The 72,089-nt window shown below is 42.9% G+C and overlaps 1 protein-coding gene across 2 annotated transcripts; it reads right to left on the bottom strand.

The window, feature by feature from the left end:
* Positions 1-14,382: 14,382 nt before the first annotated feature.
* Positions 14,383-68,415, bottom strand: GUCY1B1 (guanylate cyclase 1 soluble subunit beta 1). Of its 2 annotated transcripts, XM_056855010.1 has the most exons (13): positions 68,334-68,409; positions 43,098-43,198; positions 40,329-40,447; positions 35,497-35,694; positions 27,901-28,131; positions 25,353-25,469; positions 24,708-24,841; positions 23,870-24,067; positions 20,545-20,782; positions 19,380-19,520; positions 17,692-17,846; positions 16,481-16,607; positions 14,383-14,466 (listed from the first exon to the last, which is right to left on the bottom strand). In XM_056855010.1, exons 3-13 carry the CDS (start codon positions 40,419-40,421, stop codon positions 14,443-14,445), a joined length of 1,656 nt encoding a protein of 551 aa, XP_056710988.1. In that variant the 5' UTR covers positions 40,422-40,447; positions 43,098-43,198; positions 68,334-68,409; the 3' UTR covers positions 14,383-14,442. The 2 variants fall into 2 exon arrangements, with proteins under 2 accessions (XP_056710988.1, XP_056710987.1); XM_056855009.1 differs by lacking the exon at positions 40,329-40,447 and having other exon boundaries at positions 68,334-68,415.
* Positions 68,416-72,089: the final 3,674 nt, after the last annotated feature.

Raw genomic sequence — 72,089 nt, 5'->3', positions numbered from 1 at the left:
AATATGAAATTAAACACATTAAGAAACGAGTAATGAATTCTCCTAATCATCTTATTCTTAACATAACAAAGCACTGGATGCCAGCAGGATTCCCAGCATCCAACCACTTGAAAAGGATTGTCGAACTCAATTGTTTTAAGGGCCGAATATGACATCAATGTCACTTGGTCAGGCTGGGTCATGCCTTGACAGCCCAGATTGAGAGTGTGGGGTGGTTGCTTCAGCTGGCTCGTAGATCGGATAAGAGCTCTCAAAGGGCCCACAGGCCTTATTTTTGACAGCCCTGCACTAGAATGTTTCAAAACTAGGGTTGCAACCTCCAGGTACTAGTTGGAGATCTCCTGGTATTACATCTGATCTCCAGCCAATAGAGATCAGTTCACCTTGAGAAAAATGGCAGCTTTGGCAATATGGATTTGAAGCCCCTCCCCTCCCCAAACTCCGCCCTCCTCAGGCTTTGCCCCAAAAATCTCCCGCTGGTGGCAAAGTGGGACCTGGCAACCCTATTCAACACAGTTATGCTCACCATTTAATCAAATCCCATACTCTTATGGAATGTATCAAGATTTCATATGACATGTATTCTTGCTGTTTTTGAATAGGGTTCAAGACAGTCGGGTTCAAGGCAGTAGGATCATAGAGGAGAGAACCCATTAACATCCACCTATGGATCAGGGTACATTTATCCCATATTTTTATCCCATCCTTCCTCTGTGTTGTTCAGGGTGATGTACCGATCTTCACCCCCATCCATTTTGTCCTCAAGACAACCTTGTGAGGTAATTTAGGCTGTGAGATAACAACGGGCCCAAAATCATACTGGTGAGCTTCAGGGCTGAATAGGGATTTGAACCTGTGTCTTCCAAGCAGAAAAGGTGTCAGCAGTTGGCAAGGTGGGGCAGATGTCAAATTCTGAGAGCTTCCCAAGGACTCACTCATAGGCATAAGCCTGATGCCCCTGCTGTGAAATAACTATTTCTTTTATAAACCCAAAGTCCAAGGGCATCTTAAAGACTAAGAATTGCCATTTGCCATTGCATATTCACCAGTAATTCCCGGCTGCAGTAAAGGGCAGAGGTTCAGGTTTCAGACCAAGGGCCATAAAAGCAAGAAGCAAAAGAACCATTAAACTCAAAAGCAAGAATTAATACCAAGCCTTGACTCCTTCCCACTCCTTCCACATAAGGATTTTCTTTCACATATCTATAGGGATGAAAGGCTCTGCTGTCAGTACAACTGGGAACAGTAATAGAAAGACTGATGAGTTAGAATGGCAGAAATGTTTACAATGAAAATTAATGGCCAACTTTATCTTAAAGAGTGGTGGAATTATTTCTCAGTTGTAAATGTCTAATGAATCCCCATTGTGAAGCAGAATGGGATATTTTAAAGATACCGCATTTGAGAAGCTCTGGGATCCACTTGATTTAGGAACCATGAGCTATTTTTCCATGTTAACTGGTCAGTGTATAATATACCAAATTAATTTTTCAATGAAAGCCGAGCTCTTCCACTATGGCTGCACCCACAAGGTAATGATTTTATATTATTTCTCTTTACCAGAGTAAGCAAATTGAAATGGGAAAGAGTGTGGTTAATTTAAAAAATGGTAGAGCCAAAGGGGAAGGGCCAAATTGAAGGGGGTGGTTAGATAAGAAAGGGACTGTACCAAATGGGAAACAAGGCCAAGTTTTACTCTGTCACCTTGGGCCCATGCAACCTGGAGTTGGCCTTGCTTCCAAGTTCTGGTCCAGTACTGTAACCACTACTCAATTCAAGCATGTGCTCTAGTGGGAGAAAAGTATGTTAACAAATAGAATTAATGGGCTCTTAAACATTTCAAATCCATTCATTTCAAAGGGAGAGGCTTACAGAAATATAGGCTTAACTTTCCCACTGATATAAATGAGGCTTTAGGGTTTGGTTAGGGTTGCCAGATGCAGGTTGGGAAACTCCTGGAAATTTGGGGATGGAGCCTGGGGAGGACAGGGTCCTCAGTGGGGTACAATGCCATAGAGTGCACCCTCCGAAGCATCCATTTTTTACAGAGGAACTGATCTCTGTAGTCAGTCTGGAGATGAGCTGTAATTCAAGGGGATCCCCAGGTCCTACCTGGAGGCTGGCATCTCTAGGCTGGATCCAGCCAGATTTTTCACTCAGTTCCTTCCTTATTACAGCCCACATGCCTGTGGTCCCATAATCCCCAGCATAACCTTTTTGGTGGTCAATGGAAAAGCTGGTTGGCTCATCTAATTTTATCTACATAACTGCTTGTTTCTCTGAAACTTTCACGGGAAAATAGAAGAGATGTTACTACTACTGATTTTCTATGGCCTGAAAACATAAACTAGATCTTTTTTTGCACAAAACCTGAAAGTTAATAGCACTGTTGCAGACTATTTTTCACCCATCTCATGATGATGTAGTCCATTGGTTAAGTGATAAACAATTTCATTGTGCTTTAGTAACTGTGACATTAATTGTTCTCACAATATTATCTCTAATGATATACTGCAGAGTTTATTTAAACCAATTAAGTATAATCAACTTTTTAAAAATAACTGGTTTACAGTCCTCAGTGCTATTTCATTTCTTCTTCTACTTCTAATGATTGCATTAATTGTGCTTTGATTCTCATTAAAATGCTCACTTTTTGAGACCATCTTGAGTCTGACTACAGTTTTGATCAATGCTGTGAAATATCATTTAGATGCTGTTTGGAATACAAATGACAAACTTTGTTTAACTTGAAATAAACCAGACACACATGAAGAGATTCAGTGTACCCAGTTAACATCCACCCATAAAGTACAACGCTGCCTTTATTAAAACATAGGTCAAAAACCCAAACAATTCACTTTTGGAGGAAGTTTTCAGTATTTGCATGTCATTGATAAGACGACTGCTAATAACATGTCACCAATAAGACACAGAAATATACATGTGAAACAAGTAAATTAGATTGCTTTTCACACTTCCTTTAGAAATAAGTATCCATACCAAGTATTTAAAGTAATGATTTGGTCTTAAGCATGTTTACATAGCAGTCAGTTTGATTGGCTCCAATGGAACCTACGCCTTAATAATTGTGCTTAAGGTAGTATTAGTAAGGGTGGGATCGGGGACAGAGAGTGGCATTCGGAGGGAGAGTTTCAACACGACACCATAGTTCTTAAAACCACTCCAAATGCCCCAAAAGATGAGTGGAGGAACACAGCTGGCAAATGTTGCCTTGTCTGTCCAGGGATGGTGCTGCTGCCCTGCAGGGGATCTCTCGGATTTTTAAAAATCACTTTATCCTTATTATAAATTATCAAGATTCCTTTTTCCTGATTTCCTGTTTCCTCATTTTGGAAAGCTTCATGATATTTTTGAAAAATTCATCTCAGAAGATATGTCTAAAAGGCAAGTGAAGTCTCATTCCCACAAAACCCAGGTGCACATCTATCCACATGGCAGGTCATAGCAGTCTACCTATGGTTTGCACTCCCTCACCCATTGCTTGGATAAACAGTAATGAGAATGGGAACAGGCAACTATGCACTTACACAAGTAAGTTATTGTTCTCCTTGTCAGTTATATGTGTATAGAGGGCAAGGTCACAAGCCAAAATATTCTTCCATGTCTGTGAAGATAACCTACCGTATATACTCGCGTATAAGCCGAGTTTTTCAGCCCAAAAAAAGGGCTGAAAAAGCCGAACTTGGCTTATACGTGGGTCAATACGGTAGGGGAGGGGAGGGGGGAGGAGGGAGGAGGGAGGAGGGAACTTACCGCCATCACGCTGCGCCCGGGAGCTTTCCTCTGGCCGGCAGGAACCTGGAGGGGCCAGCAGGAGGCCCCTGCCGGCCGCGCCGCCGGCTCTCAGGCGCTCGGGCGTCTTCTTCCTGCCGGCAGGGGCCTTCCTAGGCTGGCAGGAGGCCCCTACCGGCCGCGCCGCCGCCACCGACGCGCCCAGGCGCCTTCCTCCGGCCGGCAGGAGCCTGGAGGGCCTCCTGCTGGCCCAGGAAGGCCGCGCCGCCGCCGATTAGCTGCGTCTCCCGGTAAGTAGGGGGTTCAGGGGCTCTTCCCCCTCCCCCCCTTGGATGGCACTGGGGTCGGGGTGGGTTGGGGTGGGTCGGGAGGGCCCGGGAGGCTGGCGGGAGGGCGACCAGGGGCAGGGGCCCTGCGCTCTAAAATAGCGGCCGCCATTTTAGAGCGCAGCATTGCCAGTAAAGGGAATTTCTTATTGACCCTCGGCTTATACGCGGGTCAATAAGAAATTCCCTTTTCTGGCCTCAAATTTGGGGGGTCGGCTTATACTCGGGTCGGCTTATACCCGAGTATATACGGTACATTTCTGGGCTGTGGTTCTATTTGCACATCAGTTATTATGGGGTAATGTACATGAACCTGCCAAATATTGATTCGGACCCGCGGTCCGTTTACCTGGGGTCAGCTACTCTGACTTGCAGCAGTTCACCATGATCTCAGTAGGCTCAGGATTTTACACATCTCCTGATACGTTAACTGAGATGCCAAAGATTAAAACTGGAACCCTCTGCATTTGAAGCGGGTGCTCGACCAGCAAGCTATGCCTTCTTATAATAACTCTTAACCAGTTAACTAGACATTTGAAATGAAAATTACTGAGGAAAGAGTTGACATCTTTGGCAGAATCTGAAACACTTGTTTTACATTTTTGCACTGAGTGTGAAGGTGGGGGGGGGGGGGGAAGGCCAAACGACCAGGGAACGACCAAAATGTTAAAGATGTGTATGTAAGGATTGGCAAGTGCCACAGAGCACTAGCAGAGAGGTGTGAACTGGGACAGGAACTGCCTGCTGACATCTGCATGACCCCACCTTCTCTCCTCTGCTGCTGCCTAGTAGCACTACTGATATGTACTCATCTGGTTCCCCTCTCTGTTGCCACGCAGATTATTGTGAGCCAGTGGCTGCTGAACTCTCAGCTTACATCCCAAGAAAATCGATCATGTAAGCAACAGCAAGATTGTTAATTCTGGTGGGTACTTTTTCTACAAAGAAACATCTGTGAATGACTCTATGTTGTCATCAAGTTTGTGTTGACAAAACAGCCTGAATGTCCTTGTTTGTGTAGATAGAGCTCATTTGCTCAGAACAACCCTCATAACTCTGCAACACAAGTGTACAAACAGCCCTTTGTTAGTAGAACCTGCTGCTGGAACCCACTTGACAGATGGAATGATGACTTTGTATATAAAATCCAGGGTTAAAACTGTCTGAGGTTCATGAGATTCTCTTAAGGGTGGTTGGATTTTTCTTAAGATTTGATTTCCAGCACCTTGTCCTGTCATTATAACATATTCTTTTGGCATCATAATATTTTTTAAGTTCAGGTCCAGGACAGGTCAGACATTCAGAATATTCAGGATGTATCCATATATTTTGTGCCACTACCTGAAGGGACTCCTCTAACAGATCAATGTGTGACTGCCAAGCAAATGATTTGTGGAGAACGGTGCTGCATTTATGGACAATCCAGTCAACAGTCTTCTTGGTCTGAAAAAAATACACCACTGGGACTGCTGCGATGCAGGAACTAGAGGGACAAAATTGGGAGGGGGGTCATCCTGAAGGCCAGAGGAACCGGGCAAGTCCTGTGGTTTCATTTCATATGGTGTTTTGATGGGATCTGGGTGGTGTGAGGGAGGGGAAAGAGAATCCTTCTCTGGGAACCTGTGGAAGCTCTTGACAACCCTGGCATGAGGTGAAGATGTCAACTAGTCCTCACCGTTTTATTATGTATGTCTTGTTGCTGCTGCTATTGTTGAAACTATTATTGAGATGGAGTGGACATTTTATTTTGAATGCCCTTATGAGTCAAGCTTGAGCTTTTCGCATCCTCTGAGATTGTTCAAAAGTATCACAAAACTTTCCAAAATGAGGAAACAGGAAATCAGGAAAAAGGAATCTTGATAATTTAAAAGGATTAGAATTAAAGTGATTTTTGAAAATTTGAGATCCCCTGCAGGGCAGCAGCACCATCCCTGGACAGACAAGACAACTTTTGCCAGCTGTGTTCCTCCACCCACTTTTTGGGGCATTTGGAGTGGTTTTAAGTACTAGAGCCTTGAAGAGGAGCCCCCACTAGTGACGTCCATTGCTGAGGTTGCTTAGCAACTCTTTCTGGGGGGAAGATTATGTCCGCCCAATGCACTGCCTCCCTAGAGAATCTATCAGGAGCAGCACAGCAGGATCATCTGGGGATTGGTGTCAGGACTTTGGCTAGTTTTGTCCCACCCAGATCTTTCACCAGTGCTGCAAAGAGTCAGAGGAGCAGCTCTGGCTTATTAAAAACAAACAAACAAAAACCCAGGGTTTTTGTTGGTTAGTTAGTTGGTTTTAAACATTGTGTAGCATGGTATGCCACCTTGCATGCTAACACTGATAGAAAGGCAGCATATAAATGTTCCACATAAAACTGAGAGCAGTACTGTTGTGACTGAAGATAGGTTTTCCAGCTGAAAGAACTTACTCCCGCTATTGTCCTTTTAGTGATTTCAAATCTTGGAAGTGTGTAATCCTTTTCAGGATTGAACCTCCTGGCCAAAGACTAGGATCCTCATTTGTTCTTGGATGCAGATCACTGATGCATGTACACAATATTTAATGTTCATTAGTAGTACTTTAACAGTACATAAAAGTGCCTGACTAATGCTAAATACTAATATTTTAAAATAATATTTATTGATAATTATTGGTTACTATATGAATGTTTTGCAAGTTCTGGTGGGTGTGCTGGAGCCTGATCCTTCCAAATTAGGTATCAAGAGAAAGTACACGGTCCCTGAATGAACTGAACTAAATTTAAATGGAACCATATATCAATGGTATGTTGTCCTTTCTTCCCAGGTGTGGTCTTAATATATTTTGCACCTGAGGCACAAGGGTGGCTTCACCCCAGACACAATTGGAGGATAAATACTCTCCAGACCCACAGAAATGGACAGGAGGTAGAACAATGGCATCCCTTCTAGAAGTCTGCCTGATATGAAACTCTTTGTGCTTTGAGTTTAAGGGATTGTTTAAAAAAATACAAATACACTGCCATTCTAAGTACCATTACACCCTTCTAAGCCCTTCAGAGGACTTGAAAGAGTATAGCTCTACTTAAAATGGCACTCTCCCCCTTTTTTTTTATTTCTATACCCATACAAGTTTCTAACCATATTCCCACATTTGGTAGGAATCGTGCTAATTGTAAACACCATTTTTCCTGTTATGATATTCATTTGAACCACATGGGTGAAAAACATTTCCATGATTCAGATTTCACTGGAAATGTTTATAAGAGCATTAGGTAACACTTATAGGAACTCATTGTTTGAGGGAGGATGACATTTTCACTGTTTTGATTTGGATCTTAAAATATTTTATGTTCAGTTTAGAATGCCAGATTATACCACTCTCCTTGCCAGGAGACACACTTACAGAGAGAGCAAGGAGGCAGGAAGAGGAGAAGGAGACAGGGAATGCAATAGAAACCACTCATACCTCTAGCAAGCAGGAAACAGATGTTTCATATCTCTCTAAAGTATATGTGGAACATGATCTGTTGAACTGATATCATGAGCATTGGCCTACTCTACTGTGGTCAATGCTGCTGGGTTTCAGTCAGAACACAGGCAGCTTCTGAAATACAGATCAGGAACACAATTGTTATATCTTTCTGCCATTCCAAGGCTATGGAGAAAGAGGAGGTGGAGGAAGAGGAGGAGAATAACAATGGCTGGATAATGCATCATAAATATTAGGAATTATAGCACTTAGAAAAGTTTATTATTCACAATCTGTGAGGGTCTCTGTGCCTCTGCTTTCCATCACCTGCTTTGTTATCAGTGAACTCGTAAAAGCAGTTCACACCTTCTGGTCCCAGGCGCCTGGCCTGATTGCCCCATGTATCTCCCCCCCCCCGCTGTTCTTCCTGCCAGTACTCCCTCAGGCCGATGCGGCCTTGGAAGTGTGATAGCTTCAGCAGACTTCCTGGGACTCGTTTGATGTTTTGTATTATGCCAAGCTTGTAACTTCCCATAACAATAAGTGTGAACCCCAGTGCCCCTGTGCCCTGGAGTCAATATATTCTGTAAACCCGATAAGCCCCTCACTTGCAACTTTCTACCTGTGCCTGTCTCATCTCCTGATGTCTTCAATAAATCTGTTGTTTCCGTATCAACGCCTGAGCAATTGATTTGGAGAAATAGACTCAGAGAGGGGGGAACTCTCACACAATCACAAGTGTGAACAATAAGATGACCCCTTTCAGGAAGCAACAACTTCTATTAATGAGGCATTTGTTACATTTGTACCTTAACCATTCGCTTTGGCACTAAGAATGTTCAAGGCTTGCTTATTTATTTATTTACATATTTATACCCCACCTTTCTCCCTGGCTCAAGGTAGCTTACAAATTCAAATGTGAAACATACAAAATAAAATATTGTCGAAGGCTTTCACGGTCAGAGTTCATTGGTTCTTGTAGGTTATCCGGGCTGTGTGACCGTGGTCTTGGTATTTTCTTTCCTGAAAATACCCGCTCCTTCCAGGCATCTCCCACCCAGGTGACAGCAAATTCTAGACAGCACTCACTTACATTTCTGTGACGCAGATGGCTTGTATGATGTGACATTTCCAACTAGTAACCTGCAGTAGGGCTGTCAATTCGGTTCGGTCCGAACTGAAAATCAACCGAATTCCCCCTGATTCGTTGCTTTTCTGTTCGGACGGATCCGAACTCAAAACTGGCGGGCAACCGGGGGGCCCGAATTCAGCGAGTTCGGGAGTTCGCGAATAAATTCGGCCAATTCGGCTGTCAGTAAGCAGCATAACCGTCAGTAAGCAGCATTCTCCTCCCCCGGCCAATCGGTGGGCAAGCTGGGTCTTCTTCTGGCCAATCAGTCAGGATTGAGTACTGGAGGAATCAGCTGATGTGCGGCCCGGCCAGGGAGAGAGAGAGAGAGAGCGAAATCCTCGTGTGTGTGTGGGGGGGTGCTTGTGCACATTCGCTCCTTTCTGTGGCTGCAGGGGGCGCATTTTTTGGGGTGCACACACAAAACTTTCACTGAAACTTCAGATGAAGCTTCTTAAGGTACCCCCCAAGTTTTGTAAACATTGGGTCAGGGGGTCCCGAGATATGGGCTCCCCCCTTTTTCTTTCCATGGCTGCAGGGGGCGCATTTTTGGGGGTACAAATCCCAAACTTTGAGCGGAGTTTCAGACCAGTGTTCTTAAGATACCCCCCAAGTTTTGTAAACATTGGGTCAGGGGGTCTCGAGATATGGGCTCTCCCCCTTTTCCCTCCCCCCCTTTTCCATTTATGTGGCTGCAGGGGGCGCTTTTTTGGGGATATAGCCCCCAAACGTTTAGCATAGCTTCAGTGAATTATTCTTAAGATACTACCCAAGTTTTGTAAAGATGGGTTCAGTGGGGGCAGAAATATCGCCTCCCCCCTTTTCTCTTTCCATGGCTGCAGGGGGCTCATTTTTGGGGGTGCAGACACAAAACTTTCACTGGAACTTTAGATTAAGCTTCTTAAGGAACCCCCCAAGTTTTGTGAACATTGGGTCAGGGGGTCCCGAGATATGGGCTTTCCCCTTTCCCCTATTGGGATGAATGGGGCAGCCGATCCGATCCTGTGTGCATCTCTCCAGAGCAAAACGTTCCGTGCCTAATTGGAATCATCTTGGATTACAGCCCGTCCTGCTGGAACAGAAGACAGCCACAGTAAGACCCCTTTGGGGGCTTTAATCTATAACTTTTCTCCTGTGTATGTGTGTGTGTGTGTGTGGGGAAAGCAGAGTCTGTGTGTGTGTGGGGAGGGAGCAGTTTCTGTGGGTGGGGGGGAAGCCAAAGGGGGCTTTCGTCGGTTCTGCCTGGGGTGTGTGTTCCCCCTCGAGTCTCTCGCTCCCTGGTTTGAGGGGGGAGGTTTCAGTTGTGTGTTGCAAAGGTGTTGTTTAACAAGGTTGTGTTTGCAGTTGTTTTGCTAATTTCTCCGCTGTTGTCGGGCTGGGAGCTTTGTGCGTGAGCGGCAAGCTCTGCTGAGAGATGCACAACATTAAGGGTGGGGGGACCCCTTTCAGGGCCCATATCTCAGCCCCCCCTGACCCAATCTTTACAAAACTTGGGGAGTCTTTCAATAAACGTCCTTTGAAGCTCTGCCAAAAGTTTGGGACCTCTAAGCCCAAAAATGCCCCCCCCCCAGAGCCGCGGAAAGGCACGGTTGTGTTTTTAATGGCTTTATTCGGCCGAATTTGTTTCCGAACTTTGAATTCCCGTCGAATTGAACGGATCCGAAGTGGGGGAGTTCGGACTTCGGCACGTACCGAACCCACAAGGGCCAAATTCGGCCGAATCCGAACTGTACCGAATTTTTTTTTTTTTTTTGACAGCCCTAACCTGCAGGCCTTGCTGTTTTCCATTTCTGGGACCTTTAAGGATTAAATGGGGAAAGGCCAGTCCATGTCATCCAGAAAGTGGCTCGCCACTTAAGACTGGGAGGGATGTATTTTTCACAGCAAGTTTTCAAGGCACTAAAACAATATAAGAAGTAGGTACGTCAACATCACGGGTAAAACTGACACTACAAACAGGCCTGCCAGACTTCAAGCTGATAAAAGCCAGCATGACTTTTCCAAAATCTGTTTGGGTTTTTAATTTTTTTTTTTGGAAAAACAGTGCCTAGCAGTATTGCCCTGACACCAAGAGCTTATTAATTATGGGAATGCACAGAAGATAACATTCTTCTTGAGAAATGGACGTTGAACTGAGGCGGAGGGTCTGGCCATACCAGTAATATGTGCAGCAATCATCTTCATTGCTCTACATCTGCCTTCACACAATCAGCTCCAACAGATGGTTCCATGTGGTTTTTCACAGAACAGTCTCAAGTGAAGGAAGGATATGACCTTTTCAGAACAAACTTGCAGGGGAAATGATATTAGCAGTTTTGGGTGTCAGGCTGCATTTTCTAAATATAGCTGCTTGGTGTCAAAATGCAAATAATTGCTGAAGGCTTGTATATCCTGAAGTAACAAAGATGCCTGCGTGCACACACACACACACACCACCATATAACTACAAAATACTATGTTTCAGTGAAGCCCTTAGGCAAGTCTTGCCATTGACTTATATGCCAGGCATTTCATGAATGATGCTAATTATATGTCAGGATGTAGATCTTGCTGAGGTAGGACACCAACATCAAGATTTTAACAGAACATAGGCTAGTTGCAGTTACTTGTTTGAGATGTAGGCAGCATGGTCTGAGAACATGGGCATGTTAGAGAAGTGAATCCCACCATAATCAATACTTGGTCTTTGCTACTTTGGGCTTCTCACAGCTAGGGAGGCTTCTTGGATGGGTCTAGAAGGTAATTAAAGCTTTCTTAAGGGATGAGGGTGGGTCTAGTACCTTGAAGAAATCAACTGTGAACCCCCCCCCCATTTGAACAAGCTCTTATTGGAGTAAACAGCTATCAGCCAGTGGCAATTATTTTCATCTTGGGCGCATCATCTATGGAATACACCCCCTCCCCCACACAGTTGTTGACACAGCAATTCATCTTTTCTTCATCTTCAGACTTTTGGGGGGCCCAAGTCTTTGGTTAATTTTCTTCCATTGCTGTGAGCTGGCTTTTATTGTTGTTAATATATATTTTATATTGCTTTACTGCATTGCGATTTTATCTGGAACCTGCCTTAGAAGTCTACAGCTAAGAAATGGGATATAAACAGATGGACAGACCGTCCATCTTTTAGACAGATGGACAGACCGTCAGCATTAAATGTTACTGTGTAGACAACTGAAAATTTGTTGAAATTGGAAAAGAGGATCCCCTACCAAACACTAGAGTGCCATATTTATGCTTCACTAGGTAACTACTTCTATTGCTCCAGTGTTTATACAACCCAAGCTATGAACATCAGTTAGATGCTTCATGTGACTAGAATAGAACAAATCAGTAATTCAGATGGTGACATGATGATCCAGTTAGCAACCCATTAAGCTAAACTACTAGGCACCAAGCTGCTTTGTTGATGTCCTGGTTTGACTCATATAAAGAAGAGAGTTCAAAATTAGGCCTCTAGCCAATCCTCTTTCAAAATAACTCCATGACTGCAGGAGCTGCGCTAAGATTGATGCCATTATATTGTCTGAAACCTTTTTGGACAATGCCTGCCTGAGCCTTTCTGCATCCTGACCCCAGTATTCCCTTTCTTCGTCATCCACAAATTTCTGTAGCTTTGATCATTTCTTGGTAATGGTGTCTGTTTCCGGCACATCCCAACGCTGCTGCACTGGTGCAGAATTTCAGACGGCAGAATTTCATGGGATGTATTGTGCTGGGTCAGCTATTACAGAAGCCCCTTCTACACATGCAACTGATTGTAGGAAAATATTGTGTTCCCTTTGTAATAAAAAGGACAATGTGTGTACGTTTACACACACACACAAACGGCAGACGTGCACCACTTGAAGTCCCATCCTTACTACTTCTATAGAACATCCAAAACACAGCTGAAACAAAATGAATATGGTATATGTTACAGATGTACTATATGAGGATCTGGTTCTCTAAGGATGCTTGGGTTATTGAACTACAGAGTCCCATTGTTGCGAGACCATCAACCAAAAAATTAGATCTGTCTTTTTCAGCAAGTGGGAAGTCTGCATACTTACACTGAATTTGAGATCAAGACATGGCTTACAAAATACATAAATAAGACAGACTGTATTCATAAGATTGGGGATAATGTATATTTATTATATCAGGTCCAATATTAACATATTTTTTCACTGAAAATTTAAAAAAAAAACCTTCCAGAGATCAGTGGGGAAAGCCCATAATTTAAAATCTTTCGTACACAATAACATAAGACATTTATACATATATTTTGTGTTGATTATATATATACTGGTTACGACTATTTATACATAACATTTATATGTACATATATATTTATACATGTGCACAGTGGTTTCTTATAAAGACAAAGGGTTACTTATAACAATAAACTAATAAGAGACATTATTCATACAATTCATCTAAAACAAACTCATCAGTCTTGACAAATCTAGAGCTCAAGACAGATAACCAGAAGTTCATAAAAATATGAACATTGTTTACATGGCAGTCATACTGACACAAGTCAACACAGAAGGACACAGGATGAATCCGAATAATCAAGGGTCTTAATATACTCAGATCCTCCCCCCCCCCCGTTTCAAGCAACAAATCAAGGATATTTTTGAAAATTAGAACAACTTAAAGTTTTTTTTGGCATGGCTCAGGCAGTTCTGTTTGAATCCTGGGAAAGTGTGAATGTAGAGGGGAAGAAGGACTGAATCCTGCCTCCCCAGTCCCCACACATTCATCCAAAGATTTGATCAAGGTGTCGCATGTAGTTCTGTATGTACAATTGAGGGAAGGGAACGACCCGTCCATGCCAGGAAACCTTTGCCATCATCTCTGTACAGTATAACATTGTCCAGAATAATGGAGAACTTGTGAGTTTTCATAGGCCACCCTGATTTGGGGATAAATCTGGTCAGTCTCAAGGTCCAAAAATTGTGTCATATTCTGGCACTTAAAACTGGGTTTACAAATGGATTTGTTTGGAACTACTCCCACACACAACCACCACAAGGGGCCCCCTCATAATATCATCATACATGATATAAAAAAGTTGTCTTGCAAAATATTATCATGAATCAGCTTTACCACTATTAAACAGTTAGGAGAAAAGGGAGAGAATGTAATCAGACTTAGAACAGAAATTTGCACACATTTCCAAGTGGTACATAACATTATACAACCTACCCTTCTTTTCTGTGTAGAAAATGCATATGTTGTATCAGCACACAGCCAACACATAGGAAAAGAGCAACTGACAGTGCATTGAAGCTAACTTCTAGAACAAACTAAAATATTTCACAACAGTAGACAGATGGATTAGTAGAGTAAGTGGAAATCAGAATGCCAAATCCCTCTCATAAAAATATCAAGGCTCTGAGTTTAGGAGTCTTTCCTCCACTTGGAATTTTTTTTTGTCCAGAAACCATTTTGAGTCACACTACCATAAAGACTGTGATGATTAGTCACTAGAAAAGGCCATGGGAAGCACATGGCAGTATACACTACATTAACGTGGCTAACCGGATCACATCTGACTGAGTTCATGTTGGATAATATGGCAAGACCAAAGGAAAGATAACCACAGCAGCAATATTACAATATCAAAAGCTGAATGAACGGAAAAAATGCAGCCAGTTTAAAAGAAAATGTCACTATTGGGAACATTTCCCATGAGCAAACATGAAAGGTACCGAAGCAAGAGCAGAAGCATCTAATTACTACCAGACAGAGTTAGTGACAAGACATGGTGTTCCACCCTGTTCGTTGTCTTCGTGGGCTTCTCTTGACTTAGTTAGCATCATGAGTTACTTCCTTGAAGGCATGCAAGAAAAGGTTTGAGAAGTGAGGGGTTGGGTTTGTGGAAATCATAGATAACAAGTTAAGTATATTCTAACATCGCTGTATTAAAAACAACTGGAGCAGTGCTCAGGGAGGCAGTGTTCGCAGAGAAATGTATCTATATGCGTTTGGAACATCTTATAGAGTCCAAGAGAAAGATCATGAAGAGGCATGTTTCGAGGAGCTCATTGCCTAAGCCTAATTAACCCCCCTCTCCTTACCAATCCAGGATAGTGTAAGCTTTTCATGAAAGTGGGAGTCCAGGCGGAAGGATTTATTAGGATGAGAGCTTCTTAATTAATCACATCACTTTTTAAGCTGGAAAGGGGGCAGAGCTCCTAACAGCATGAAATATCCTGACATGGGGTGAGAGGTAAAAACAGGATATTGGGATAGGCCTCATAGAGAGGTGAGATAAAAATGTGCCCCCTTCCCATATTATACCCTTCAGGTTTTGGGCTAGATGAACAGCTTCCCTCCCCCATGTCCCAAACCTCAGCCATGAGCTAGAGAGTAACTGGGCTGTAGAGCCAGGATGTCAGGATTCAGAGAGCAGGAAGTTCCTCATCTAGTGTCAGATTTCAGTAGTCTCACACTATTGCACTGTGGGAAGAATTCCCTAAAATATTATATGTTTTGGGATTCCTCATGGGCCAAACCAGGAGCAGTGCAGAATCAATACACAGTTCTCATTTCAGCTTACAGGGTCTGCTAAGTCTGAAACTTTCCCCACCATGGACTTGCTGCAAACATTTTTCTCATCCTCATTTGTCACAGGCGATTATAAAATATATGCTGATAATTTAATGGGACCCAGTTCTGATTACTGGTCTCCAGCAGCAGCTCCTTAAATCTTGTAGGAGAGGAACCCAGTGAAGCCTTGCCCCCCCCCCCACAACTGGCCTGATGCTGATTGGACCCTGGGCACGATTGCCTCCAACCATAAACTGCCGGGGGAGCCAGGTAAGAACCCCCACCCCTCCCTCGCTCCCAAGCCCCCTGACAACAAAAGGGTGAGTTCTGGGCTGTCATTTCTGATTACCGTCTCAGTGGGCAAGGGAGGATATAACCTGCAGAAATTTATCAAAAATCATCCATCATGCATTGAATGATGAGGAATGGCTAATCCCCACCCCGTTTGCAATGATCTTTTGATTTACTCCTCACAAGGGTTATTTTGCAGTCCTTTTAACAATAAGGTATAACTTGGCTTTGAAAAATAACTTTTCAAGGTTTACCTGCTCACCTAGTTTTGCTGTTTATAAGCTCTAGACTGAACAAAGAACATTTCTTTCTTTTTTTACCCAGAGTCCCTTTGCCCATGTAAAACATGCCTAAGTTAATCCATTATTTGCACCTTTGGTAGAACTATAACTTTAAATCTGTTTGTTGACCCAAAAGAGAAATATATTTTCCTATAATAAATTTTGTTAATTAAGAAGCCATTAGCACGGAGCCAGTTATGTGAGCTAAAGAGCTTTCAGTATTAGAGCTAGGACAAACAGTGCATTTAAATACTAAATCAAAGTGCTAATATTTTGAAAACTCTTTTTGAACAGAAAGTGTACTAAGGGAAGGCAGTGAATGATGGCCTGGGTGTGAAAGGCTGACATCATTGAACAGAAGCCAGTAATAGTGACCTATTCTATGATACAGCTAAGAACAGACAATGTATAATACCAGTACTAATCTAGAAGGAAGGCAGAAAAGTGTGGTAAATATTTAAACACTTGGCACTCTCTCAAGGACATTTTGAAACACAAAAACCAGTTTCTAACGCATGAACACCAGGGACAAATAGCAGACATTAATCTGCTGTCAAGATAGCAAATATATTAATGCAACAATGTTTTTTTTTTTTTTTTTTAATGGCTCATTTCTTCACGGGAACATTTCATTTTGCAACAAACACAGCTCTGATGGTTTCGGTCATTTGTTCATATTTATGCCTTGCATTTTTTTAAACAGACCCTTTCATTAGTCATACCTCTGTCTCTGTGCACTTTCTGGACAAAAACCAAACTTGCATTGGTTCTTTTTTACCCTTCATTGAAACAGGACCTCTGTGTTCCAGGTGGAATTGCGGGTCTGAATTTTCAGGAGTCATAAGACATCTGCAATTAAAGATAACCAAAAGGGCACAGATATTGTTAAACCTGAAAAGGATAGAAGGTGACACACAGGACCTTGAAGGACTCAAAACAAGCCTATGTCTTTATCAAGTACATGTTCCTTGGATTTGACATAGACTATAGTTGACACCAACAGCCTGACTATAATTTCTATCCCATGTCTAAGTAATCCAGCCAGTTGCAAAAATAATAAGCAAAATAAAACTGGGAAATTGCTATGAGGAAAGCAAAAATCCTTGGGTCCATATGATTCCTGGATCAAATTTCTTTCTGGTGCTGTTAACTGGTTGATACAAATAGCCTGTAAAAAGGTAAAGGTTGACTCATTCCTGACCCATGGGGTGATGTCACATCCCAACGTTTTCTAGGCAGACTTTGTTTTACAGGGTGGTTTGCCAATATCCTGCACTCATTAGTTTATACCCAAGTCAAAGAACATGGAGGGGGGGCACAACAAGGCACTGGGTGCAAAGCTCAAGATTGTGTGTGCGTAAAGTGCCGTCAAGTTGCAGCCGACTTATGGCGACCCCTTTTGGGGTTTTCATGGCAAGAGACTCAGAGGTGGTTTGCCAGTGCCTTCCTCTGCACAGCAACCCTGGTATTCCTTGGTGGTCTCCCATCCAAATACTAACCAGGGCTGACCCTGCTTAGCTTCTGAGATCTGACGAGATCAGGCTAGCCTGGGCCATCTAGGTCAGGGCAAAGCTCAAGATTAAGTCTTGTTCTTTAGGGTAGACCTAACAAAAAGAGTCTCCCCAACCAATGCCAAGCTGACTGGACAGCAGGGAAATGCTGCAAATGGCCACAAGGGTGCTGCAGGCAACAGTCAACCACTCTGCTTTCCCTCTGTTTTCCACCCACATCAGGTACAAAAGGTTAGTGGGGTGTTGGACTTTCTTGATAGACTAATTACTCATACTAATGTAGCTTGCTGGTCAACTTTCAACCAACCTCCTCAAGTGAGATGCCGGCCAACTGAATGAACCCCTTGCTCTCAAAAATAATTTAAAAGCTGTTTCACAGAATCTGGTTGCATCGATCAGTACAGGTCAGTTAACATTCTCACCGGTAGGTATACTCAGAAACATTGATCTTCCCCTTTTCTCCGGTAGTTTCTGTTCGGCTTGTTAGGTTAACGGTGTTTCCAAAAAGGCAATAACGAGGCATCCTTTGGCCAATGACACCAGTAACCACTTCTCCTGTGTGAATGCCTATTGTTATCTTTTTTTTTTTACAATGGAAAAGAAAACAATACCAAGTGGACTTAAGTGCAGTGCATACAATATAGAGCTTCATAGCTTAAGATGCTATATATCCAAATTAATAAATCCCAAATGTCCTTAACCATACAATTATCAGAACTCCTAACAAGAATTCATAGTCATTACTTAGGTTTGTCAAACAAATTGGGTCAGAACACTCATCTAGAGTAAATGTAGAAGATTCTGCTTCAGCTTTGAATGGGGAGGACTGCATAGATTATGATGGTGGATACCCTCACATACACTCATTTGAAAAGAGCTGCACTTTTTGATGATGCTAAGAAATCTGCCCAGACCAGCAGCTCATGCAGCTACCTACAACAGCAGTTTGGAGGAGGCTGTACAACAGAAAAGCTAGCTAATCAAATGGAAAATTTGGCAAGGGTGGGATGTGGTGTCCCTGCATTCTGTTGCAAAACTAGAGACTAGGGAGGCAGGTTGGCAAGCTTAAAACCACTCTTCATTACCCCAACATTTGCCCATACCCTGTCTCCATTTTGTCACCAGAGCCATCAAAAATCATTAGCACATTCGCGGATCATAATCCTCTTCAAATAGTAATAACAACTCAATACCAAGGAATGTAGGTTCTCCATCAAAAGTAGGTTGCATTACTTGCTTGGTTCCATGCCCCCCCCCCACTTATCAGGACTACTGGAATTTTGTCCCCACCCAACCCTGCAGCAGCCTTGTTTGTCTCTACAGACATCGGGACCAATTATCTAGATAACAGGTCGATCTTGAAGTTACATTTAACTATCTACCCACTTGCCTAAGTGCCTGCTGAGCAAAAGACAAACAGGATATCCTAAAAAGACAGATGGGATATCCATAAGGCGGGAGAAAAAGGTTTTGAATGAAAACCAGCGGCCATTTTTTCCCACCCCTCCATATTTTCCTAACCATTTCATCAGTTCCAAGTACCAGTCGTGAAAATGTGAAAGCAGCCACCATCAGCGTTAAGCCTAAACAGGCCATCAGGGAAAGGGAGAGCATCACTTGTAATGAAAGGAAGACTAATCCAGCAATTCTCACATGTTATAAACCTTACAACAGGTAGTATCCCTCAGCTATCCCCCTTTTTATTCTGTACTGCTGCCCAGGGCTGGTTTCACTAGCACTTTACTACCATCTGGCCCAATGCCTTTATCTGTCTGGCTATTTTTATCCTACCTTTCTTCAAATGAAATCAGAGCAGTTTACATGATTCTCCTCACACACACATATACATTTATCTACACAATAACCCTGTGAGGTAAATTAAGCTGAGAAACAGTGAACCGGCCTAAGGTTACCTAGTAAGCTTCAATGCCAAGTGGGCATTTAAAACCTGTGGCTCTAGTCCAGCGCTCTAACGTATACACTGCACTGGGTGTTACGCAACTGATTATTTTTAGTCTTACCTATCTGCCTAGGATGCATCTGGAAAATCCTGGGCTGAAAATGCATATAAACAAATTCCTTGAGAGGTAAAATATTGTCAATTACTAACCTGCACAGACTCTCCATCAACTTGAACCTGTCCAGCAATTTCCATCATATCCAATGCTAAGTGGCAGACAGAACGGGCATGATGATTGCACGGCTCTGGCAAGCCGCTTACTGTCATGTACTTGTCTCCAACTGTTTCAACCTAACAAAATATTAAAGTGACAGTTATTCTACTCAAAAGGAGAAGCAAAGTCACAGGAAATAAAAATGTAATATGGCCAACCCATTTCAAATCAATCTTCTTCAGGAGTAAAAGAATCTTGTTCCATCTTCTGAGAGAATGAGCTAAAAGAGCTTGTTCAGAGCTGTTGTAAAACACTGTTACACAAACAGCATAAAATGAGACTGGAGACAGGAAAATGGCACCCTTTCTGATGGGAGTATGTTGTCCAGGATGTTACTGGTTTTACCTGGTTTCACAATAACGTGTGTGTGTTAAGTGCCATCAAGTCGCTTCCGACTCATGGCGACCCTATGAATCAATGTCCTCCAAAATGTCCTACCTTTGACAGCCTTGCTCAGATCTTGCAAATTGAGGGCCGTGGCTTCCTTTACTGAGTCAATCCATCTCTCGTTGGGTCTTCCTCTTTTCCTGCTGCCCTCAACTTTTCCTAGCATGACTGTCTTTTCCAGTGACTCTTGTCTTCTCATAATGTGACCAAAATACGATAGCCTCAGTTTAGTCATTTTAGCTTCTAGGGTCAGTTCAGGCTTGATTTGATCTATAACCCACTGATTTGTTGTTGTTTTTTGGCTGTCCACGGTATCTGTAACACTTTCCTCCAAAACCACATTTCAAATGAATCTACTTTCTTTCTATCAGCTTTTTTCAATGTCCAGCTTTCGCACCCATACATAGTAATAGGGAATATGATGACATGAATTAACTTAATCTTGGTGGCCAGTGACACATCCTTACACTTCAGAATATTTTCTAGCTCCTTCATGGCTGCCCTTCCCAGTCCCAATCTTCTTCTGATTTCTTGGCTGCAGTCTCCCTTTTGGTTCCACAATAATGGTGGTGTTTAATTCAACATTTGTTCAGTTTTGTATTGCATTATTGCTTATGGATGGGCCAGCCAGTAAAACATGAAAACTCTATGTATGGTTCCCTTGACTGAATCACTGATTTTGGAGAAATTCAAAAATGGAAAATTTGCACTTACCTTATAAACAAAGGGATTCTTTCGTGAATCAGTCAGAATATCAAATCTAGTGTAAATATCATTTAAAAGATTGACAATTTTCATGGCTCCTTCTCCAGAGGCATGTTTGCTGCAGAAAGCATTGAATCCCACAATGCCACTAAAAAGTATGGTCACATTATCATAACGCTTCGCTGGAATGGGGCGCTTGTGTCTCAGCTCATTGGCCACAGATGGAGGAAGGACTGAATACAGCAGACTTCACAATGTGAAAAAGTAACAGCAATTGGGAGGGGGGAAGAGTGAAGAAAAAGAGAGAGGTGAATTTCTATGTCAGTACAATTATCACACACAATGTGACTTTAAACATGATTTCTTTAATTCATTTAAGCTTTTTCCCCAACAGGAACTCAAAGCAGCTTACATCATTCCCCTCGTCTCCATTTTATCCTCACAACAACTCTGTGAGGTAGGTTTGGCTGAGAGAGTGTGACTGGCTCCAGGTCACGCAGTGAGCTTCCATGGTATGAGTGGGGATTTGAACCTGGGCCTCCCAGTCTGACACTCTTAACCACTACACCCCACGGGCTCTCACTATGGGGTTACAACATTCACTTATTCAAGAAGCTAATAATCCTTAAATAGCAGGCACCTGTTTGCATCAGAAAGTTTCCAAGAGTAAAGGAAGGATTCAAGAAGTATACCTACGCTATTAAACTCTTAAGGAAAGTCTGCCTAGTAAATGTCAGGATGTGACGTCACCCCATGGGTCATGAATGACCTGGTGCTTGCACAGGGGACCATAAAATCAACATTAGCATCCAAGACTGAACCATAAAAGCTAATTAGATGAGAGAGGATGAAACAAGAAAGACCAGAAACAGAGATAATAATAAAAGTGGGAGGGGAATTCATCAAGGAATAGTCTTCCAGAATCCCTTGAGTGCATCACAACATTTTACACAGAGTGACATAATATAATTTTCTAGATTGGTGGATTATTTTTCATTAACTCATTGTTCCCTCATTTTCACAGGCCCAATTTGTAATTACATTCAAATCATGCAAGACATTAAACTGTTGTCCCTAGAGGGATGCTACTGAAAATAGTAGTCTCTAGCCTACCTATCAAGTTTAGAACCTAGAACTCTTTTAGAGCACAGAAGATTGGGGGTTACCGCATTATGCATTCCCAGCAATGTATTAAGAGTTTGAAAATGTTATAAAAAATACTGTTCACTATTTCTATGTATTCCCAGCGATGTATTAGGAGTTTGAAACTGTTATAAAAAATACTGTTCGCACTTTGTTTGGCCCCTTTAGCCGTGAAGCTTCCAACCATTTTTTAGCCGTGGCATCCCAAAAGCCTTTTAAAGCGATGTTTTTTATAACATTTTCAAACTCTTAATACATTGATGGGAATACATAATGCGGTGACTCCCATTGACTCCAACCAACTTATCTGTGTCTGAAAAGGGGGGAGGGATCACCTGGGGGCCATGGTACCTATATGGACAAAAGCCATTTGGAACAGACCCTGTCATACAAATGGGGCTGGAGGGAGACTGAGTGAAAAAGCTGTCTGAATCCAACCCATAATAGGGATTTCCTCTACCACAATGAAATTCTATGCAACTGTACGCGCCACAGAATTGTATATGCAAGATATTGGAAAGATACCAAATGTGGCTGAGTGGATTATACAATTTTTACAGTGCAATCCAAAGTGGGGGAGTGCTCAGGAAGCAATGTGACCCTGGCACTGGCATAAATGCCACTTGCACTAGCATAAGGGGCATTTATTGCAGTGCCAAGGCACTTACACCAGCACTGGGGAGTGGTGTGGCAGCACAACACAAGGGTGCCGGAGCAGCTGTGGTGGCACACTTCTGGTGCAGGGGCTTGCGCCAGCACAAAAGGGGCGTTTTTGGGGGCAGGGCTGACATTAGCCAGCCACCTGAGCCCTTTCGGGCCAGGAACACCCACTTTTTATGGTGCAAAATACGCCAGCAAAAACTGTGGCACAGCCCATAGAGCTGCATCATAGGACTGGGAAAAAGACCCCCCCCCATCGGTGCAGTCCTACCTCCATGGCCACGGTTGGCTCTAGAAGCTGACCAAGTGGCTGATCAATGGGGCAGTGGAACAAGCCAGCCCAGCCCCTGGTGGCTTTTACAGTGTTTGGCATTCCAGTACAAAAATGAAGACCTGTTAATGGCAGAACTGAAATACTAGCATTCTAACACAAAACAAACTTCCAATAACCATGGAAAATCCAAACAGGTTTTAACATGTGAGCTGTAGCATAAGACAGTGATGGCATTTAATATATTCTTGTTTATTTAACTGTAGCTTACGGATTCAATTGACATTTTTATTGCGCTGATTATGTTCCCATCATTTTCAAATTACAATAACCATAATTCAGTTCTACTTAAAGTTTAAAGGAAACTTCCAGAATTAATGCATCATCTCCCTCACAGCAATTTCTTACAGTAACGTATGAACTATTCTACTGACCTTAATACACCAAATTCTGGGTCAATGTCCATATTGTTTATACTCTGTAAATGACACTCCCCCTCAAATAGCAGGAACACTTCAAGTTTCACACCACAGACAATTCCTTTTGGCTATACCTCTATGTCTGCCAAGTTCCATGGTCTTAACATGGTATGAAAACCATTCTAAACCATTGTGGACTTACTACATTCCAGATATGTTTACCAAAGGTACAAATCCCTGGAAAAGGATAGTTTTCTTGGGGGTGGGGAACAGGATTGTTGTACGTTCACAACGTTAGTATAGTTATTTGCCTGAACCCCAACTCTCTGCTCAGCAGTCTGAAACCTTCCTCCTGCCTAAGGGTTCTTCCACTGGTGGAAGAGTCACATATGTTGGTGGAAGGATCCTTAGGAATACTTCAGATGCTGCTGAGTCGAGTGGTAGGATATATGTCACTAAGCATAAAGAAGAAATAGTCACAGTGAAAGGTCCTAAAAGACATCACCTTTAGTGAATCCAAACATGAGAATTGGGATCTTGCTGAATATTGAAACCCTGAAATCACTTTGCCTCCAATTATGAAATCTGAAATGGTGCAGCTATTATATTTTTATATGGGTGAGGGAACTGTTAGTTGACTGTAACTTTTGTTTGGTTTCAACAAGAAAAAAAAATCAGGACAATTCCTCCTGACTCTTCCTCATTCGCTTTAAGAAGGCTACTTAAAATCTGAGAATATTTGGAGGTTTCCCAGTTCAAGATAGCAAAACACTTCCATTGCTTTAAAATCACTTCCTCGTTAGAACTACTCTGTGATATTACTTCTTATACGGAGGCTTACGTGTCTGTCTTTTTTTTCTCATCTTCCAGTGCTCTTAATGTGTGCTGAAGCCTGTCTGTTAGTATTTCTAACTCTTGGGTCAGCTTGTATTCCTCTCTGAATTGCTCTCCCAGAAGTACTAAATCACGAGTAGCATCATGCAATGGAATATCACTCAGGTACAGCCCTCTTCTGGTTAGGTCATCCAAATTCATCACACTGCAATACAGAGAAGTGGTCAAAGGCAAGATGAGAAAACAGTGGAATAAACCAGGCACTCAGATTTCACACAGACATTAAAAAAAAAAACCCTGATTAACTATATTTTTAAATGGGCATCCCTCTCCACTGCTGCAGCTCATTCTGACCCCTGGAGGGACCAGTCTGGTGGTCACAGGACTCACAGCTATGCAGGCTTGGGAGCTGGAGTGAGGCGGGATAAGGAATTGAAATTGCTCCTCCTTCTTGTTCGGTATGCACAGCTGCACTGAAGGGAGGAGGTAATTCCATTCCCTCACTGCTGCCTGTTTACTCTCATGGGTGTTCCTCTGGGCAGATCCTGCAACCCCAAGAGTGATTCTTCTGGGAATCAGAGGGAGCTGCAGCAAAGATGGAGGACATGGAAAAACACCATGTGCCTTCTGCCCATGACTAGTAGTATTATGTTTTAATATAAGGAAGAGGAAGAAAAGAGACACAGTATGGTAACACCATCTTTCTTGTAACTACAAGTTCTTCCCTCAGGGGGTTTAAACTATTATGGAAACAAAATGTCTTCCAGGAAATGTTTTAGTCCAAGATCACAATATTCATTTTGGTAACAATAAAACTGTCACATACACAGAATTTATTTGCTTACCTCGGAGAACAAAGAAAGAGAATACTATCTGCTTCAGGTAAGTAGATCATTTGCCCTTTAAGGCGTAAGCAGCTGATTTCGGTACCAGTTAATTCATCTTCACACTCCAGCTTTTCCACATCCAGCAGCCCTTCCTTGAAAAGGGAAAGGTCATAACTGCAACTTAAACGTGATAAACCTTTCTGTGCCCGCAATCCACTTTACTATTATCTACAGTAAAATGTGTGTTTTATTTTTATTTTATCCTTTCTGGGCACAAACAAAAATACCTCAAGAATGCAGTAAAGAAATAATTCCAGTGTCTTGTAACTCTGGCCTTTATGCATGGACATTTCCCCACGGTCACCCCTACCAACTGCTTCGGGCTTCCTTTTGATTATGCATGCCTTTTTCAACCATCAGAGGTCGCCTCACTCTACCCACACATTTCGCCCATGTTTTCCAGATGCTGTTTTAGCCAGAATCTGGAAAATGGGGGCAAAACGTACAGAGGTGACCTCGGACGGTCAAAAAAGGCATGCATAACCAAAAGGAAGCCCCGAAGCAGTTGGCAGGGGTTACCACAGGGGAAAAGGCCTCTGTTGTCCATCCAAGTATAGCTTGATTACTAACTGAAAAATAGCATGTGGACCACATTTAGATTACCTTGCTCCGCAAAACAAAGACAGTGTTGATATGTGAGAGGATTCCATGGAAACTTATATCAATGTGAGGCCGAACCAAAGAGAATACTGACAAGAGATTGCAATATCCTGGTTGGAGCTGAAACATAAACAAGAGAAATTTTACTTTAAAGGCCTACAATTATTTAAGCTCAGTAATGGACATTTTGATTGTATTCTGCTTCTCTAACATATATTGTATGTGTCTATACTAATACAATATTTAGAGGTTTTCTCCTATGGTATTGGATTTTTCACCTTTTACAAGTATGCACCATATTTTGAAAAGGGAACTTGGAACTCAAATTTAGTATTTGTATTTTAAAAGTTTGTATTTTAAAAGTTTTGTATTTGTATTTTGTATTTTTAAAGTTTTCACATTTAAAAGTTGCATATTCTACAAACTTTTCATAGTCTTGCCCCAATGGTAATTGCACCAGACCACCATTTTGACATACATCATTCACATAGCTAACCAGGCATGGATTCCACTTACTGAACTGTACACATACCAGGACCAAACAAGTCTTTATGGTGCCCACAGGTCCAACCTGTGGATGCTGTCATCATTTTATATCTGAACTTGGGTGATTTAAAAATTTCGCAAGGGCTGATCGTGACTGGGCCTGCAGCATGGCAGGACCAGGTACTCTGGTATCCCCCCCCCAACACCTTTTTAAGTGCCAAAATAGGGGCTTTGGCACTTGAAAAGGTGTGCAGAGGGGGCACAAGATCTCCTGGTCTTGGTGAGCTGCAGGCCCAATCACAGCATTTTAAAATGGTCCAAGTTCAGCTCTGAAATGGCAATGGAGTGCCCAGGTTGGACCTATGGTCACTGTAACGTCTAGTTTGTCCATCAGATATATAACAATTAACAAATCACAACTTTTCATAGATAAACAAGAGATCAAAAATACTTCTGTTGGGACTTACTGATATACAGGCATCATCAATGCAGAAAAGTATGAATTTAGTTCAGCTAAAATGCTAATCGTCCTGACCTGGATGGCCCAGGCTAGCCTGATCTCGTCAGATCTCAGAAGCTAAGCAGGGTCAGCCCTGGTTAGTATTTGCATGGGAGACCACCAAGGAAGTCCAGGGTTGCTGTGCAGAGGAAGGCACTGGCAAACCACCTCTGTTAGTCTCTTGCCTTGAAAACCTCATAAGGGGTCGCCATAAGTTGGCTGCGACTTGACTGCACTTTACACCCACAAAATGCTGATCACAAAAAGCTGGAAGAGTACTAAATATTTAAATCTTAAATCCTGACTGCAAAATATTTGGTTAACTGCATAATTATCTAAGATGAGATAACATTAAAAAATAAAAAAGCCAACCTTTTTTTAAAACCAGAAACCATGTTATGATTTTCGGTCCCGAGAGTTAGATCTGAATATTGACTGGTATAACTGTGCAATATTTTTGTAAGTTCTACATTTCTTCAAATTGTTGTACTTAGTAATGTAAATAGTTGTTAAGATTATGATAATTATGTAAATATCTATCATTATTTTTATAGTCGTTTTGGTAGTTTATTATAAAATAAATAAAAATACATTTAAAGACATCATAGTTTCCCAGCAAAGTAACACGGACATATCTTAATATTTAACTACGGTAGAAAACAAAAATGTGTTGATACGCTATGTAATCCATTTTGAGTCTCAGCAAGTGAGACTAAGCAAGTAGCAAGTAAACTGCATACAAAATACAGTGACGTTGTGCTTCTTCCAAAATGTAACTGGATGGTGTATAATACTAACAGAAAAGGTCATTTTAACAAAGGCCAGCCCCCAACCTGGTTTGGCAGAGGAAAATTTTTGACCCCAATCTGCATGAGAGGTGGAAGAATAAGGCAATAAAGGGCACAGTAGCAACAGGGTGCTTCATGCATCCTGGCCAATGGCCAAGAGGCTGTGACTATATAAGGCTGGTTCTACCTCTTACTTGTAGTCTTTTTGCCTGGCCTGCCTATTACCATGCAGCTTGGGATTAGTTGGTCTCTATAAGTTCAAGCAGAATTTGTGTGTGTGTGTGTACTGACATCAAATTAGCAGTGATGGGGTTTTTGTTGTTTTGCCTGCTCCATATTGAGTTATCAGGGACTGGTTAAAATTAATTAAACCTGATCCTTTATTGAATGGAGAGGCCAGCTGAACCCATGTCGCGTGAGGGCAGGGGGGATTAGACTTGGCATCTCTTGGCCCGGGTTGGTATGCTGGCATGGAAATCTAAGGCATGACTGAAACTCTGGGCTAAATTTTGAGCCAGGGTTGAGTATGAATTTACCTTTTTTGTTTACATCAATCATAAAGAAAAGCCTAGTTTAACTCATATTTTGTTTCTTCTGTCTTCATTGAGAGTGCGGGGGAAAGTCTCCTAAAAGAGTAATTCTTTATATTTACCACAAACATTATGTGAAAGGATATAAAAGGCGTTCTTGTGAACTTTTGCAGAACGTATTTTACAACCAGAGTAAAAAAGCCACACTTGAGTAGAAGGAAGGGAGGCAAATAAAAACTGCATCTCACCTGTGGAAGGACTCTATATATTGCATTGCCACACTGGGTGACAACAAGATCTCTATCAAATATAATATGGAAGGGGAAAGCCTTGCAAAAAGTGTAAGGACTGATGCGAGACTCTTGGGTACCGTTCTCTTCAAATCTGTCCAGGTCTTCATAAAAATCCTCTTCTTTAGAGTCCTTCTCTTCAATTAAAAACTGAATGTGATCACATTCTTCATTTCTTTGTTGAACAACCTACACACAATAAGGAAAAGACAGCCAATGATTTTTAGCCTCCATCATTCACATTACAGTAGTTATTTTATTTTTGGAAACAAAGATTGTCACAGTTACTTACACGTTTTGGCACTGGATTTGAAATCCAGCATCAGACTGAATTGAGTCTGAATTGCCAAGTCCCTGCACAGTGCTAGGCCTGCCCAGATACCCTGATGTTGTGATGTCATTTTCTGTCTGCTATTCCTTGCTTTCTCCAAAGTAAGGTGCTGGTCCCCCTCAACTCTGTGTTATCTTCACAATCACCCTATGAAGTAGGTTAGGCTGAAAGAGTAAGGGTGACTGGGTATTGTCATCTAGTAAGCTTCATGGCCGAGTGGGAATTGGACTCCTATGTCACTCTAGTCCGATATGACACATTACTGCACCCCATGGACTCTTTTTCCCATCACTAATCCCAATAATGCAATTCTTACCTCTTGAGGTAATCTGTGGTCATTTATTTTACTGACCCTTTCTCAATACGTTGCAGAACCAAGGTGTGAGATTGAATGCAATCACGTAATTCAACAGAAACTCAACACATAATTCATTGTCACCAATGATGCCACTTTATCATGTACACAATAAAGAAGAATGATTGGGGGAATGATTCTCACAGTTGAGCATGTAGAAAAACACTTACCAATATTCTCAATAAAATGCAATTTATGGGTGTAGATAGGATGGTGAAAAATAAACCCATAGCAAATAAAAACAACTCCACACCATTTATCCACTCATCCACTTGCGCAAGAGTAAATACTTTGGCATTCATTTATTTCCATCCTGGCTGCAGCTGACTATGCAACACCATAGGATCTGACTCTTTGGAACAGCTATTTTGTGGACTGCAAGGAACTGTAGATACTGGCAGCAGAAAAACAGCGATTGCCATCATGCACTAGAAGTTCCTCCTCTTGGGCAAACAGATTATTTTGATCCCAACCAGTATTGTTCATATTGCTATGGTAAATGTATTGTTGCTGTGAATGCAAACAGCAGGCTAGGGCTCCTAGAAATTAACTAACAAATCTGTTTCAAAATTCACCGACGAATCAGTATTGCCCATGGTTTGTTGTTGTTTAATTAAGACAATAATTTAAGTAATGTATGTTCATGGCATTCAGTACAAGTCAGTACAAGTCAATAACAGCACAAAATTAACTGCAACCATTGTTGACAGCCCTGATGTTATTAAAATAGATATCAGACCCCACACAGGAAGGTGAGTGTGATAAACTAGAAAAGCAAAGGAATATGTCATAAAACTGAGAAATAAAGAAGCCCATGAGCCAAAGCTCAGATGAAAACATTTCCTCTCTTTTCAATCTACTCTGAATCAGCACAAAAACAATATTATCTCCACTGATGTAAGTTACCACAGAGGTGGTATTACTGGCACAGAAGTTGTACTAGCGCACATCTCCTTGCCAGGACTGAATGGCACCAGGGAAACTAGTCAGGAACCTAACCTCCTTCAGATCTTAGTCCCACCGCTGATGGCAGTGTGATAAACTAGAAGACCAAAGGAACATGTCATAAAACTGAGAAATAAAGAAGCCCTGGAGCCAAAGCTCAGATGAAAACATTTCCACTCTGTTCAATCTACTCTTAGTTCCAACGCTGATGGCAGTGTAATGTCATGCAAGCAAAAGAGTGATTTACACTAGTAAATCAGAATATTTCCATTGAACTGCTCCCACCTCCTATTTCACCTTCATGGAGCCAACTGAGCAAAGGAGTCCATTTAATTCTGCAACCAATTTCAGAACACAATCAGCAGTATATAAGCCCTAGGCAGCCACCCATATCTCAGATAGCAGGGGATGCAGTATGTGGCTGTATCATTCTGGCCTCATTCTTGCAGCAGCCAAATGGGAACGGGTTTGGTGATGGAAATGCCAGAGAAAGGGCATTTTGCCCAAAGAACTAAGGCCCGCAATGAACATAGGAAAAGCATATGGTCTGCTCAGAATCTTGCAGATACTTCATCTTAGGATACAGCCACAAGAAAGGAACCTCTAATGGGGTATGCAAGGAAAAAGCAGGTAAGCAAGGGAGGGAGATGACTTGCCTCAAAGTTTGACAGTGGCCAACCAGGGCATTGGTTCATTGTAATTGCTCTGGTTCATTGTAATTGCTCTTTCTTCTTTTTTTAATATTCCAGATGCTCTATCAGGTGCTAGAGAGTAATGTGGCTTTACTCCTCAGTGCAACTGAAACATGTGTCTGGGGAGGCCATGTATTTTCCCTGGAGTCTTCCAACAGAGCTGTGGAAGTTGTGTCTTCAACCTGCTCTGAATCAGTACAAAAAACACGAGCTGCATGTAAAAGGCAGTAGAAAGTAGTGAGCTGAGACGCCTGGATTGTATGTCTGTCCTTCCCCATGTGCCCCCTTACCAAAAGAGTTGCTATCAGCACTCGTGTCTGGCACAAGAGGTCTTGGACTCCTGTCCACAAGGCTCTTTCTGGGTTCACTATAGTGCTTCACACAATTAAAGGCACCTGGTTTGTGTCTCCCTTGCTACCTTTTGTGTGTGTGCTGGGGCATGGTGACACTGCAGATACAAGCTGGGAATGTAGTGTATAGATTGGTTCTTGATGTGTTGTTGGCCTGCCGCTGCATGATTGATGGTTGACTTCAGTAATGCCATGGACTCCAGTGGTATTGCTATGTTCTCTGTTCCTTAAAAAGTATATTGCTTTCTTCCTTTGGGACAGCGTAGGCTCTAAGCTATGCCAGCTTCATGTGCTGCTGGCATGCGGCAGGACCACAGGATTAGTCTAGTAAATGAAAGAGCATCAGCAGAAGCAACACAGCCGGGAATAAAGTTGGATTATTATCCTCCCCCTCATGGGCCTAGTGAGCAAGTGACGTCAACCTATCATGTCTACAAACCCCTTCACCATGGTAACAGCAGTTAAAATCAAGACAAATCACCCTTCAGGTTTGAAACAGACTCCTAGCTGATTCTCCCTCCTGTGATTTGAAGCCAGATGGGTTTTCTGCTTTTGCTTCTGCTTGGCTACAGGAAAGGTCACATCAATAAGAAAGACAAGCCAATTTTGAAAATGGCTTCATACTACTTAACAGGAAATCCAGTTTAGGATTTTGCTTTGATAAACAGGAGTCCTTTTACCATCTTTTCCCGCCACATTCTTTTGGTCAAATATAAGTTTGCCCGCTCAAAATTCAAGCTATGAGGGTTACATGTCTCAAACTCCGTCTTTTGCAAGGGTAGCATGTAACCATTTGCTGTCAATGAACAGCACACAGGAGAAGGAGGTAAAAGTCTTTAATTCTGCAGCACAGGATGTGTGTGCAAGCTTGGGGGAAAAACATCATATATGAAACTGTGGTCATAGTGAAGGCAGGCAGAGGAATTTTATAGGTTAAAAGTACAGGAATACCAATTAGATTGCAAAGGACTTTATGCCTCTGGCTTGTACAATGGGAACAAAGCTCTTGAGCTAAATTTAGCTCACTGTGCAATTACCGTAGTTTAGATCAATGGTAGCTTTTTAAAAAACGCAGAATACTAATGAAAAGCTTCACTGCAATGGATGTCCTTTGATAAAACAATACTGTGCAGCACAGTAAAACTACTATGCCATTTTGGTAAATCTAATGTTTATGGGAAAGCTGAGTTGAGGTAAATGGATACATTATGTTTTTACTGATAAGAATATATGATCAGGACAGCAGCCCTTCTGGTCCAGCAACCTGTTTAACACAGCAGCCAACTAGGTATGCTTGAGGGCCAGCAAATGGCCCAGAGGCCAAAACCTTCCCCTGATGCTGCCTCCTAGCACTGGGATTTAGAGGTTCTGCCTCTGAATATGGAGGTTCTTTTTAGTCACCACGGCTAGTGGCCACAGATGGACCTATCCTCCATGAAGCTGTCCAACCCCCTATTTAAACCCATGCATGCTTGTGCTATCGCCACATCCATTGGCAGTGAATTCTAGAATTTAATTGTGTGTGTAAAGTGCCTTCAAGTCGCAGCCGACTTATGGCGACCCCTTTTGGGGGGTTTTCATGGCAAGAAACTAACAGAGGTGGTTTGCCAGTGCCTTCCTCTGCATAGCAACCCTGGTATTCCTTGGTGGTCTCCCATCCAAATACTAATCAGGGCTGACCCTGCTTAGACTTTTGAGACCTGACGAGATCAGGCTAGCCTGGGCCATCCAGGTCAGGCCAGAATTTAATTACTCATAGAATAAAGAAGTATTTCCTTTTGTCAGCCCTGGATCTATTGCCCATCAATTTCACTGGGTATCCCTGAGTGCTAGTATTATGGGAGAGGGAGAATTTTTTTTTTCCAACCTATGCATAATTTTATACATTTCTATTATGTCCCCTCTTCAGTCATCTTTTTTCTAAACTGAAAAGTCCCCAGAGTCTAGCCTTTTCTTCTAGGGAAGATGCTCGAACCCCTTAGTCATCTTGGTTGCCATCTTCTGTACTTTTTATAGTTCTTCAATATATTTTTTGAGATTCAGTGACCAGACCTGCACATAGAGTAACAAATGAGGTCTCACCACAGATCTATACAGGGCCATTACTGTATTGGCTATTTTATTTTCAGTTCCTTTCCTAATAACACCCCACTCTCTATGCAGTTTGCTTTTTTCACTGCTGCCCCACTCTCTATGCAGATATCATCAAACCTGTGCTTGCTTGGGTTAAATGGTGGTGCTTTGAAGAGAGGTCAGTGTTCTCATTAAGTACAGAAAGCAATGTCCAGAGAGGCAAATAGACTGAGCCTCTATTCAACCAGGATGGCTCTCAAGTTCTTTGGCCCAGTCAGTCTATCCTTTTACTTGTCACCCATTGCTGCAGCTGCTTTTCTTCATTCTGCTTGGAACAAAATGTGACTGGGGACCTAAATGATCTAGGAGCTTCAGGGTCAGTGATCCTAAGTGTTTTTGTTTTTTCTTGATCAAAAGCAGCCATGCTGGACTCTGAATCACCTCAGGACCACAGTATGGGAGAGGGGTTAATTGCTTTCACATCACTTTCACTCTCCCAAACTTAAATGACCCTGCATGGATACTATTTACCCCCTTTGGGGAAAACTTACAGACACATTTTGCCTATTTTTTTCTCAGGTGGGGCCACCACAAGGCTATTTTCATTCAGAGCAACAGGGGAGGTGGAAGCTCCCCCCCCCCCCCGCCCAGCAGTCCCAAACTGAAATGGGTTGCTATAAGGCTACTATTAGCAAAGGAACAATGCTTGGGACCTAAAACCACTGAATGTCCACCTGAAATCCCATGGTCACATCCCATTAGGTCATGATTTCCAGGTGAATTGCAGAGGTGTAGTTTTGATTTTTTTAAACTATTTTCTGCAGTACCACATTTCTATGTAAAATTTCTTTCTGAGCTTGGAACTATTTCATAATGTTCCATGAAATATGGGGGAAGATGTTACAGATAGTAACAAAATACTCCTTTGTCAAGGGTGTGAAGGACTAAATGCCACCAACAAGAGAAACACAGCTTTTTGAGACAAGATAACCAGGACTGTTATATTCTGCAAATGTTTTTAACAGATAGTTCCATTTTTCTTCTCTTTGTCTTATTTTCCTTTCAAATATTGCTGAGTAATAAATTACCTCACGATCAGACTGGCTAGCTTTTTTTTACCTTTTTAATAGTACAAGATACAAGAGCCCGAGGCCGTTTGGTCTGCTTTCCCCCCCCCTAATGTAGCGGTTTTCCAGTGGTCACACGTACGCTGTCCCGTGGTCACACGCACGGACTCAGCGTTCCCCACTCTAGCCGTGCCTGCCCCGAGCCTTAAAAATGGAGACGGCGGAGCTGCGGGCCGGAGAGCTCTGCTTTTTGCTGCAGAGCAAGAGGGCAGGAGAAAACTAACGTCCTGAAGTGAGTTGCATTGGTATACCGGCATATCATTCTAGGGGGGAGAAGAAAAAAAAGGAAGATGCCAAGCATGCACAGTCACATGACTGTGATGTAATGACGTCAGTAGCGACAGAGCATTCCCCAAATATCCCACGTTATCCCATGTCCCAAACGCATGGAGCATCGGGTGGTGCACATAGTGTGGGATGGGAGACGGGCGTGCGTTTACTTTTACGATCCCAGATTAAAATAGTGTGAGATGAGAGAGAGATTAACCTGTGACAGCTTGCCCATGCGTTAATGGCCCGAGATACTAAGCATATCGTGACTGCTACATAACCTGTGCATTTGTGACATGCTATAATTTGATGTAATCCTAGGTTGACTCCTGTGATATATGATCCTTCTATTATGGAAGGTTTGGGTGTGATAGATCCTTCTAATTCCTATGCTTTGGCATATCGTGCCTTCCACTTGACCTCTCTCGTTCATGATACACTATGATTTAGTGTTACCACAGACAGCATTATCTTAAAAGCACTAATCTGTTAGGAATCACTGAAATTTCAGATATGTGCTCCTTCCCTCATTACTTTCTGCACTGGCACCACATTTTACGAAGAAGCAAACCAATAACGAATCAGGCATGAATATGTATGAGGCAATATGAGTCCCTGTAAGAAAATTTAGGTTAAAGGTGTTACAAATAAATAAACAAATAATAAGAAAATGGTGGATGAGAAGGAAAGGCTTAGGAAGCACTTCATTTGAACTTTTCTTTCTTTCAACAACTCTAACATACGCACAACTTGTATTAGCACAATCAGCACTTCAAAGGAGCAGAGAGGAGAATAGATAGCATTCTTCAATCATAATCAAATATGTCAAACACAACATTTCCATGTGATACAGTAGATTCTTCTAGAACACATCCATGATAAGAAAAGCAGGGAACTATTGTACTATTTGTGGTATTTGCAATAAATTATCATGCTAATTTATATGCTGAGGTCCTAATTGCATTTTTTAAAATCCCAACTGTAATCTAAATTAACCTGAAGCCATTCTGGGATATTTTTCGAATTTAAGGAATTCTGCTTTTCAAAATGGTGGCCAGTGGGATCCTGGTTGATAAGTTCCCAGTTGTCATGCTATGGATATTCAGGGGAAAGGAGCAAACAAGAAAAATACCACACTGAACTGCAAATCACTACAACAAAATACAGCTAGAGTTCCTCTTGAATAAATAATTATACTGATGTAACACTGGCAAACTCTAAGATTTTTGCTATAGTAAAAGAACAACAGGCACGAGACATCATAGAGCTCTTGTGTGACTAAGGGAAAAACAATACCTTAAGGATGTCACGTAACCCCCCTCCCCGAATCCTAATGGGGAAAATGGTATTAAAATATGATGTCACACATTTGACACATGTCAAACTTGGATGAGGTTGCACTACAACTTACCTTCATGTCGATTTCAGTGCCATGGATTTGCTGAGCAACTGTTTTGATTATTCCAATTACAATGTCTTGGAGGCCTTCTCTTTCTGAATAGTAATGTAGAATGAGACCCTTCCCTTTTTCTGCATCAGTGCACCTAAAGGAAGGGGCACGCATACCTGGGTATATCGTAGCAAGGTGGTCATGCAGAGCATCAAGGTTCTGCAAGAAGATTAAGTGCAACATTAGAATCTAACTTTCTAATATTTCCATTAAAGAACCTATGTCTGTTTGAAGATCTGTAAGGTTTGGTTCCCTTTGGTATGAATAGGTGCAGCCCAGCTGTCTAAAACTGTTAACATTATTAAATCTGAATTTAGAAAAAAAGAAACTAATTTTGACTGCCAATTCATTCTTTCACACATAGCCGCTTTACATTTACTTAATGTGGGGGGGGGGGGAATCATACCAAATACAACTTTGCTATATTTTTCCTCTCTATTTCTTCTGCATTCTCTAATGCTACACTGTTATTTTTTTCAGTAATTGTTTGGGTATCTCTTTAAAAGCATACCAAGGAATGAAGATGTTTTGAATGTGCAAGCTGTATCATGCCCCCTCACTTAACATCTGAGGATCCTTAAAGCTTTGGAAACAGCTTGAACTTTGTCTCCTGTTAGTGAGGAGAAATGTCAACAGCTGCCTCTTCTCTTGGGAGGTCCCCGGAGGAAATGAGTGCCTTGTAAATTAATTTCTTAGACTGTAGTCAGCCTATAGTGTCATCCTTTGCTTGGTTGACATTTATATATTTATTGCTTGATATTTATATTTTGATTTTTAAAAAACTTTTTTGTTACAAAACTTAGGGGTACAGAAAAGAAGAGGAGGGATAGGGGGAAAGGCAAGATAAAACAAATTGTATCTTCCGAGCCTTAGCAAAACTATATTATTATTATTTTTAAAGTAACAGATTTATCCAAATTTCAGTTTATATACTGTGGCCTAGAACACCTTTAAGATCTTTCTGTGTGTGTGTAAAGTGCCGTCAAGTCGCAGCCGACTTATGGCGACCCCTTTTGGGGTTTTCATGGCAAGAGACTAACAGAGGTGGTTTGCCAGTGCCTTCCTCTGCACAGCAACCCTGGTATTCCTTGGTGGTCTCCCATCCAAATACTAACCAGGGCTGACCCTGCTTAGCTTCTGAGAAGATCTTTCTAGTTACTTAGATATTTCAAATTCTAAATATTTCAATTGATTAATTGATTGCCTACCTCCTAGAATTCTAACATGATTATAAAGTATATAAATAGCAAACTATTTCAAGAAATTTAAGCATTATATACTCTTAAGACATTTATATTTTGACTGAGCAACAATTATCAGCAACCAACATGCTAATCCCTTGCATAACCCAGGGTATGGTTGGAAAACGCATGATAAAGCAATTTTACCCAGGTCTGGGTCTGGCCTGGATGGGAAACCTCCTGAGATCCTTTTTATGCTGGATTTCCATAGTACGGAAATGCAGAACATAAATAATATTAAAAAAAGAACTTGTAACAAGCAAGGAGAACAGAGAATGGAGTCACAAAACAGCTGAGATAGCAAGAGATGCTAATGTCACTACAAGGCAAAATGCCTTGGGTATAACTCTGAGCATAAGAATGTCATTGGCTGATTATGTGGTAGTGTGGACAGTAGTAACAGACCACCCCCACTGAAGGTACCCAACATTTACCTTAATGGTAGATGTGCAGGGGTGGCAGCAGCAGAGGAAAGTACATGGCAGATAAACGGACCCTTCCACTCAGATAGCCTTTTATCATTTATTTGTACATTTATAAACTGTGTAGTCCACCTTTCTGCCCTCATCAGGGCCACCAAGACAGATAACAGATTAAAAACATAATGTGGTGGTTCTAGTATGCACAGGATGCCCAGGTAAACATCTGTTACTTAACAATATTGTTAAAGTTGTTATGACCTGTATTATTTATTCTAGAATCCAAACAGCTGTGTGATACATCTCATGAGCTCACTTCTTGCGAGTTTCATCACTGAGGAACATCAGGACCTTCACCAGGTAAGTACAGCCAAAGAGAGTCTTCTTTCATTATGTGGTCTCCTGTTGCCTCCCAAGGAGAACCTTTCACAGCTTCCTCTAGTCCAAACCCTTTGGTCTCAGTCTCAAATTGGGCACTTTCTCCTGTGTCTTGACCACTTATTATTTTCCAACTTTCCTCTGTTTGTTGTTTTCTCTTGCAACTTGTATTTCTCTCCCTCCTGTACCTCCTCAATCCTCCCCTTTGCCTCAACCTCTGCTCCTTCCACACCCTCCTTCTCAGCCTCCACTTTAGTTTATTACCCTGTATCCACTCCAAAACTGCCTCCAGGTACTGATTCAGGGCTTCTACAGCCTACCTGGGATTGGCCAGAAGAGCTAGATCGAGCTGAGTGTCAACTGCATATTGGTGAAAATCTAGTCCAAATCTTCAGATGACCTCACCCAGTGGTTTCATGTAGATGATGAAAAGCAAAGGGGACAAGATGCGCCTTGCAGGACCCCAAAGGCCAAGGAGGTGAGCAGCAGGACCCCAGCACCACCTTCTGAAACCCATGTAGGACAGAGACCACCGCAAAATGGCGCCTCCCAATCCCAGTCCAGAAAGGTGATCAAAGAGGTCACCATGATCAATTGTACTGAAAGCTGCTGAGAGGTCCAGGAGAATCAACAGTGTCATGCTCCCTCTGTCCATCTCCTGGCAAAGGGCAACCAAGGCTGTGTCAGTCTCATAACTAGGCCTGAAACCAGTGAGGAAAGGATCCAAACAATCCTTTACTACCCTTCACCTCACTTAATCACCTGCCGCTGGGTTTGTTGTAAAGTCCTTCAGGGCAGTTTCAGATATGGCCCTCATATAGCCAGATTATTAGTCAATCCTGAATTTAAACCACTGTCTTGCTTCCTAAAACTATCTCCCACAGGAGGGATTAGCATCCACCTGAATGGAAAATCTGGTAAAAGAATGACAACCAAGGCATATTCCCCTTGGGAAGTAGGACAGTATTCATTGCACAAACAGGGTTTACTGTGGCTTAAAAAGCCAATAGAAAGAATATAAATTCTTGTTTTTATTAGCAGCTATTAGAAAAAAAGCTGGATAAATACTTTCCTCCCCACGCAAAAGAACAAAAACATAATCTCTCCTGTGTAGTTTTACTAAAAGCAATAGAAGTATGCATCCAAGCAGAACCCATTTTCCTGATGCCTTTACAGAACTACAGAGTTGCTACCAAACCTGGAGGGAAAAATATTCAGAAGGTGTTCCAATTTATTTCCTTACTAGCTGGGTTTAGGATGTGTGTAGCTTTAAAACTTAAAGCTAGGTTGCTTGGCATACATATGGCCCTGTTCCATATAAAACTATTTTAAGCACTACGAAATGCAAAAGAATGTATACTGTGCTATTTTCAAAATAAGAGAAGAGAAATAATCTACTCCCTAAAGTATCTTAGATTAACCACCACTTTGTGTTTGATTGATTTTCTTTTGGTGATTTCACATAAAAACACCCTTGGGATTTCCCCAATTGCATTTAGCTCCAAGCTACCTTTCTTTCATATGCTCCTTTGTAGTGACACTCACTTTTATAGCCGCACATTTTGGAGAAAAGAAGAATTACATCATTTAAGATGACTAATTATACTTGATTCTTTTTGTTTTGCCTTCAAGAGAGGTTTCCTTGTTCATTTATCCTTTAAATAAACTTCTTCCCATCATGTTTCAAACTTAATAAGCAAAGGTGTGCTTATCTTCCCATTTTTTAAAAAAAGTATGTTCAACTCAACTGTAGATAATAATCTGACTACATCAATTGGAACTTTTAAATCTTTTATATTTTCATGCAACCCAAGAAGTGAGGACTCCATCCAGCTCAGAGCCTTTGAACAAATTAACCTCATAAATAAACTGGTAAAATATGTACAGTATAAAACAATACATTTGGGGATAATTAGAACACAAGTTTGTTTTTATTGTATTTATTTTATTGTCTTCTTTGACTGGCAGCTGCTTTCCAGGTCCCATATGTGCCATATTCCAGATATCTGGGATCAAACTTGGAACTTTTTGCATGTTAGTATGTACTCTCCTACTGAGCTATGGTCTCAACCGAACCCTCAGATGCATTAATATAAAGGACAATGAAACCTGTTTAAATGGAATCTAAAGTGAAATACACCCAGTTATGTGTCCTTATTCCTGTGAAAGCCATAGGTTTAACACATGCAATTGCTCTCTAACAGGACAGCCATAAACCAGACATTTCTGCTTCTGAGTACAAGAACCAGAGGTTTCTTAAAATATAATCCCATGCATATTTAGTCAAGTGTAAATCCCACTAGACTTGGCTGTGAACAAGCATGGACACAATGGGCGAAAACGCATGGTCGCTTTAGCCTCCTTTATTCCCTGTTTCTGCCAGAATTCAGCCAGGATCGAACGCATGCGTTTTGCCGAATGTGCGTTCGATCCTGGCTGAATCCTGGCTGAAACAGGGAATAAAGGAGGCTAAAGCGAACATGCGTTTTCGCCCAATGAAACTTCCTTAGGTTGAGTCAGAGCACAGTTCTATCAGTATCAGTCTGGCAGAGACTTTCCTGGATATCAAGCAATGGTTTTTCACTTTACCTACTACCTGATTCTTTTCACAGGAGGTATCAGGGACTGGACCTTTTGCATGCAAAGGAGATTGAGCCATGGCTCCTCCCAGGGCATTGTATTGATTTATTAATCCTCCATATTAAAATTACAGTGAGACTGCTTAGTCAAGATTTGCTGTAGATTACTTACTCACCTGCAAAAATTCTCTGACATTTGAACCCAAGACGCGCAAGATGGTGTCATAACCCGATTCTTGGCAAAATACAAAAAACATCTTTCCAAACATCTGAAGGATTTCTCCAGCATTAAGGTCTACATGAAACAGAAAACCACACAAAAAAGTTAAATTATCTGAAAACATCCAGGCCTTTCTCCCCTGCTGAGCCAGCAATTCACAAGTGATACTTTCCAATGAGGTCGAGGCAACACTGGGAAAGGGGGTGGGGGGCGGAATGACAAATAAGGCCTCAGGTTCACATAGCCTATTGTTTTGCTCAGTTACCTTGTCCAAGAGTGGCTACGAGGAACACAGAAAGTATTTATTTCTTTAAAACCTTTCTAACCTGCTTTTCCACGTAAATGTCAACTCAAAATGGTTTATAATATACATAAAACAATAACAGCAAAACTCAAAATGACTACAGTTGTAAACACCATATATATCACAAGAGTTTCAGTATAAAACAAGCAATACACAATAACCAAATAGTTCCTCAGAATGGAAATCTCTTCAAAATAAAACTGCCTTACAAGTTCTTCTTCTAAAAATGGGTAGGAAGGAGATGACAGCCGGTTTCCAAGGAATCAGAAAAACCACTGTAAACTCCAGACTCTTCAAAGTCTTGTAAGTTCACAAAGTAGTTTATCTATTTAACACAATCATTTAAAATGCCACGTACATAATATGTTATCCTCCCACAATCTTCCCTTTTAAAAGATCCTGTTCCAAATACCCAACTATTGACCCCCAATTTTTGCCTGTTTGGGGTGGGTATTCTCCTGCTTCAGGGTCCTCCCTATTCTGGGGCTGGCAGGAGAACATTGGGGGTGGGAATGACATCGCACTACATACCAACATCACATCTGGAGGAAAAAAAAAACACCTTGTATTACCACAGAGTTTCCATAGCGGTGGATGACGTGCTGAGGTCACATCCAGTTATTCACCTAGATGTGATGTCAACACGTAGCACAACATCACTTCCACCCCTTGACCTGTCCCCAAAGCTCCTGGAGATGGTGTACTAGATATGAATATGTAAATTATTTAACCTCCATTATTAATTTGGAATAAACTAGTCAAGTCCATCCAACAGATTCCATGTCGTTGCCCAAGAAAATCCCACATCTTTACTCTATAGAAGGCTATGCAATACTTTTATTTCCGTTATTGTCCTGTAGTTCCCCTATCACTTGAGAGGTTCACATGGAGCAGAACCTACCGTCCAAGCTCCCCAAGTTTGACCCCAAGCTTGATATTTATTTTTAATTTAACTGATGTATGTTTTATAAAATTTTGTTTGTGATCTTGTATGTTGTTGCTCATAATTATATAATTTTTTTCTCAGCAGAAGCTTTTAGGTAGGGCTGTCAATTCGGTTCGGTCCGAACTGAAAATCAACCGAATTTACCCTGATTTGGTGATTTTCTGTTCGGACGGATCCGAACTCAAAACTGGTGGGCAACCGGGGGGGCCGAATTCAGCGAGTTCGGGAGTTCGCGAATAAATCCGGCAAATTCGGCCCCCCTTCAGGGGAGCCCGCTGAAAGGCGCGGGCTGCCCTTTAAACTGATCTGAGCCTCCCAGCTGCCGCGGGCTGCCGGGAGGCACACGTCAGTTTAAAGGGCAGCCCGCGCCTCTCCAGCGAAGTCCGCTGAAAGGTGCGGGCTGCCCTTTAAACTGATGTGCGCCTTCCGGGCGGGAGGCGCAGATCAGTTTAAATGACAGCCCGAGCCTCTCCAGCGGAGCCCGCTGAAGGGGGGCGGGCTGTCCTTTAAACTGATCTGTGCCTCCCAGCTGAGAGGCTCAGATCAGTTTAAAGGGCCCCCGCGCGCCTTCAGGGAATCCCTCTGAAGGTGCGCGGGGGCCGAATTTTCCCCCGAACTCCTGATCCCCCCGAATTACCGGGGATCCGAAGCGGGGGAGTTCGGACTTCGGCACGTACCGAACCCACAAGGGTCAAATTCGGCCGAATCCGAACTGTACCGAATTTTTTTTTTGACAGCCCTACTTTTAGGCATTCAGCACTTTAAAAAACAAAGTAAAGCAAACTCTCTACCGAATCCCCCATCACTCTGTTCTCAAAATACCCAAATTTTATAACCAGCTGTATAGCAAACACTGCAGTCTTATGTACACATACCTGTGAATAAACCACATTGAACAAAGTGGAACTTACTTCTAAGTAAATGTTCATAGGATTGTATTGCATAGTAAACTTCATATTTGCTTTTTCTACTCTCATACTCACAAGAATGAGAAAAGAGCTATTCTGGTGACTGAGGCGAAACACTTTAAGTGTGGGAAGTCCTCCAAAACCCATCCTCATCCTATGCCTTCCAAGATTTTCCAGTGGGTATTTTTTCCTTTCTTTGAATGTAAAAAGGGACCTATTAGTACAGCACCAGCATTGTTCAAATATCTGAAAACTTGTCTTTGTTGCTTTAAGCCAATCCACCAAAAATGTGGTTCTATATCCCAGTGATCTCAGCAGGAGAGAATCATGCTTAACTTTGGCTGGCCTTGTTTTTAAAAATGAAAATCAATATTCCCAGGATTCTTCCACAGAACGATAGCTCCACCAGGAAAGACTTAAATACCTGCCTTTGCCTCATTAATGTGTTTCTTTCTACATCTTAATCCACTAACCATCGTAAATCAAGAGAAGTACTGGCCCAACTGTCTGAACTTCAGTTTTTCAACAAGTGGCTTTTACTGCTGAAGGAAAGAAGTATTTACTCACTAAGGACTTTGCTTGCCGCAGCAACCAAATCATATGTTTTGGAATCATCATAAATGATTCTGACTAGGAACTGCCCTTCTTCATCCAGCTGTGCCTCCTTTCTGAAAGGAAAATGCAAGACAAAATTAACTTATATATCATTTAAAATATATGATAATATTTATTTAATTAATTCATCCACACCCTGCCTTTCTCCCCACTAGGGACCCAAAGTGGCTTACATCATTCTCCTCTCCTCCATTTTACCCTAACAACAACCCTGTGAGGCAGGTTAGGCTCAGAGAGTGTGACTGGGCCGAGGTCACCCAGCGAGTTTCCATGGCACAAGTGGGGATTCAAACCTGGGTCTTCTGAATACTAGTCTGACACTTTTAACTAATAGACCACACTGTAAATTATATATTATATAATATTAGGGGGACGGGACTATGTTTTCTTAGAATTCCTTTTGCTGTGGGGGACCAAGGAAGTTCGTAACCAGATGTGCATGTTATATTTTAGTAGGGCGGACTTGAATGAACTCAGAGGTGTGCTGAGAGTCATTCCATGGGTAGGACTGCTGGAAGGGAAAATAGCAAGTGAAGGGTGGGCTCTTCTAAACAAGAGCTCTTGCAAGCTCAAGCCATCACCATTCCAACAAGACAGAAACATGGTAGGGGATCCAATAAGCCAATGTAGATGAAAAGAGAACTCCATGATGAGCTAAGGAAGAAAAAGGAAGTAGAGGGAAAGACATACCTCTAAACAAGAGTATCTGCAGGTGGCTAGGCACTGTAGGTCAGCCATCAGAGAGGCCAAAGCTCACAGTGAGCTGAGGCTGGCCAGGGAGTCTCACTACAGCAAGAAAAGCTTCTTCAGATATGCGAAGAGCAAATGCAAGGCAAAAGAGGTGATAGGTCTAATGTTGGATGAAAATGCAGAAACTCTTACAGAGGACAGATAGAAAGCAAAAAGGCTTGGTGTCTATTTTGCCTCAGTTTTTTTTTCCTGAAGAAGAGAACATGCTTATCTACAGATGGTAGCAGGCAAGGCACAGCATCCAAGCTGATGGTTGACATGGACAGAAAGGTTGTTGAGAAGCGCCTGGCTGCATTGGATGAGTACAAATACCATGGGCCAGATAGTATGCACCCAAGAGTGACTGAAGAACTTTCTAGACAGCTTGCAGAGCCTTAGTCCATCATCTTCAAGATCTCTTGAAGGACGGGAGATGTACCACAAGACTGGAGAAGAGAGAATGTTATCCCAATCATCAAAAAAGGGAGGAGGGAGGACACAGAAAACCACATGCCAGTCAGTCTGACATCTGTCCCAGGGAAGATATTGGAGCAGATTTTAAAGAGATCAATCTGACGAAGGGAGCTTTGACTGTCAAAAGCTTACACCTTGAAACTCTTGTTGGTCTCTACAGTGCTACCAGACTCAAATCCAACTGTTCTGCTGCAGACCAACACAGCTACCCGCTGAAACGTTCTTTATAGATTAAACTTATTCACCATTACTCATTCTTCCAAGAGTGCAATAACATCATGTACCCTCACTACTTGCTAGGAAGAAATCACAAACAAGCTCCTGAAAGAGTAGGGAAATTTCTACCGATTACCCCTTCCACACCCCACATTCTTCCCCAGGATGCCCCATCCTTCAGGATTAGCTTTTTTTTGGGGGGGGGGGATACAGGGGACTGCTGAAAGAAGATGAAGGCAATCAAGAACTCCACTGTGAACTCACTGGGTTCATGTATCTACAGGATAAATCCCACATATGATGAAACTCTGATCATATATATAAGGGAGAACACAGAGAGATAAAGGTTGCAAGGATATCCGTGACATTATTTTAAAACCAAAATCATTGAAGAAGCCAGGGAAGAATATCCATGAAAATATGGAACCATGGGAGATGAGTTCAGCAGATTCACAGTTTCCATGAATATGTGACACTAAACAAGTATCCAGCCATAAATGCAGCTCTTCTGACCACCTTCCCCTACCTCTTGAAAATAACATGAAGGCATGAAGTTTGTGATGAAAATGCCATTATTTGTCAGCAGCAATTGGTATCATCTCATGTTTATACCTAAGGACCCAATCTGCAAATTAACTTTTTGGATGTTTATCAGCCACTGAGGAAATGTACCCATTTATTCTGGATTATTTCCTAAGAAGATGTCTTTGAAAGTTTTCGTATTCCTAGAAGGTATGAAAAATCTGTGGCATTGGGGGGGGGGGGGGAACTAACTGTATTTTTCCTAGCAACAAAATGTTGTGGTTTGAAAAATGAGTGCTAAGAAAATACAATTTCCCTAGAACAACAGTGCTGAGTAAGGAAAATATATCTTTGCTGCTTACATAAATTATTTCAGGCATGTTTACTTGGATCAGAATTCATTCCTTTGTTGTCCATTCTTGTATTTGTTGTTAAAAAAGCAAACTTTAAAAAGTGCAGTTAATCATTAAGCTAGATGTATTTGCAGGCTCCTACAGCTGCCTCCATTGTTGTTTTTGCCCAACAAATCAAAATACACAAGTACTGCGGCATGAACAGCCACCACTGTATTTATGCAAACATTTGTGATAGAGTGGAAATGCAAAAATATCAATTGTCATGATTGTAACTTGCAAATTTCCAAGACTGGAACATGTCAATTCATGCGTTTACCTCCAGATATGCTTCCCCTTTGGCTAGGAAACCTATTAAATCTCATCATAGATTTCATAAATTTGTGGCTAAGTAGAACTTAAGAAAATTGCATGTGTCGAGCAAACATCTATCATTAGAAAGTGTACATCAAATATGATTGCTCCAGAAAATCCTGAAACTAAGATTGTTTTGTTTCTGACTAAACTGCTAACACCTAATTGAGGCAGTAACCCAAAACATGTCTACTACAGACTCATACCCTGCCAAAAATTGTGTTAGTCTTTAAGGTGCTACTGGACTCCTACTCTTTTCTACTGCTAGTGACAGACTAACATGGATACCCATCATGAACAAACTCATTGGGATTTACTTCTAAGTAAATTTAGAGATATACTGTATTCTAAGTATGCTTAGGACCATACAGTACAGAGTCCACCAAGCCTAGGTGGGCCAGCTTTCTGCTTTTTTGCTGAAACACATCCTTCTAGTCCCTTCCCAGAGGCACATGAGGCCCGGACAAAGAAGTGTACTCACCTCAAATGCACTATCACACAACCAGCCACTTTGACTTGGGGAAGGGCTATGGCTCGGTGGTAGAGGAGAAGATCCCGGGTTCAATCCCTGGCATCTCCAGTTAAAAGGATCAGATAGTAGGTGATGTGAACAACCTTGCCAAGACTCTGAAGAGACACGGTCAGTCAGAGTAGACAATGCTGACCTCGATAGACCAAGCGTCTGACTCAGCAGAAGGCAACTTAAACTGTCCATGTGACTGCTCTGGATGGCACCAAAAGACATTTGCACATTTGAGACCATTAGGGAGCTGGGACAGAGGACCAAACTAAATGAGATAGAGTGCCCAGGTCCAACCAGGATTGCCACTGCTATTTTAAAGCCTAGAGTTAGCCATTTAAAAATACTATGAGGGCCCAATCCTTATCAGGCCTGCAACACCATAGGATGAGGCACTCATGTGTGCCCCACCCACCCCCAGGTGCCTTTTCAAGTGCCAAAATGCTCGCCACAGCTTTTTTGGCACTTGAAATGGTGCGGGGGGTGGGGGGAATGCCTCATCCCATGACATTGAGGTATTTTTAAATGGCCAGCGTTAGGCTTTAAAATAGTGGTAGCACCCCCAGGTTGGACTTGGGGACTCCGTCACATATTGTTTGGCCCTCAGTGAGAAAAAGTGACAATACACTACCGCTTGCTGCTGTCCCAACTGCTCCTCCTAACTAGGTTGCCCACCATTATTAATCCAGTTGCTACATGGTTGAAAGAAACAGCTATTGCAGAAAGCCACATGCTCTGGGAGAGTGCTGGTGAGGATTTCCAGTGATCTGCTAAAGTTAATTCTCATTTCTTTGTTGGAACCCTGTCTTGATGTCTGGAGTCTATCCAAGGAATACTATCTTCAATCTTTGACCTGCATAATGACTTTCTCACTCTCGCCGCTTCCCATTTGCTGCCTCCTTCTGACACTGCTGCAGTCCCCCTCCTTGCCCCCATCGTAATCTGTCTAGCTATTTGCTTTCACCAAAGCATGACTCCATCCGCCCCAATATTGCCTTCTTCAGAGGTGTCTCCTTCACTTTGACCCTTCACAGTGAAGGTATGGTGCTGGTGACCTTTCCCAAATTCTGTCGGTTTCAGCTCCAGTAAATTCTTCATCTGATTCTTTTACTCATTCCTGCAGTACAACCCCGTCGCAACTCCATGCTGCTATCCTAATTCCCAATAGCTAATGACGTTTCTTTTTATGATTTTCAATCAGTTTTCCACTGAAGGGATTAAAATCCATTTTTCCTCAATTCTCCAGAATGCTCCACAGCATTCTCCAAAAACGGTGGTTTCAAAACGTCAGTGAACACAACACTAAACTCCCCAGTTAGTCTCTAGGACCAAGTTGTATAAGACAAAATAAACCTGTTGAGTTCCTTCACAAGCAGCTGGGATCAGTACTTTAAGGAGGATCCTCCTGTAATGCCCCCAATTCTGCACTCTAAATTGGTACTCTCTGGGAACGGTTTTTTTCTGTGATCTGGCTTTCGGCGTAGACTGACTTTCAGGTCTCAACACCTAGCCTAGTAATTAAATCTTTTTTAAGTTCAAGGAGTGTTTAACAACCTATTCATGTGGATTGGGAAGCGAGAGTGTCACGCATGACAAGTTTCACATAAGGCCAAACAGAATGATACAAAGAGCACAGAACACTCTGTTCCAGGTACTGTACCATGTTGTCCTCAGAATCTGGAGAAAACAAAGCCCAAAGCTGCAGGCAGATCTCAACTAGCTGTTACACCTGACATTAATTGTGCCTCTTTGACGAAACCTAAAGGCATAATTCTAAATCCTTCTTCATGTGTTTACATTTCTCTTACCAGAAAGAACGTCGTCCTCGGGATTTGTATTCTAAACTACAAAGTGACATCCAGAAAATAAGGGCAAACAGCTACTGTAACTATGGAGTTAAAAATAAAACCGGTTACTCGAAAGACTCATCCTGTTGAACACGTGCTTGATGCTTTCCTCCCTGTACAGAAAGCATATCAAGAGGTTGTTGCATATTTCCTTTGTTTGTTAGCAATTGTCAAACACTGAATGAAGCAAAGACACATTAAAAAAAAACAATTGAAACGTTATTTTATGATTTTCCATAAAAAGAATGTCTCTGGGCTATATTATAATACAAGTTATAACATATGCAGTATATGCAGTAACTGTAAAAGTCCTGAATTTACATCCTTGCTTAATTTTCACAAAAAATTAACATTTTTGCATTTGGAAATAACAGTATAATGCTAATACAGGACACAATCTAGCTAAAGTCAAGCATTTACCGATCTGTTTCCTTTAGTGGAAGAATTATGTGCATTATAGGGTTTCCAGCTCTGCTCCTGGCATAAGTGGGAGCTTTTGGGAGTGAAGAAGGCAGAGGGAGAGAATCATGTGATGCAGTGACATCACTTGTGGATGAACACTATGGGCAAATCCCATAGAAATTGGGGGAATTTGTAGAGAGTTACTCAATGTGACAGCTCCCACTCCATTTTTCCCCCACCACTCCATTGAGCAAGCACGGGGGAGAGGAGGATGGGTGGGAGGTTGCCTGTATCGGCCTGCTAACTATACTCTGTGAGCATCCAAAGGCCTTTAGCAGTGCAATCCTCAGAACATTATCCCAGGAGTAAGCCCCACTTGATGTGAGTAGAACTCTGAGCAGACCTACAAATGAATGTCCTCTCAAAGTGCTAAGCTCTGTTACTCTTTTGATGAGCAATTCTAACCCTTCTGCAAACCTTCACAGTAGAGAAAGTCTAGTAGTCTGAATACTGCCACTCATTTACAGGCTTGTAAACCTAGGCCAGCTGCTAGAGATGCCTCCCTCACTTGGGCACACACAGACCCACTGACGCCTGGGTGCACCCTGAGCCCTGAAGCCGGAGGAAAAGCAGGCAACTCTGCTTTCCCCCTGTGTCTCCCTCGTGTCTTCACAAGATGAAGAAAGGGAAAGTGGGCCAGGCGAGCCACTGAACCCCAAGATGCCACAAAGTCAGAGGGAGGGAACATGATAGAGCTGGTGGATGCCTTTCTCTTTCGCAGGGGTAGGACTGCAGAATGCAGGCAGGGTGAGCAGCTACATCCCAAGCCACCTTGCCTGTTGCAAAGCCAGATGGGAAGAAGCAGAGTCCAGCACGGTGGATCTCATGGCTGCCTGTGCTTTTTCCCTCCCTCCTTCAGTGGGAAGGTGAGTGGGGTTAGCAGGGCAACATGGGTGATGGCACTGGGGCCAGGGATGCCATTCAGGGTAACCACTTGCTCTGGCAAGTGTCTTTTGATGTCCCTGTCATTGTTCTGCCCTTTGGCACCCTAACAGGTAAGCTACTCCTGCCCTATTACTTGATTGTTTCTTTACCATTTCCTCTTATCCTCGTGTCTTTTGCAGAAAAGCAAAACGGCTTGGTAGTTTAATCTTAAGTGTCATTTCTGGCCTTTGGCAGGTTACTTTTGCTTCCTACTGTGGAGAGCTGCTCAAACCTCTTTGACTACAGCTTAACTTTACTTGTTCAGGAAATGTCATGTGGTATAAAAGAAGATGTATCTGCACTGCTCCAAATCTGAAGGCTGGTTTAACATTACATTATGCTGTTTTTTCACATTTTCAAGAAGCATGCTTTATGCAGCAGCTTTGCAGCACTTTATGCCAATAAAACAACACTTTTTTTAGTTATAGCCATTTTGCTGTTCTATACAGAGCGCAGGAGGAGCTGGGCAAGGAATAGTGAGGTAATTTATTTGCACAGTCTAAATTTTCCCCAGATCTTTCTGGTAGCTTTGTAAATAAACAGTTCCTAGTTAACACAGTATCTGGATGGGCAATCTCCAAGGAACACCAGAGTCGTGGTGCTGAGGCAGGCAATGGCAAACCACCTCCAAACATCCCTTGCCTTGAAAACCCTATGGGGTCGCCATAAGTCAGCTGTGACTTGACAGCATTAAAAAAATTAGCACAGAAATGTAACATCTCACTGGGTTGGTTCTCCTCTGTGTGTGTGTGTGTGTGTGTGTTAAGTGCCGTCAAGTCGCTTCCGACTCATGGCGATCCTATGAATGAAAGTCCTCCAAAATGTCCTATCCTTGACAGCCTTGCTCAGATCCTGCAAATTGAGGGCTGTGGCTTCCTTTATTGAGTCAATCCATCTCTTGTTGGGTCTTCCTCTTTCCCTGCTGCCCTCAACTTTTTCTAGCATGACTGTCTTTTCCAGTGACTCTTGCCTTCTCATAATGTGACCAAAATACGATAGCCTCAGTTTAGTCATTTTAGCTTCTAGGGTCAGTTCAGGCTTGATTTGATCTATAACCCACTGATTTGTTTTTTTTAGCAGTCCATGGTCTCCTCTATGCACACAGATATGTAAGTCCTGGGCATGAGAAGAGTTGTGAGCTGAAGGGGAAGTGCCAAAGGCTCTTATCCTTCAGCTTTTAACCTGATTATTGGGGCTAGAGCTGGGCAAAAGATCATCCAGCAGAGAGAGAATACCTGCTTGACCAGTGGAAGCCTCCCCTCCCTTCTTTTTGGTTCTTTTTTTCTGTGTATTGTTAGCTGCTGCAGTTGCTAAAGCTAGCTGGAGTCCACCCAACTCTTTCTCTCTCCCCTTGAAACACAGAGCAGTATTTGCATACTCAGTAGGGTCGTAGGGGGAAAAAAGTAAATTTTGGGTTCGGGTTTATTGGGCCCGATTTTTTCGGTAAACCCAGAATAAGCCAAATACTCATACTGGTAAAAGGATATTTTGGCTTTTTTTCAGGGTTTACCAAAAAAAGGGGGGTCCATTATAGTCTATGGGGATTTTTTGGAAGCTCCTGTGGGGGCATTTTTGGAGGTAGAGTCACCAAATTTGCAGAGTGGCTGCAAGGGATTCTGCTTAGATGGTCATCGAAGTTTGGTGAACTTTAGGACAGCGGGTCCAATTTTATGGGCCAGCAAAGGGGTCACCCCCATCCTCCAGGCATTTGCAAGCCGAGCTGTCCATCAGTTGTCAGGTTCAGAAGTTCAGCGTTGCCAAGGACTGGCGGGAAGAGCTGATTGGCAGGTTGGCACCTCAACGTCTGGGGCTCCCTTTGTATCTGGGTCGCATAGCATGATGTCCAAGCAAATTAGCCCCAAAACTGAGGGGAAAGGCTTACATGCAAGAAAAGGCATGGAAAACATTTCTTTGGGTGGCAAATGACATCCTGTGAACAGTCCTTTATTACAGTCATCAAAAATCTGATTTCAAGAGATGGTCACGGTGCGGGGAAACAAAGCCACTACTTGGGGCAACCTTCTTTTTAAAAGCTGGTTTTCATGGAGAGGGGGTTGTGATATTAGAACCAGCTGAAGTCTCGACCATGGGGGCTTTTCTGAAGGAGACTGCTCATCTGTGCGGGTGAGGAAGTCTCCTTCGTAAGCCTGGTAATGTGAGGAGCTGTCGAAGCCGGTTCTTTTTAGTTGGAGGGTATATCCCTCTGGAAGGGACCGGGTGAGCCCCGTCTTTTAAATAACCCTTATGCTTGATCCAGATTAACTCACTGAATGGTGATGGTTGGTCAGACCAAGTTGGCTCCGAATCCCGAGTATTGCAGAAACGGCTAATTGTGGATTTATTTTTGGTTCGGGTCTATATCAATATGCACAACCCTAATACTCAGCACTGCTTTCGCTGCCATTCCTGCCTACTGAATGAGTTGGCACACTTTTGCCAAAGCTCTCTCCATGTGCACAATGAATCACCTCTCATACTCAGTGGATCTGTATATCCTAGTGGAAAAGGACCCCTGCCCTTTGTAGGAAGCCAAAAAAAGGTTTAAACAGTCATCTTCCTTTTGGGGGAATACAGCATGAAATAATGTAAAATGCTATTTTTTTCTCATGAAAAACAGGCACCAGAGAAGCAATAAAAAATTAGACTTGCATCTTAGGCAATCCTGAAAGAATGAAAAATTCTGCATTAGTCTAAAGGGAGAAGCTGTGAATTATATGTTCATAAACTGAATGATAATGAAAAATGCTATTAAGGGCTAAGCAGCCACAATGCTTACAAAAATCCTTCTTAGGGGGTGGAAGTCATGTTGCTGGCCTAAAAAATATTAATCTCACACAGTTCTAGCAAAACATTTTATCTCACAGAAGCTAAAGTGTTCTTACAGCCAATCTGCATATTACACAAAGCCCAACTAGACATGATGGCATCCTCATGGCCGTCACAAGGACGCTGCTGCCGTTTTTAAGTGTCCAAGGAGGCCAACGTAAATGGCACTACGCTGGAGTCCATGCTAGTTTGCACGGTACAAGTGGCATGGACACCGGCATAGGGGTCACACCACCTCCTAAGCCCATTCAGGCCCCAAACTCAGGAATGGGCTGTAACATTGTATTAATGTCTATTTTTAACAGCATATTTAAAGGGTAGTATAAATAAAGATGAGGAGAATCCCAGATTGACTTAACATCAGAAGGAAATGGTAGTTCAGCCCCTCAGTAAACTTATTAAGATGCCAAAGTTCACTCTCTACACTTGTGTCATAACATTTTTTAATTATAAAACTCTGATATGGAGATTACTTTCATGTGGCATCATCCTACCAACAAGAATTTTTAAGTTCTATTGTTTGCAGTATCAGAATAGCAGTGCAATCTTAAACAGAGTTGAATTCAATGGGTTTAGACGGCTGTAACTGTTAGGACTGGGCAACTGATTACATGTTGAAATCTTTCCTGCTGATTTTAATGGGGCTTAACAATTACCATGAGCTAGGAATGCCTGGCAAGCTACTCCATCCCTTAGCCTAATAAGTCAGATGATTGTAGTGTGCAATCTGCAGCATAAACCTCTGTAGGATTAGTTGTCATAATTTATCTGTGTGCATACTTCTCACCTTATTCCCAAAGCGTGAATAGACAGATCAGTGCTTGCTCTTTTACCTGACCATACTACTGTAACCCAAGCTATGTCAATGCACCCCATGCTGTCTGTCTCTTTGCCAGAATTATGAAATCCAAAAAGAGGAGCAGAAAGAAAGCTAGAAAAAAATCTAGAGGAAGGTGGAGAAAACCAGATTTACACTGTAATCCTATGCAGAATTACTCCAGCCTACACCCACTGAAATCAATGGACTTAGACTGGAGTAACTTTGCACAGTTAATTGGAAGAAAAGAGATTGAAGAGAACATCAAGCAAATGAGAGGGGTAATGCTTCAGTGGGAATGGCTTCATAGTGAGAGTGCTTAGGATTTGTAACTCTTTCAGCATGACATAATTTGCATGACCAAATATATCAGAACTCTGCTATCATCCAGATTCTCAGAGCTGAATCGAGTTCTTTTTCCTGTCTGAGAGACAGAACAGCACAGGGTAGTGTAAGCCGAATGAAAAATGCCTTGATGTTCCACAGATGAAGCCTGTGGAATATAAATAGCAAACTTGGGGTCTAGCCTTTATTATTTCAGTGGCCGATACCTGCTATTTTGGAAGCATTATTTCATAATCCACAAGGAAGTTATGGGACTGATCTGTTCCTTTTTTTCATTCTCATAATCTGGTAATATATATCAAAACAATTTAGCACATGAAAAGAGCTGCCAAATATTTGTCCATGGTTTAAATTGTTTCCCACTACCAGTGGTTCAAGAGGAAACATATTTTCAAATTCTTGATAGGTAGTTAATTTGAAATATATAATAATTATATCGAATAGTAAATTGGGTGGCATGCCAATGACAAGGTAACAAAACACTATCCACAGGCAAGGCAGTGGTTTCTACACGCATGGGAGACTCCCCCAGGCATGCAGAAAAATATGAATGTACAAATCACTCAGAAGAATGATCTGTCCAAATGGACTAATGAGGACTGAGCGTGTTCTAGGAGGCAAAGGACTCTGGGTGCATTTGACAGTTAGTAAAAAGTTAAAAAAAAAAAGATTGTGGTATTTATTTATTTAATTTGTATCCCGCCTTTCTCCCTAATGGGGACCCAAAGTGGCTATGGGGAAGAAATGTCCAAAATGTTTATTCTCCACTGGTAATGATAGCCCCCTCCCCCAGCTTGTATGATATATTCTGCAAGAAGGGGTACCATTTCTAAAGAGAGATAAGTGCCCTGTGCCTTACTATATAGGATTATTCAGTTTCTGTACATTCATCTAGTCAGCACATCGTATTTTGATAAAAGCATTAAGCTGACAGAACCAGTCACCTCATTTTTCAGCACTGTTTTATTTGGAAACAGTTTTCAAAGAAATCTTCCCACAGATTGATGGGGAAAAACTCTCTACTATACCACCACAAACTTTATGACAAACCAACTACAGCAGCTGCAGATGAAAGATTGATACCCCAGGCTAGTTTCCAATCACCATATTAAGAAAATCACAACACATTTCCTAGTGTTCTGTAGTTAAAGGCTAGAATTTCCATAAAGATTTGAATACATCCTCAAAGCTATCATTAAATACTGGAATATTAGAGAGCAGCTCCACAGATTTAGTAAAGATATTGAGTCATGCTTCATCTATCCATCAAGCTATCTATCGCTGAACCTAATACCATAACCTATAATGAAGGCCATGAAATCGATTAGATGTATGTTCCTTGATGCCAAGGTTGAGAACATCAGGACGCAATCTGAGGATTTGCTTTTCAGCAAATGCCGACCCTCAGACGCCAGAGCGGCCTCCCACCGGTGTCCTCCCAGTGCAAGTCCTCAAGCTGGTGTCCCGGGAGGCATTCCCGGAGCATTCCGGGTGATGGAGCTGCCATTAGGCAGCCTCCTAACCCCTTTCAGCCCGGGAAGGCTCCCTAAAGCAATGGCAATGCTGCGCCACCTTTTTAGTTGTGCAGCATTGCTGTTTTCTATGGGGCTTCCCCCCCCCCCCATTTTCGGGGTTTTAGAAACAAACCCCCTTTTTTTTTACCTTGCAGCAGCCACAAAACATTATTGGAGGCACTGCGGCAGAGCCGCAGCCACGCCATCCCCTGCTGCTGCAGCTCTCAGGAATGGGCTGCAAGTTATGCCACTATTGAACTTTCCCGCTATTCAGCATCAATCACAGTTAGGAGAAGAGTTGCTAATATTAGAAGATGTTAAATCTTGTGACATATAACATTGACATCTTATCTGACTAATGAATTTCCTGTTTGCTGTGAAATCCTCTACAATAAATGTTTAATGTAAAGAGGAAAACCTCATTGATAAGAATGCTCTCAGGAGAGCAATTGCAAAAAGTGAATGGATACAATCTACATGTGGGAAAAGAAAGTGCTACAAATCTTCAGAGACATAAATGCATTCAGGTGTGTACCATGCTGTCATGAACAATTAACTGGTTAGAAGTGATATCCCCTTGAAATCAAAATTTTCCTACGTGTGTATTATATGTACCACTTATAAACACATCCCATTAAAAATATTTCCAAGGCTCTTCCTGCATGGCGGTTATTGTTTCAGATGGGCTTTTAGCCACTATTGTTTTGAAGCAGCCCTGAGGTTCTCAATGGATACCACCGTAAATCCATTTTGAAATGGTCGATTTGATTCAGATCATTATGTGTGTGCTTTTCTGAAAATACAGTCCCAATTGCCATAACTTAACATCTATTTCTAAAAATTGAGAAGTTGTTTGTTTTGAAAAAAAAACATGTTTCATATATGATCTGTAAAACCCAGAATCTATAAATCACTTACATTGGAAGAGTCCTATTGAGGTTAGAGGGTCCACTGAGAAATAAGCCATTTAAAGACTTCATCTGTGCTGAAGTCAGGAATCATAAACACTTTAACTTAAGATACATTCAAAGATATAAAAATTAAAACCTCATATTATATTATTAGATATTAAATAATTATTAAACCATTTGTATGTCTCTTCTGTTTATCTAAAACTGTCCATTTGTTTCCCGCAGGCACAAGGTTAGCCCAAAAACTCAGTGTCCTAAATTATGTAGCAAGAGTTCACCCACATCCACACCTTCCATTACATGGATGATGCCCACTGCTGCCCTGATTCACTTGCAACAAAAGATCTGAAAAACATTAGCTGAAGACCATCCAATTTCGTTTAGGAGCTGATGAGACACAAAGATTTTCATCCTATGTAAATGCATGATTCCACCCACCTTGGGTCCCAGTTATCTGGGAGAAAGCCAGGCTTATACTGTAAATAGTTTAGATAAATAATTAAACCTGGATCTCACTGGGTCGAACACTTCACCTCCACCACTGACATCCTTGGCACCAGGTGGCTCAGCCTTCACTGAAAGGGATAGCACAGAGCAAGGCACACTATGCCCACGTACAACAACTCACCACATTTCTCTATGGGCCTTGCAGTATAAAAATACTTCCCCGCATTTCACCCATCTGGGCAGGATTATACTAGCAACTAAAATAAATACTGAAACTGAGAACAGGGCCCAAATTCTATGTAGCAGATGTACAGCGCAAGCCACAGTCAAGGCCATGGGCTACTCTACAAAAGAAGGCTGGTGAAATGACCAGGAGCCAAGGAGGAGAGGGCTCCTGAATCAATAATTATGTGTAGCAGAGGAAAATATTATGTACAACTTTTTCTCACCCGGGCGAAAGGTCTGCTTGCCAACATTATTTTGATTGCATATTGTTTAAGTTCACATCTATTTCCATACAGCCAAAGGCAGTTAAGGTGGGGAGAAAGGAAGAAAAGCATTTGACCAGCTTTCATCATATCATAAAAATAACTGATGACACAGGGCTGAACAAAAGCAGCATGGGATTCTGACAACACTAAGGCATAGGCTACCAACTGAGTTGTTAGTTTGTGATCACAATGTATACTAAACAGACTGTTTACTGGGTGGCTTGAGTGATACCTATTAGTAAAAAAAAAAGTCAAGCTTTGGAAGATCAGACCAGTTTTCTTTGACCAACAACATTTGGGAGAGGAATTTATTCTTAACTGACATAAGAATAGGACATTGGAGATAAAAACAAGGAAAGAGATCATCTATTTATTCTGGATCACAGAAGCAGAACTGGGCAACATATATGGTTTTAGTATATCTGTCTTCCCAATCAACAGTTGGCATCAAGTTAAGCCTTAATAGAGAAAAAAACCTGTAGTTGAACTGACCAAGATGATCTAGTCAAAGCCGGTATTTAAATACAGCATATCTTGGAGCAATAATACTGCTCTTCGCGTTGCTCCACTGGTAGGTCAAATATAGGCCACATGGGCCTGACTATTAAGTAGGGTGTGTTGCTCATCCCATTTCAAAAGAGTTAGCAAATGCTGTAAACATTTGGTTAGTGGGAAAAATTACCATGATAACAAAATCAAGTAAAATGGGAATCTGTCCAGGGAAATGACTTTCTGTGTAAAATAAATAGATCTATTTATAGAATTTAGAATAATTAGTTATTTTTGCCAGTTCTTTGGACTGTGGGTGAGTGTCCTCAAAAGGGTCTACGCTCAAAGCTTTCACATATGTAAACTGTGCATTAAGTTTCCAAATACACAGTTGTTTCTTATACCAAAAAAAAAAAAAACCCAATGAAAAGAATTCTACTTAGAAAGGACACTTGCATTTCTTTTGTAAAAACAGTAATACAGTCTACAGATATGGTACATTCTATCCAGTGGGATCTCAGTAAAATTTTACAGTTGGGTATTATAACAGAAACATGACATTTAGCAGCCACACAGTTCCTTTGAAAACTTATGCTCTAATAGAAGGTGTGTGCCTTTGGTTTAACCTCAAAAGTTTGCACAGACATGGTATTTGGGAAGCAAGATTCACAAACCATGCAGGTGAATATCAAGTTATCATAATAGCATGGAATTAGTATGAAGAAATAAAATTTACATGTCTAGTGAAAATTTGTTTTGTTCTTAGTCATCAGGAACATCCACTCAATGACGCAAAGCTATTTCCCTCCACTATTTTGTTTAAATCATGAATTCTCTTTATGGAGGGGGTGAACAAGGAAATAAAAATATTCACTAGGATGGGTCCCAAGCCCTGCTTGCATGAATAGAAGGCAGTTCTACTCATGCAGGGGTGGGGAGAGCCAAAGTTTCAGCAGATCTTCCCTCCAGCTATACTGCCTTTGCCATATCTCACTGCAAATCTTGGGATCAGCTTTTCAAGGAGATTCTGAGAAAGCCAAATTACACAACTTCTGAATTGATTTTCTGTTGTTTGCACTCAATATAGTTTACAATCAAATAGCATATAAAACAATAAAAAGTAACAGAAGCATTAAAGCTATGCTGGCAGGGAGAAAATGTTTCCAGCTTTCAGATATAGGTGGGCCTTTCTGGGGAAGGATTTCCAGCATTGCAGTGCAACTACAGAGGAAGTCCTGCTTTGTGCATTCACAGATGAGACATTACAAGTGGAAGAACAGGAGAAGTGTCTGGGGCTGATCTAAGGAAATAGGAGGTTTGTGCAGCACAAAGCATCCCCTACAATGTGCTAAGCTCAGATGGTTCAGAAATTTAAATTTAGTTGAGAATCTCAATACCAATATCCTGAATTGTGTGTGTGTGTGTGTGTATCCTGAATTGTTCCCAAATGCTAACTGGCAACCAATGCAGTAAAGCAAGAATATGTGTCATGGGAGCCCCGTGGCACAGAGTGTTAAGCTGCAATACTGCAGTCAAAAGCTCTGCTCACGACCTGAGTTCAATCCCGACGTAAATTGGTTTCAGGTAGCCGGCTCAAGGTTGACTCAGCCTTCCGTCCTTCCGAGGTCAGTGAAATGAGTACCCAGCTTGCTGGAGGTAAAGGGAAGATGACTGGGGAAGGCACTGGCAAACCACCCCGTAAACAAAGTCTGCCTTGGAAACGTTGGGATGTGACGTCACCCCATGGGTCAGGATTGACCCGGTGCTTGCACAGGGGACCTTTACCTTTAAAGCTGAAATAACATGAAGCTGCCTTATACTGAATCAGACCATTCAGTATTGCCTACTCAGTCTGGCAGCAGCTCTCCAAGGTCTCAGGTAGAGGTCTTTCACATCACCTACCATCTTACCCTTTTAGCTGGAGATTCTGGGGATTGAACCTGGGACCTTTTGCACACCAAGCCGATGCTCTATCTCTGAACCACAGCCCCTCCCAGAAGCAATGTAGCAATACTGTGCTCCAGCTGTTGAACACTCTTAAACTTAAAGGTGTGCATAAAACACCATACAGTACCCAGTCCAGGAAACAGCCAAAGCATGAATAACTGTCTATAATCCTTGTCCTTACAATCAACATTCAAGGCACAACTGTTAGAAACAGCTGCTAGCCATAGTCTTGATATGGCATCCAGAAACACAGCAGGGTCAATAAGCACCTCCTAACTGTGAATTAGATCCTTCTGGTGAAGTGGAGTAAGCTCTCCACCATCAGAAGAGACAGAAGACAGTGACATCCAATTTCCCTTCCTTATTGCAGTCCTCAAAGTGTGCTTCATCTTGTTTACAAGGGTCCCCTGACTCTCAGCAGATAATTTTTGAGGTGTGTAGGGGACTGTTGGGGGAAGATGAGGATCCACCTCTGCAAGATCCTTCTGCTTGTGCTTCCATAGGATCCACATCTCTCCCTCTCTCTCTCTCTTTCTCTTTTAGTGAACCTCTGTAACAAAATCAAAGTGACCTCATAAATGGATTTCTTATGTTGACACGTTCTGGATGAAAATTATCTACCACTATTAACCTTACATACAAACGGTGCATGTGAGAGAACATGATGCATAACAAAACTGTAAGCAAATGTTCTTGTCTCCTTGGCAATGGAAGTGAATTCTTGGGAATATTTCTGCCAGCTGCTGATGGACCCAGCTATAGCTGGAAGAGCCTACAGCTGGAAAATGTTTCAAAGAAACATGAAAATGAATATCCCAACAGGCCTCTCCTAACAAAAGGACTGGTTCTGTCAAATTGTTTGCTGACATACTTGTGGTCTGAGTCTGCCCCTTGCTTAGTTCTAGGACAGCCACAGGACAAAAATGTATTTTAAAAAATTATTGCAGGCTGTGACTCATCCTTTCCAATTTATAAAATTTCAGTGGAATCGAATTAATGTGAATGTTACCCTACTCTGTCTAACTTTATTATGCTATCTTTCTTTTGGGGAAAAAAATCAAACCCAACATTGCCTCTGAGTACTTGAGACGTAAAGTAAATACAGCACTTTCAAGTTTTCCCTTGTGTCTCCACAGTCAGTTCAGAGCACCAGCTTGTCAGGGGCACACTGCTGGTGTTTGTTAAGAAAGCACAATTTGTTGTGTTGGCATATCTTGGATAAACCAAGTATTCCACAAATGCAAAAGAAAAAAAAAAGAAGCCTAAGCTGACAGAATGTCACAAAACCATTCCAGAGGTGTAGCCATGTTGGACTGCTACAGCAAAAATAAACAGGAGTCTTGCATCAGCTTAAAAACTAACAACATTTCATTGCAGCATAAGCTTTTATGGACTAGAAGTGGGCTCTAGTTCACAAGGTTTCTGCTTACAAAATCATTTGTAAAATACTCTTCTGGTTTCCTAGAATAAAAGAGAAAGGCGGGGATATAAATATTTTAAGTAAAAATAAAGACTGCTACACTAAAAAGATGCAAAAAGGCATGTTACCATTAGACAAATCCCATTGCAAACTACTCCTTTTCTTGCTTAGGGAGAACAACATTTTTCTATTCAACTTTACTTGCTATAATCCTTTTCCTGAAACCAGATTAACTAGTTGCGTTTTGCGCTTTATTTCTCATCAGAAAGCAGCACTTGTGTAATCAATACTTGTAATCAATACAAGTAATCAATACTTGATCACCACAGTGACACAACAGGGACAAGGACAGTTGCTTAAAGCACTAAGCGGATGCTCTGTAACTTCAGGCACAACCAGCCTCTTCCAGTTTGGGTAAGGCAATGAAATTGTCATGCAGAGCCACAACCATAAGCTTTGCCTAATGCTCAGAAAGGGCAATTGTGCCCTATTGATTCTGTAACAACTTTCATTTGACTTATGTTGATTTTACTGCAGTAGCCAATACTGAAGAGCGTGAATTGCTGAGGACATGTGTATGTAGATCATTTCTAAAATATCTTTCTACAGGGTTGGTTGCAAAAATTATTCTTCTGCAGTGCCATTGGTAAAGATATTAAGAGAAGTAAAGAACCTAGTGCCTCCACATAGGAAGCAGGTCCATCCTGTGACTATGACAATAGGTTTACCATATAGTGCTCACACAAATGGGTCAAATCCAGCTCTGTTCCCTTGCTGCTAATTTAAATACTAAGTTAGAGTTCAAGTGCTAGATGTTCCATCTTGCCCCGGTTTATTTCAATTATTTTTCGTCCATCTCATTCACTAACAGTGCATTCCTGAGAGGAATGCCTGCACCAGCCTTTGGAGGCAACGCGGCTGCGCTGCCTCCAAAGGAGGTTTCGGCCTCGCCAAAACCTCCCAGCAGCACAAAAAAATCCGTGCAACCCTTCATAGGGAAAAAAAAGGGCGTTCCCGGCCTGAAAGGGCATAGGAGGCTGCCTAAAGGCAGCTCCTCCCCCAGCCCAGTGCTGGAATGCCCCAGGAATGCCTCCCAGGATGCCGGGATGCCCTGGGAATGCCTCCCAGGATGCTGGTGCGGGCTTTGACAGCATTCGGATGCCAGAGGAAGGCCCTGTCGGTGTCCCGGGGAGGCAGTCGCAGCAGTGACCAGACCTCCCCGCCAGCATTCGGGCCACTAACGCCGACGTAAGTTGGCCGGACGCCAGCATGGGGGGCCCGGACGCCATTGCAGTGCCTTCCTGGCCTCCTAAGGGCTTTTGCCCTTAGAGCTCAGGAATGTGCTGTTAGATGGCAGATATTCTTGAGAGAGAAAGCTTGTGTCTAAAACTTGCTCCCAGTTATTGGAAGGTGGAATTTTGCTAGTGCAGTAGTGCATGCATCACTGAAGAAGAATATGGAACCAAATGAATCTGTAAGGGTTCTGGATGCTACAAATACGGATACTTCCTCCCTAGTCAGATAGCATGCTACATCCAAGTTTCCCTTTTTGGCACATTTGTTGGGGCCCAGGTTATTCTGCCATTTTTAGGGCATCGAACACTATCCATTCTCTGGACCTCTGCTTGCCATGGGACCTTTGGGGCATGGCCAATACATTCCAGATAGAGACAAGCAGTATAAATTGTACCCTATTGATCCTGACACGTCCTTCTTCAATGAAATGCAGTGATTTCAATGTGAAACGAATTGCCATGAATGAAAACAGATTTAAGGTATACTAATTTTCCTTCACATAACAATTCTATCTGTTATGGAAAAAGTTTTCAGGGGTAAATGAAAGATTAATCTCACAGTGAGTCATTTGTCCCTTACTGTACATATAGTCTGGAAGAAGAAATAATTACTTGTTTAGGATAAAATGGCAACTGTGGCTTTGAACAGATGACTTGTTGGTAAACACAGTCATGTGCTTAAAAGATTTCAGGAAAATATGCCAGAATGCCATCAATCACCTTTAAACATTTCACCATTTATGGAAAATAACATTCCACACCCATGTAGCCAGCCAAATTGCAGGAGTCCTGTTATTTAAATCATTTAAAAATAGCAGAAAGGCATATTCTAATTTTAAAATCCAGACTATCCTGATAAAACCTAAATTATTAGAAGAAAAGAAAGCGAATACTTGTGATAAACAACTGAATAATAGAACAATGCTTCAGAGTCAGTCACACCTCTTGCGGCGATCAGCTATTCTTTTGACTCCTGTCCTGGTTGGCAGATAAAAACCGACCGGACATTTTTAAATTACAGGTGCATTGTTTAAAATTTGGATTTTTTAAAACTGTTATATTTCATGCTGCTTGGAGAAGTGAGTTAAAAATTATGTCCAGATCTATTTTCAGTAATATCCAATCTAAATTCATGCATTACAGATTTTAACCTGTGCTTAGGAAATATGTTTGTATGCATGAAAATGAACAATAATTTCCAACTCCTCAAATAAAGACTGCTATCTTCATGATGATTTGTCAGGTGCAAAGACACAAATGTGCTTTCAGATTCTAGATTTTGGATGGGCATACAACAAACACTTTCAAGGTTTAATGACTATGTGACAGAAGCCCTTGGGGTCTCAGGAAGCAAAGGGAGGGGAATGATTGAGAATTCTGCCAGTTGTGTAACATCTGGACTGAGCTTTGCTTCCCTTCTAGTGTGCAGGTATTAAACCCTAAGTCTTCTGGTAATGAGCTGAAGGCCAAGAGGACAGGGCTTGTGGCCAGTGGCCCTGAATGACTCAGCCGTGTGGTTCTAGGACCAGCCCAGGATGCCGTCTTTTGTACTTTCTTGTAGTCTTTATTATTCTTATTGTACTATTTACTGTGCCCGGACCTGGATGGCCCAGGCTAGCCTGATCTCGTCAGATCTCAGCTGCTAAGCAGGGTCAGCCCTGGTTAGTATTTGGATGGGAGACCACTAAGGAATACCAGGGTTGCTGTGCAGAGGAAGGCACTGGCAAACCACCTCTCTTAGTTTCTTGCCATGAAAACCCCAAAAGGGGTCGCCATAAGTCGGCTGCGACTTGACGGCACTTTACACACACGCACACACTATTTACTGTAGTTTATTCTACTTTCAGGGTGTGTGTGTGTGTTTATTTACTTAAATTTTGTTTTGTAGATTGTTTTGGATTCCCAGTGGGGAGAAAAGTGTGGTAAAAAGTGCCATAACAAATGCAGCTGCCAATTCTAGACCCTAAAAATAGCTTTTGAGACTTGAACGTATTTCTTTAACATATTACAATGAAGGACATCGGATGTAACACCCCTGGGCAACAAACAATAGTGGGTGAAAATATTATCTATTTTTGCAACATACTTTGGAATAGAGAAACGAGTATTATATAAGAGGGAAGGAATATGCCATTCACAATAACATGAAGCTTTACCGTGTTCAGATTCTGCGCTTGCATGGCTTATTTCATTGGACACAATACTGGTACCCACCATGGAAACAAAGGGCCATAAATCAATAATGTGTAATATATAAGGTACATGTGTATCAGTTCATTTATTAACATTATTTCAAATTATGACATTTTAAATTATGTTGAAATTATTTATAAGTTACAAAACACAGCAGCAGTAGCCGCCTAATTTTAGCAGGAAGAAAGAAAAAAACTACTAAGTTTCTGGCCTTTTGATGACACAGAAAGATATCTCTGGGATCATTTAAATCCTACTTGGACAAGGGCAGAGCAATCCTTAAGAGGGTGACGAAATGCATCTGGAGGTGGTGTGATTCCTACACTGATGTAGATGCCACTTCCATCTAAAGTGGCATCCATGCCAGTACAGGGCAACTGATGACAGCGGCAGGGAGCAGCAAGGCAGCTCCTCGCCTGGGCGCTGCTGCTGTATGAGCATAGCTCCAGCGCCGGGGCATGCACTGGTGCCAAAGGGGGCATTACTGGGGGTGAAATCGACTTCAGTCTGCCCCCTAAGCCTTTTCACCCAAGGAACACCCCCTTTTGCAGGCGCCAACTTGTGTCTGCAAAATTGGTGGTGCAGTCCCATTAAACCCCTCAGAGCGGTTTCACAGGGTTTTTCAGAAAATAGCATTTTCGGCTTGCTGCACCTGGCTGCGCCATCTATTCTGCTGGCCAGACCACATTCAAGGAGGCTTTGAACACTTCCATATAGGTGTTTTCCCCCTTTGGACCATCTTAGGGTTGTGAACCTCCAAATGGTAGCTGGAGATCCCCTGGGATTTCAACTGTCCCCAGGCAACAGAGATCAGTTCACCTGGAGAAAACGGCCACTTTAGAAGGTCGACCTCCATGGTATTATACCCCATTGAAGTCCCTCCACTCCCTAAACACACCCGCCCATCAAGCTCCATCTCCAAGTATGCCCAACCCAGAGCTGGCAACCCTAGGCCAGCTAGATCCCTCCACTTTTTTGGGAAGCTTCTACACACGGCCATGCTCATTCTGAACACAACGTACACAGCACACGTACTTTCAGCTGCCTCAAAGGGGAAAATGGAGTTACTGTGGGCAGAGCATCCATATGAGAGGTGGAGTGAAGTTCTACGCCCCCCCTTTAAGCCTTTTAACTGTTCACCCCCCTCAGCTGAGCCACAGTGCTTTGAGCACTGCAGCTCACATGTATCACCTAGCAAGGAAGGCCACACAACTGCGGTAGCCTCAGTGCTTAGTGGATCACAAGGGGAATGGGTGGGGTAGAGGGGAAAGGAGAGCACAGGGGCAAAAGCATGCAGACACCATCTCCACCCCATTTGCTCCTGCTTCTACAGAGAGGATGCCTTTCCCCACTCAAATGAGGAAACAGCCTTTGTTAACTGGACCACCTTATCCTTCCCCGCTCCTAAAAGTTAACTAATGTATTTTGGAGACCCTTCATGATGATACAGATGAATACAAAAGTTTAAAGCTGTATTTGAATGTATCACTAAGTATTAGGAATAGCATTAATTTTCACCTAATCTTCTACAATTGTTCCAAATTAACTTTGCCATTATTCATTTGTTTACTTACTTCGTTTATACCCCACATTTCTCCCCAGTAGGGTTCATAAGTGGCCTACATCACTGTCCTCACAGCAACCTTGTGGGGTAGGTTAGGCTGAGAGTGTGTGACTGACCCAAGATCTCCCAGCACCCTTCCGTGGCAGAGTTGGGATTTGAACCTTGGTCTCCCGGATCCTAGTCGGACACTACAACTACACCGCACTGGTTCTCATAGCAATGATCCAAATTTTTTATTCTGATTTCCCTGAAACAGTTTCTGGTGGCAAGTTCACTGAAGTAAAATGCCTTCAACCATTATCAGCAAATTTACAATCCACTACCTGGGATATCACAAGGACTAAAGTAAATCACAGTGCCAAACTACATGTCATGGCACACAGGAGTCCACCTCGTGGCCAATGATACCGTTTTAGAGGAAAATCTAACCATTTTAAAATGGTTGTGAGGCCCACGCCGCAGCAGTACCAGACGATCTTGTCCCCTCCTCATGTCTTTTCAAGTGCTGAAACAGCCATGAGGGGGGCTGTTTTAGCACTTTAAAAAGCCCAGAAGGGGAAACCAACATCGCTTGTTGCTGCACCTCTGTGGGCCAGATCAGGATCAGGGCCTTGCGACAATTTTTAAGCAGCTAAATTTTCCTCTAAAATGGCATTGGCCGTCACAGTTTGGACCTGTGTCAGCCATGTAGTTTGGCTCACAGAAGGTATGCAGTGGTGGCAGAGACAGTGTGACACATGGAAAAAAGTGATGCTGAGAGGCGCATGTTTTATATGTATGGGAGAGGAAAGAGGATCACAGGGCACACATTCCATCACTGATTGTGGCATTACATTACAGAAAACATGTTAAGTGTAGCAACTTGGTAGCACAGAGAACGGAAATGATAAACCAGGATAACACAGCATAGAGAAAGCAAGTATGAGGATTGACACATATGACATTGTATATACAGTATAAAGGTACAAATGAGACTCCATCGGAACAAGTTAGAATTAAATCTGAACCCACCAGGTCCACTAGACGGCCATATTCACAGCTTTGCTCCTGTCACCTTGACTCTCCATGAAGTCCTGTATAATTTTTACAGGCGGCTGCATTCGATTTCAGAGGCCGTTGCCCTTTATATAAATGAAATACCCAGGAATGCTCTCTTATTCTCGGTGTTTATCCATCTGGACAAAATACCATCCGAGTCCTGTACTACGCCATTAAAAGGGGAAGGGGAGAAAGATGTATGCCACTTTGGGTCCCCATTGCGGAGGAAAATTGGGTATAAATGAAGTAAACAAATAAACAAATAAAGTTACCCAACAACATTATCCCTCTTTAACTCAGCTGGTCACGTTAACAGGATTATTCCCCATGTGGTTTTTGTGTATGCATATGGGTGATGCTGGAACTGTCACCTGTGGTTTGGGTTCTAAATTAGAATAGCCGGGTAGTGTTGTTAATCATACCTGAGGATTAATTAACACACAGTACAGGGCTGTCATCTTATGCAGATGGTACAATGTGGACCAGAATAGTTCTCCCATATTGTGCTTTGCAACCCCAATGTCATGGCATTTCTGCCCCATGGCTTGTGAGAAGGAAGAACCTGCATTGACAAGCACTCCAGAGGGGAGCTGTGTCACGGTGCAACCCAGGGTTGTGTGTGTGTGTAAAGTGCCGTCAAGTCTCAGCCGACTTCTGGAGACCCCTTTTGGGGTTTTCATGGCAAGAGACTAACAGAGGTGGCTTGCCAGCGCCTTCCTCCGCACAGCAACCCCGGTCTTTCTTGGTGGTCTCCCATCCAAAGACTAACCAGGGCTGACCCTGCTTAGCTTCTGAGATCTGACGAGATCGGGCTCGCCTGGGCCATCCAGGTCAGGGCACAACCCAGAGTTACACTTTTCCAAATACACCGGTTTAGGAAAGAGTTACTCTGTTTCGGATCAGGCAGTTCTCCTAGTAGGAGTTACAACAAACAGTAATCCTACAGAGCCATCCTATAGCACCTTAAAGGCCTTGAAGGGCTTGAAGAAGTGGGCTCTAGAACCAGAACGCTTGTGCGGGAATAACATTTTGGTGGTCTTGGGACCACCCCAACACCCCTGCTGGACGTTTGCTGAAAGTCGATTCTCTTTGGCTCAACCTTCCAGCCTACAGATTATTCCCCAATAATGCCCATTTATGCATGGGGTTGTTTTTTTTCCCTTGGATGTGCCGCTCTCTGGATGCCCGTTTCCCCCATCCAAACCCTCAAAACTCAAAAACAAGCCCCCATGCAGAGGTCTGGGAATCCGGATGGGGGAAAGGTGCATCTGGAGAGCCTCCTCCCCGGGGAGCCTCCGCTTTCCCACCAGCCTCCCAGCCCGGGCAGGGGACGGAGCCGGCCGGCCGCCTCTCTTCCCACGAGGCGGGGAGCGCGGCCAGGCCAGGGGGCGGCGGGAGAGGTCTGCCCCCTGCGCCCGGCGGGCCGTGGGAAGCGGCCGAGGCAGACCCCCCTTCCCCCCGGCGGGCGGGCGGGCGGGCGGGCGACTTACTTGATGTCCTCCCAGACCTCGGGGCCGTAATTGCGGATCACCAGCAGCTCCAGGGCGTGGTTGACGAAGCCGTACTGCCGAGAGAAGAGGGAGAAGGGAGAGGGGCCGGTGGGGAGGCGGAGGGGCTGCGAGGGCAGCAAGGGGGCGATGCCCGCCGGCTCACCCGCTGCAGGCGGGTCCCGGGAAGCGGCCTGACCCCGAATCAGACCCCCCGCTCCATCCCACTCCGCGCGGTCTGCTCAGGCCGGCGGCGGCTCTCCAGGGTCTCCGGGGGAGGAATTGCCCATCACCCCCTCCAACGGGAGATGCCGCCGGGGACCGACCCGGCGACCTTCCGCGTGCCCACAGATGCTCTGCCCCTGAGCCACGGCCCCTCCCTTCGGGTCAAGCGCCACCCGAGGGGGAGCGGCGCTTTGGCCTTGGGTGGGGCCCCTCCGTCCTCCCCCCCCGCGCCCTCCGGAGCTCAGCCCCCCCCCCCGGCTCTCATGGCGCATCCTTCCCGTGGGCATCTTCTCCCCGCCCCGGCTCTGGCCAGCACCCTTCCCTCCCCGCCCCCCGGCCGCGCCCAGCGGGGCCCTGTGCGGGGTGGCCCCCGCACTCACCATCGCGCCTGCCGCCCTGCCTGCGCGGGGACCCCGTTGGCTGCAGCAGCGGCGGCGGCTCGGAGCGGAGGCTGCAGGAGGACGAGCCGCCCCCGCGCGCCCCTCTGCCTGTCACCGGCGCGCGGCCAATCCGGAGAGCCGACGGGAGGGCGGCCTCCAATCAGAGGCCGGGGAGGGGATTGGGGCGGGTGCTGCGGGGCGGGGGCGGCGAGGGCCCGTCGCGGGGGGGGGGCGCGCTTACCTGCTGGCTGCTCTTTGGGGGATGCGGAGACTCACCTGGATCAGCCGAGACTCCCTGACTGTGGCCCGTCGTCTCTAAAGGGACAGTTCGCTCAGCAATGCTGACTCGATGACCTTGGGCAGCTCGTGAGAGGGAAGAAGAAGGAGAGTTGCTTTGGATATGCCAACTTTCTCTGCCGCTTCAGGGAGACTCAAACCGGCTGACAACCACCTCCCCTTCCTCTCCCCACATCATAATTCGCAGTGGGTCGCCGTGTTAGTCTGTCTGCAGTAGTAGAAAAGGGCAAGAGTCCAGCAGCACCTTAAAGACTAACAAAAATATTTTCTGGTAGGGTCTGAGCTTTCGTGAGCCACAGCTCACTTCTTCAGATACAGAGCTGTGGCTCATGAAAGCTCATACCCTACCAGAAAATATTTTTGTTAGTCTTTAAGGTGCTACTGGACTCTTGCCCTTTTCTCCCCACATCAGACACCCTGTGAGGTAGGTGGGGCTGAGAGTGTGTGACTAGCCCAAGGTCACCCAGCTGGCTATGAATCATGTGTAGGGGGGGGGGTTGGAATCCAGTTCACCAGATTAGCCTCTGCCGCTCATGTGGAGGAGTGGGGAATCGAACCCGGTTCTCCAGATCAGAGTCCACCGCTCCAAAACACCACTCTTAACCACTACACCACGCTGGCTCTTGGCCATCTTGGCCATCTTCTAAGCATGCAGTAGGGGTCACTGGGGGTGGGGAGGGGGAGGTAGTTGTACATTTCCTGCATTGTGCAGGGAGTTGGACTAGATGACCCTGGTGGTCCCTTCCAACTCTATGATTCTGTGAGTTAGGAGATATTTCTCTCTCTCTCCCTCTCTCTCCCTCTCTCTTTTTTGCTAGAGGGGTTGGGCAAGGCTCCTTTTCATCATTCTCACAGAGGTTGAGCCAAGGATGCTGAATGCTTCTGGGTCCAGGCTTCACTATCACTGCCATCTTCCACAGAAACACCCCTTTCTAAGTCCACTGAAGTTAATGGGTTTAGAAGGATTGCTCTGTGTACTGCTTGTCCTGCCCATTAAAAATAACTTGACACTTAGCTTTTATTTGAAATAAAGAAAGTGTAACCTTCATTTTGCTCTGCCAAGACTGTGCTCATTTCAGCGGAGGACCCTCCATGATCCTCCAGTCCCATCTCTCCCAATAGCCACAATGACTTGTAAAACCTTGCAACAAACTAAAGAAAAGCAGCTGTATCCACACCCATTCAAATATTCAAAGGGCCTTAACAGCAGCATGCTCGCTGCTGTGCATTGCTCCTGAGTGGCTGAAGCACCAGGAACCAGCTACCCTGGCAAAGGTCCTTTGCTAGTGAAATGGAAAGTTGGTGCCATTTTCAACTGTGCTTGCTTGTTAAAATGATTAAAGAAAAAATGAATTCCAAACCCGGGCTTCTTGAAAAGAAGGAGATGCCCTGGGTGTAAAAAAATGACTTTTGCAGTCCTCTACATAAAACCTTTTCCTTTTTGGGCTATGAAAAACAGGATAATCATTAATCAAGATGGACTTTTAAGGCAAGAAATTAATTACTGTTTCCTTACAATCCAAACCCCCCCACCCCCCCAGAGGGTTTCATGACTGGGGGAAATGAAAGCTATGTAAACAATTCTCTTGGCAGAAAGTTATCAAGTGGGAAATGATTCAAACAACTGATGTCTTCTGTTATAATGGGCAAAGGTAATAAGTGACATAAACAAGCACAATGGCATGTGATTGTAAAGTATATTTGCTGAGAATGTTAGAGTTAGATGCAGAATACAGTGGTTAACTTCAGGGGTCTGTGCAGAGCTGTGCAGGCTGAAGGGTTTGTGTGTGTGAATTATTACATGCAGTTAAAACAACTACTCAGCTCTGTGTGAGAATATCTCCAGACCTATAGATCATCCGATCTGTCATTATCTTGATATTTAATTTCCAATACATCACATAATCAGCATTGACTACATTCCTATGTAGATTTATTTATTTATTAAAATATCTTTATTCCATCTTTCCTCGTGGTCCAAGGCAGCTCACAACTCCAAAGTAAAACATCACAATTTAAAACAAACAAAATAAAACCCCAGATTAATCCTCACCACCACCAAAATATGGAAAAGCCAATAATGCTAGGAAAAGATAATCCCACATAAAATGGATTGACTGAATAAAGAAAGCCACGGCCTTCAGTTTACAGGACCTGAGCAAGGCTGTTAATGATAGGATGTTTCGGAGGTCATTAATTCATAGGGTCGCCATAAGTCAGAAGAGACTTTACATCACTTAACACACACACACACACCTGCAGTTTATACCCTATTAAAAGCCCTGGCAAATAAAATGGCCTTGCAGAACCTGCTGAAAATTTCTAAAGAGTTCTGTCCTCTCCTCCTCAGGAAGCCAGTTCCATTCCACAGAGTGGGAGCGACAGCTGCTCTGGTTGATGCCAGGTGGGCTACCCTAAAGCTCAGCAGCCAGCAGGTGGCAGACTGAGGTCTGTAGTTGGTGCACAGGAATGCAGGGGAAGAGACGTTCCTTTAGATATGTTGGGCCCCAGGCAGTGAAGGGCTTTTCTGTCACAACCAGTGCCTTGAATTAGAAACAAACTTGGCAACCAATGTCAGTATTTTAAATTATGAGAAATGTGTTCCTCTCAGCTATGTGTGTATATAAAGTGCCATCAAGTCATAGATGATTTATGGCGATCCCGTAGGGTTTTCAAGGCAAGGGATTTACAGAGGTGGTTTGCCATTGCCTTCCTCTGCATAGCAACCCTGGGATTCCTTGGTGGTCTCCCATCCAGATACTTACCAGAGCCAACCCAGCTTAGCTTCCAAGATCTGATGAGATCAGGCTAGCCTGGACCATCCAAGTCAGGGCATGTTATCTACCACATGATCCTT

Source organism: Euleptes europaea, chromosome 9 (genome assembly GCF_029931775.1).
Source record: "Euleptes europaea isolate rEulEur1 chromosome 9, rEulEur1.hap1, whole genome shotgun sequence".
Classification (NCBI taxonomy): domain Eukaryota; kingdom Metazoa; phylum Chordata; class Lepidosauria; order Squamata; family Sphaerodactylidae; genus Euleptes; species Euleptes europaea.
This window is presented reverse-complemented; position numbering and strand designations above follow the sequence as displayed.

What these genes read in the sequence shown, in the direction of transcription:
- GUCY1B1 (XM_056855010.1), bottom strand. Translation starts at nt 40,421, where the DNA reads ATGTTTGGAAAGATGTTTTTTGTATTTTGCCAAGAATCGGGTTATGAC. An exon ending in TCTTTGTTTTGCGGAGCAAG is followed by an intron (nt 24,842 to 25,352) that starts GTAATCTAAATG and finishes TCCCTTTTCAAG; the next exon opens with GAAGGGCTGCTGGATGTGGA. An exon ending in AGAATCCCTTTGTTTATAAG is followed by an intron (nt 19,521 to 20,544) that starts GTAAGTGCAAAT and finishes ATATTTTGTTAG; the next exon opens with GTTGAAACAGTTGGAGACAA.